Consider the following 60,948-nt stretch of genomic DNA (forward strand, 5'->3'; position numbering starts at 1 on the left):
TGTTCAAAGTCTACATTGTGCAAGTCACTAAGGATAAGTGGGACTTTCTGATTTGGCCTGATCTCATTTGCAAATGTTGGACTCACTGCATTTCATTTCCTGGAATGAATTCTAGGCAATCCCAATGCTGTAAGTACCAACAACACCAGCACCAAGGTGGTAATTCCTCTGCTTAAAATAGTTTATAAAATGTTACTGATTTTAGTCACAGCAGAGACTATATGCACCTAATAAAAAAACTGCATGAACACAATTAATTAGGCTTCTTTCAAGTATTTTCTCATTTTGACACCTTTCATTAAGGACTTCTTAGAAAAAATGGGAGAAGATAACCACCAGCCTGAGTCCCCCATGAAATCATTTGCTGGATATAATTTCGACCTCAGTTAACATGAGGTAGAAAGGCATATGGTTCCTGCCAGACAGCAAGTGAATAGGATCATTAGTGGGAAAAAATATTCTTAGTGAGAAATTAAAACAATATTTAAATATTCCCACCAGAGGTCACTCATATCATAGGAATAAAATGAAAGTAACCAAAATTCTAAGTACTTGTTGATTCGACATGTGATGGAAATTGAAATTGCATTTTCAATATCTTTAAGTATCTATTTCTACTGATTTTATTGAATGTTCATAATTGGGATAAATGTATCCTTCTTTAATAACAGGAGTGCAGGAGAAAATACAGAGCTCTGGTAAGAATAAGAAACAACTAGCTGAATAAACTGCTTAGCTTTTAGTGACTGAGGAAAAACAAGAAAAACTTCTGCAAAAACTTAAGGCTCTAGTAATGACAACTAATGGTGTAGATAAGACAGTGTATGGTGGATATGGATGACAATAAAACTACTGCATTTCACCTTGATACCTTTACTTCTTGAGCTGAGAGTCACAGAGAAGCTAGAAAAAGTAGGATTTATTCTTAGTAGTGTGGTAGTGTTAGACACCTTGCATTTACTAGGTATGCCTATGTTAATCAAGACTCCTAATAGTAAAAATTATATTTCTTTTCTAAGTAACTAAAATAAAACACAGCATAGCAAAGATTGCAGTGCTAAATATAATCTCAGAATCCAGAGAAAATTACTTTATGCACTTAAATGTGATTAGTTCTATTTAAAGAAAAGATTTCTATCCTTAGCATGTAAAAGAGAAAGTGTTAAAATATTATTTCCCTCTCCTAAGCACTTTTTAGGCCACATCTTTTCACCTGCTTCCAGTTTTGGGCCCCCAACACAAGAAAGGCATCAACAAAAGGGAGTAGGTTCAGTGGAGGACTGCCAAAATAAAACCATGAGCGATCTGTCCTGTCCTCGTAGCTCACCCTGCTTTGAACAGGAGGTTTGACTAGCTTGTCTCAGAAGGTCCCTCTAATCTGAGTCATCCTCTTTTACTATATTATGGTCCTGTGAATCAGTCCTTTGATCCACAGACCGACACTTTTCTAGGAACAAGCTCAAGGCAGTTCCAGTCACCCTAGGCCATCCAATTTAACTAGAAAAGATAAAGGCAACATATGTGGTAATTTGCACTTATCAGTTAGATCTTGTCTAAGAGTGAAAGTTGGCTGGATCTCTTCAGCTGGTGGAAGGTTTGGCTGAAAAGAGCTAGGGAAGCATGACCAGACAAAAACTGAACAGAAAATTATTCGCTATCTAGTATTAAAAAGGGAGCACATGGATTTCCAGATGGATGTTTTAAAAATAACAAATGCAAATGCTGACTTTAAAAATAGTGTTCAGTGTTGTGGGATGTTTTGGAGATCAAAAGTCTAGGATGACGGATAAATGTACAGGGTACATAACCATGACCTCAAATGCAACATTTAGTATAAAAATCTCATAGTTTATTTTTGCCAAAAGATAAAATATTAAGAGTGAAAGAATACATTTATTTTTCCTTCAATTTTTTGCATTTACCTCTGCCAGAAGCCTTTCTTGAAGTATAGTGCTTAAGGGCCTTTTGTTCCATTCTCTGTCTGCTCCCACTTCTTGTACTGACTTCTTGTACTATCCAACTTCTTGTTGGATTTGGAAAATAGATAGTGCTTGAGACTATGACCAAGTATGGGTGCTATGATCTTCAAGATCCTTTTGGTTGAAACATAGCATAGTCTTCTAAGGAAGGAAGCAAATTAAAGAAATGTTTCACTGACAGTTGATGTATATTGTATATTTTCTGCCCAGTAAATCTTAGACAATGTGATTCTTTATCCACCTCTTCTCAGTTCCTTCTCCTAAATAAGAATTTGTCAGGAATTACACAGTACAACAAATCTTCTCAAACAACACATTGCTTTATTGCAGAGAACAGGGTAACAAGACATTTTTTCTTATTTGCATACATGTCAGGTACAGTGGATTGTGTCAGCTTTATTGAAAGAAATCAAGAACTGTCTTCGGGACTGTAGTTTCACACTCTATTGGGTACTTTCCCACTGTTTGCATCACTTTGACACAAACACAGCAATGGTGATAAACTGAGTTGGACCAGGAAATTCTTCTATCTGAAATATAATTCAAGGCAAAATACTTTTCACTAAACAAGTTTCACACAGCAAGCCACCACCCAGCTGCACAAACAGTTGGAGGAGGGAAAAAGTAGAAGAGACAAACAAGCATTGGGATGTTGCCCAATAAGTGTCTGTGAATCATAAAGCCACATATGTACATGATAACTCTAGGCGGAGTGGGATCTAGTGGGATGCATTTTGTGACTCCTGTTTGATGGGATTAGTGCGTTAGCTGCAGTTTCCTTCAGCCCTTCAGCATGTAACCACGGTCCCTGCGAACGAAGGGCAGCTACAGCTAAATGAGTCAATATTCATGTCACTTTATCAAACCGAGTCAATTTCATGTCACTTTCCAAGTGCTTGGCTTGACAACCGGGGCGTCTGGGGACGGACCGGCAGCCCCGGAGATCCTCGGGGAGCGCAAAATCCGCCCTTCCCGCCTGGCGCTGGTTTCGGGTGCCCTCCCAGTAACGGGGAATGCGGCTTGAGAGCCCTGAAACCTGCCCTCCCAGCCGCCGCCCCAGCGGCACGGAACAGTCACACAATGACAGCATCCCTAAGGTCGGAAGAGACCTTCAAGGCCACGTAGCCGCTAACCCACGGCCCGCACGGCCCAGCCGGACACGGGTGTCAGCGGAGCCGGGCCAGGGCCGCTGTCCCCACACGGCCCGCGCGCCCCGCTCCCAGCGGCGGTGCCGGGGCCGCGCTCGGCGTGCGCGCGCGTTGCCCGGCAACGCGGCGGGGGCGGGCGCGCGGGTTGCCCGGAGACGGCGCTGCCGCGGCCGCGCTGTGGGCGCTGCGGGCCGGCAGGTGAGGGAGCAGCGCCGGCGGCCGCCCCCGCGCAGCGGCCAGAGCTCGGCGGCCGGGCCCGGCAGGCCAGGGCAGGTGCGGCGCGGCGTTTCTTGCCCTGCGTTTCTTGCCCTGCGTTCTTGCCGCGCTTTTCTTGCCCCTCGGGGTGCGGCACGGCCTGGGAGGTTGCGCGGGGCTCGGCCGCGCCGCCCTGCGCCCACCTGCGCTCCGGGGACGGAGCGGCCCCGGGGAGCGCTCCGGGCTGCGGGCGGTGTCTGAAGCATCCAGGAGCCGTCTGACGGTACTGTCGGGATTTTACACTGTTCTGGGGACTGCCCTACTCTGTGTGCGTCTCTTTACAAACGTGCTTGTGCGGAAACGCGAACTTAAGATCGAGTAAAGGCGGGGGGCAGCAATCTCTAAAAGAAGCAAGCGAACGTTTGCCCTCCGCAGCGAGGGAGAGCTTTGGGCTTCTTTATACTATAAATGTTTTTCCCAGCTGGGACGAGGGTGGGAGGGGGAAGCAAAATCAAGCTTAGAGAGTTAAAAAAAATCATTCAAGTACAAAAGCAAACTACAAGAAAAGCTTATGAGAGTGAATTTAAGACAGCAGACTCTGTAAATGAAGAAATAAGTTTAAGGGGTTTTTTTCTGTACAGTAAATTCTTCTAGTAGCTTAAAGATGTTGCTTTACATAGACATTATCATTCAACAATTTGAGAAACTGCGTTGGAAACTTGCTCATCTTGCTACTGTTGAGCAAGATCTTTAATTACTGGTAATGCTGCAGTGAAGAACATAATCCTGGATTTTAGACTCGACAAAGACCATACTGTTCTTAATAATGGACTTAACCATGGAATGATATAGAAAATAAATACTTGGAAATGTCCATTTTGAGGGCTAAACCCTATTGGTTGAAGAGCCTCTTTCTGATTGCTATGCACTTAGTCTTTCAAAATTTCATTGGGCTAGGAAGTTCTTTACCTCTCTTTCAAACTAATTTTAGAGGGTTTTTATAGGAGTGTTGAGCCTTGTGGTTTTGTACCTTGTTTAAAAATTTTGCCCTGACATTATGCAGCTACTGCTATTCATAAGAACAGGGGAAGAATTCTGGTAAGAAACACGTAACAGTAAGATGTTCTTCAAACTTTAGTACAGTTATTTTGCTTTAAGTTATTTCTGGAAAGACATATTTCCCACTGTTTTAAAATAAGTTCAAGGTTCTAATCATTGCACTTCTCAGTTTTTTTGTAGTCCTAAAATAGAGAAAATACACTTCTGTTGTGTTTCTTTCCTAATTACAGGCACAACTATGTAAGATACTGATATATTTCAAGGTTTCTGTTTGAGAATAAGTGCCTTGCGTGAATCAGGGTAGATGACTTAGTGATATCATTTTTATATTTTGTATTTCAAAACTGTTCAAAAGCTTCAGTTAAGACTGTAGTCGTCTTCAACAAATTGTTGTAACCCACATGGAGACATGGTGGTATAAAGAACTTAGAGAGGTAATATGGAGTATGCATAGAAGAATACAGATAATGCAAAAATTTAAAAATATCATGGGGCTATTGTTTTACTTACTCTTTTTTAAATTTATTAATTATTCTCCTTGATAAGATATCTACAGGCTTCTTTCTCAGTTCCAACATTCTCTGTGTTCTGTTATACCAAATCTTTGACTCTTTGAGTAGCTCTGGCTGTTTAAAGGACCTGTGACATGCAATAAACTTGTCATTTGGTCATCTGCTATGAGGAAAATTCCCACATAGCAAGAAGTAAGGGAGGTCTTTGGTGAGTCCTAATTGTCCATTTAATTCAGTATTTTATTTCTAGCAGTGGTAATAGGAGATTGTAACTTAGGGAGAGCAGTATTTCCTCTTCTTGCAGTCTGTGAATTAAAGTTGATGTGGCCAGTAAGAGTAACTTCACCAAGTCCTGGTGGTGATGTTGTGTAACTGACATTATTTGTTTTATAAAGCACATGTAGGCAGCCCAAGAAGATAAGTAAATATCAATATAACATTTGAATTCCAGAAAGTGGCTACAAGAACTGTGAATTCCCCTGTAGGGTATAGGCAGTTTGGTGACATCCTGTCTCTCAGGCTAGCCATTACTTATGGTAGCAGCTGAGCTGTACTGTGGGCACTGGAGAAAGACAGAAGCTTTTATGGTAATCTTTTCCCCACTTGCATCCTATAAGCACACCTTGGCTGTATCCATTAGGGCCATTTTTCCATATCTTGTTCTAGTACTGGTGGGAGAATTTGGTTTTTCTGGTATATGTGGGATTTATTTGGTTATCAGTAAAGGCCTGTAGAACTTTGCTGACTTTTTTATTTGTTGACAATATAATTTATTAGTTCTCAAAGCAGTGTCAAGTGTAGGAACTTGCTTCTTCCAGTTCTTTCTTTGTTGGTGTTTTATTTTATGCTGATGCCCTTGACTGTTGTTAGCACTGTTGTCCCTGCTAAGTCTTTTCCTTACACTTTTTCTCTTGGACTACTTTGTTTAATTGTAAGTGGAAAATTGTTTGTAAGCAAACAAGTTGATAAATAGTGATTTTTAAGATCTTCATCAGTGATTAATCTTTTTTTTGGTTGTTGTTGTCCAGTATCTAATTTCCTATTTATTGATAGTAGAGGGTCTCAGAAGCAGTTGTTGCAGTGGAAAAAGATTGATGTAATCTTTTTTTTTCCCTTGTGCTGTATATTATGTGTCTATTGATGAGGTTAGTAGTAGCCTTTCCCCTATTTAATGATTTTTTTTTTCTTAATGCTTCTATAAATTTGCTTCAGGTCCAGGAACCTTTACCTACCCTCTAGCACCATGACCAATTTTAACCCAGCTGCTTAGCACAAATGATATCTTGATTCAAATAACATTTCTATTATCTCTGGTAATTGCCTCCTTGTTTCATTATTTTTTAAACTTCTGTATTTAAGTGTTTCTTGAACATGCTAACAAAACACAATGCATGAATGACTAGTAAAATAATGTTAGGCCTCCTTCTGTGCTGACAATATCTTTCCTAACATGTTGTACATCTCTTCTGGCTACATCCTGTAGGTGGCTCATACTTTTCCCATGGTTTATTACATCCATTGTTTGACTGATCTTGTAAAGGGGTTTTTCCCCTCTTTCTCTCCTTTTGACTGATTCCATTCTGCTTGGTGTGCTATAGTTGTGTAGTATGTACTCAATTTCGTGGTCTCTTAAAACCCACCACATCTATTTGCATTTTTCTTAGGGGGGGGCAAGAAGGGAGACACAACACACAGCATTTATCTCATCCCTTTGAGTTGTATGTTTTAACATCACTTTGTTTCTGTCTTAGATGTAATTGTTGACATTTACTTGTACCATTAGATAACATGCTCTGTAACCTCTTTCTTTATGAGACATAAATGGCCTAGTTTGTTGACAGTCTGAAACCTAATTCTTTGGTTTTAAACTTCTGTATTCTTTTTTTCAATCTGGCTAAAAATCATTTGGGTGTTTTATGTTAGAGTTGATTATATTTAATTTTTTAACCCCATATAGGTTAATCAAGGTCTAAGAGAACGGATTAAAGCTACTATTTTCATTCTTCTAACTTTCTTTTCAAGTTGTTACCTATTGTCTGAAAATACCTGTGACTGGTAATGACTGAGTGAAAGAGGATATGCCAGATCCAGGAGATCAGTTTCATACATTGGTTTAGATTTCAGGAAGGAAAGACTGAGATTTCTGCTGTCAAGGGTGAGGTTAGTGTTGAGAAGAGCTCTTCTCAACACTAATCATTTGTTGCTAACCTAAGCACATCTTCTATTGCTAACTGCTGGCTGTCATCAGGTTATGTAGTTGTATCCCATACTGGTTTCCCAGAGAATCAAGGGCAATCTTTTTGCAATTAAAGGGTTTCTTATTTTGGGGTTTATTATGATGTTTGCTTTTTGAGGTTTCTTTTGCCTTTATGGATATTTTGAGGTTTCTTTTGCCTTTATGGATATTGGGGCACAAGTGGCTCTGAAGTGTCTGAAAAAACCTGTTAAACTGACTGCTCTGTAAAAATTCCTAGGGCAGAAAATCTCATGTTTTAGAACATTGTATTGGAGGTAAACTTTTCAAGAGTTGACCTCTTTTTCTAATAAAAACAAGTTTTTCTTGCCCATGTCCAGCTTTAACTACCAATTCAAATTTGGAAAATTAGTAAGTTGATATACAACTGCATGTCATCCCCACTTTGACTGTTCAACCTTTATTATCTCAGCAAATCCATTAACAAAACAGTTGATTTGAAATCTTACTTCGAGTTTCACAGCTAGAAAGAATTTGGTTTATTTCATGAAATTATTTTCCTACTTTCATTTTATTTTCTTTGTGGTCTTTTTTGTCCTACAGATGCTGACATTTTTTTTCTTGATAGATAAGTTTTTGGTACATGAGAGAGTGCTTATGTTGTTTCTTATGTCTTCCTTAGAAATGTAGCTTTATAGTAATTATTTAATTTATATTTATCTTAACATCTGAATCAGCCAACTATAGTATAAAAAGTTGATGTAATTAAAATATTTACTTTATAATGTGTGCATTATAACTGCAGACAGGGATTTGCACTATTATAGTCTAAATTTATTAGAATCCATCTCTGAAGAATATGTTACAATGGAATGACTTAACTAGACATAAATAAAATCTTGTGATGATAATATCAAAAAATACATGCAGTATGTTTCTTGGCATGTGAACTGTTTGCTGACAGACCAAAAAATCACCAAGTGGCCATGGGCAGTTAGCTACCTGCCTGGTTAAATCATAACTGGGGTACTTTAATGGTGGCTGCATTCAAATTTTATACAAGTAGTGATTACGGAACTGATACAAATATTTCAATATACACATGGTTTTATGAATGAGGTTGTAATTTTTCTCTGTAAATATATTCCTTTTTGTCTTTTTTGACCAAGGACACAATTGGAGATATTTAAAATTGTCATTTTTTTATATGTATTCTTCACAGCATTAGAATGGTATCTGCTAAGCCATAGTAAAAGTGGTATTATAAATACATATAAACTTATAATTTTTTCTGAAGAGATGGTAATTTATTTTCTTGGAAAAAGACTATAAAGCTTCATCGCATTTATTTTTAAAATCCAGTTATAGAACATCCTTAAGAAGATACATGATCAAGTCCAATCCACTGCTATTGTTGGTAGCTAAAGCTTAATCTCCTGATAAAGCTCAATCTTAAAAGTAGCTTGTGAGAAGGTTGTGTGAAAGTCTCAGCCCAGTGTAGGTCTGGTGGTGATGATATGTTGTACATCTGTTACTAAAAGCTTATTCCAATCACTGTGAGGTGGCCTGATTGTTCTGTGTGTCATCTTGTCCTGATAAATCCATATAGCTTGCTGGGAAAGAGCAAGTGAGAGAAAAAAATAAAAAGGACACCTATCTAGAGCCATGCTATGTTTGAGCTTGATAGGAGTTGGGGAAGTCTAGGGAAATCTAATTGTTGCCTGACTTTGTATGACATAAGATTGCTGAGGTATAAGTTTGCTTTGTCGTTATATGATTGATTCTTGCACAGCTTTACCCTAAACATTGTATTTTAGGATTTATTTTAGGATACTTGGCATTATTACATGCTTTGTGTTCTCAGTGTAAAGATTCTTAAAGTGCTTGTTAATAAATAAAACTTGAGGATTTAACTGACTTCTGTACTATATATGTTGGTGTAATGAATTTGCATAATGGCATATAAATTATGAAAGTAATTCATTTCTAGGCTTTTTTAATTTAAGGAAATTTTAAAGTATTTTGTTCTTGGGTTATTTGTTGTGCATTTTTGTTATTAAGACATTCTTCTAATGAGTTTTGTGTCTTCAGTGCAAAGTCACAGCATATTAATCTTTAGTAATTCAGTAGTTAAGACAGATAATTTTTAGAGTTTTGGTGGGACATAGTATGAAATTATGTCTATATAGATTGGCAGGAAGCTTTCTCAGAGAACTATATATTATTACTGCGGCCTGTGTCGGTCGCTGCTGGTGAGAGAGAGACGGTGAATCTTGTTTCTTGAATCAGAAGGCTTGATTTATTAATATATGATATAATACATTATTACTATACTAAATAGAATATAGAGAGAGGTTTGCAGAGCTGCTAGCTAAGCTAAGAATAGATAGAAAAGAACCCACAACAAAGTTGTGGCCAAGGACTCAGTCCCCTGGCTTGAACTGGTGATTGGCTCTTAATTATAAACATAGGAAATGAGCCAATCAAGGTGAATCCTATTGCATTCCACAGCAGCTGATAATAATTGTTTACCTTCTCTTCGGGGGCCTCTGGCCTCCCGAAGACACAGAAATCCAAAAGGAAAGGATTTCTGTGGAGAAATGTTTGCGACAATATATATAGTTGAGTATAGCAAAAATAAAAACTTCTGAGGTAAAAATTGGATTAATTTAAAATAATTCTTAATTTTGAAAAACATATAATGCTACTAATTTATGACAAGAATATATCCAACATAACTTTTTATAGAGGTTTAACAGAAAATGTCTAAATATTTCTGTATATAATAGTTAAGCAGAAACAGAAAGTGGTTAAAGATGTATTTGAAAAAAAGTACATGGTTGATTTGTCACAGTATATCAACTTCAAATTATTTAATAAGAGCAAATTTCATGGTGTAAGTGGAAGATCAAAATAGAGGTTTCTTACCTCTCATCATCCATTTCTGAAAAATCTGTATTCATAACTAAAGTGCATTGCTGATTTCTGGTATTGCCAGAAAACACGGGAGAGTAGCATCAGTTTGCTCATTCCGATGCAATATAGGATATTATTTTCATATGTAATCTTTCATCCTCTGTTTTCTAGGCAAATTATACATGTATGTTATATTTAGGTACAGTTTTTTTCAGTGGGTAGAGATTGAGGCCACTATACTCTCCAGCATATTCTTCCAGATTGTTAAGGCCATGTCTTTTGTAAAGAGCAAGGTAGCAGCTTGCTCTCATGCTAAACAGATATCAGCACTGGAATGTCCAGAAGATCAGCTTTAGTATGAAATACAAAGAGAAGATAACCACGAGTGGGGTTTTTGTTTTGGTTTGTTTTTTTTTTTTTTTTTAATGAATTTCCTTTGGGAGGTGGGGTGGTTGGTTGCATTTGGTTTCTTGTAATTCTTGACCATTGTAGTTCTGAAATTTAAAAACACATTGTGATGTTTATATGGTAAATCATTATTATTTTCAACATCCCTTCCACTTTTTCCTTCTGACAGTTATAAGTTTTTTGTATTTAGGCCTACTCAATCTGAAATGAGCTAAAATAAGAGTACCTTGTTCCAAAGGGAGGATTGTGAAATGTCTGCAGCACAAGTTTGATCATAGAATTATAGTATATCTCAAGTTTGAAGGGGTCTTTAAGGCTCATTGAGTCTGACATCCTGCTCCTCGCTAAACCACATGACTAAGAGCATTGTCCAGATGCTCAGTGAAATCTGAATGGTTTGATGTCATGAAAGCTTCAGGAGGAATCTGTCCCAGTGACTGACCACCCTCTCAGTGAAGAATCTTTTCATAATGTCTAACCTGAACATGTCCTGACACAGTTTCATGCCCTTTTCTTGTGTCAGCTCAAGAATTAAACAATTGTTTCTGCATCAAATCAATAGGATGTTTTGTCTGGTTTTATTCCTTCTAGAATATTTAAAACAAATTTATTGGGCAATATATTATAGACAAGACTGTATATGCCTTGAAGATGTCTCTTTTGGTCTGATCTATTATAGTACATTTTGTTGTCCTTAAATTGAGATCAATGAACACTTAACTGGAAGTACCAGCTGGACTTTAGGTTAAGAGCATACGAAGTTACTTGTAAAACATTTAATAAGATTAATTACAACAATTTAAAGGATTGAACATTTTGAGGTTTTTCATATTTTTATTACACTATTTAGTACACATAGTTTTATTCATCCTACACATAAGTTTTGTTATACCTGTATGTCATGGTTTAACCCCAACCAACAGCCAAGCCCCACTCACCCACTCACCTACTCTCTCACTCCCCCACCAGCAGGATCAGGGAGAGAAATTGCAAGGTAAAAGCCAGAGAACTTGTGGGTTGAGATAAAGACAGTTTAAGGAGGAAATCAAAAACCAAGCACACAAGCAAAGCTAAACAAGGAATTCTTTCACTGCTTCGCATGGGCAGGTAGGTGCTCTGCCATCTCCAGGAGAGCTGGGCCCCATCAGTGGTTACTTGGGAAAACAAACACCATCACTCTGAATGTCTCCCCTTGCTCCTTCTTCCCCTCACTTTATGTACTTGGCATGATGTAGCATGGTCTAGAATATTGCTTTGGTCAATTGGGGTCAACTGTCCCAGCCTGAATTTCCTTACAGCTTCATATGCACCCCCAGAAAATGCTTTGGCTCTTTGTAATCTCCATGAATTATATTCTCTGTGTTGTCAGTTCTGTTCAGCACAAACCCAAAACACATCCCCATACCAGCCACTGGGAAGAATGATAACTCTACCCTAGCCAAAACCAGCACACTATAATATAATAGTTTTCCCAGCACCTGGAGATGAATGATGAAGTAGGCAAAAACATATAATTGCCTTATAATGCATTTGCAGTCTTTCTTGTCTTTAATTTTTCACGTATAATTTAGCACCAAACTTCTTAATTTATTCACAGGTAATTGTAACAGATATTTTTAAGCAGTTTAAGTTCCCATCTGCTATCCTGAGATGATTTTAATTATATCTGTACTTTTCAGTTGAAGATATTTACCAGTTTATTGAAAGGATAATACAGTATCCATATCCATTTTAGCCCATGCTTCCCTGATGATGCTGAAACTAAATGTGAGTCACAGTGTTTGTCTGTCTTGAGAGACTCATTCTTCTGACAGGTTGGTATTGAGACTGGAAAACTCAGATCACATAGATGGTGGAGTAGGTACAGGCTGTTGTGGTTTGACAGTGGCCAAACTTCAGGTGCCCACAAAAGCCACTTGCTCACCCTCCCCTGCTACAGCTGGGCAGAGGGGAGAAAAATTAATGAAGTGTTCATGAGTTGAGGTAAGGATTGAGAGAAAAAAAGTCCAAAGGCAAAACAGGCTCAACTTAAAGGTACAAAGTGAATTTATTGCTAACTAAATTAGAGAAGGATAATTAGTAAAATAAGCCCTTAAAAACACCTTTTTTTCCCCAACCCCTTCCTCCTTCCCACCGACAGTGCAGGGAGACAGGGCATGGAGGTTTGCTCAGTTCATCACCCCAGGCATTCTTCCCCTGCACAGGGAGAGGAGTCCTCCCCCTGCTACATCATGGGGTCCCTCCCACAGGAAACAGATCTCCATGAACCTCTCCAGAGTGGGTGCACCCTCACCAGCAGGAGTCTTCCCAAAAGTGCTGCAATGTGAGCCCCTCCCATGGGCACACAGTGCTCCTGAAGCTGCTGTGGTGTGGGTCACTCTTCACGGGGCGCAGTGCTCCAAGGACAGGCTGCTCCAGCCGGGAAGCAGGGGCCCTCTCTCTCCACCAGGTCTCCCACTGGATCACAGCCTCTTCCAGGCATCCACCCTCTCCAGCATGAACACCTTCCCGTGGGCTGTGGGTGGATCTCTGCATTCCCCGTGGATCCCCAAGGGCTGAGGGGCACAGCTGCTTCACCTTGGTCTCACCACGGCCTGCAGAGGAATCATGGCTGTGGCACCTGGAACAGCTCCTCCCCTCCTTCTCCACTGATCTTGGTGCTTCTGTTGTTTCCCTCACATGTTCTCACCTCCTCCTCTTGTCTGACAATAAAAAACCACCTGCACTTTGTTTTGATTTCCTTCTTAAAATATGTTATCAGAGAGGCGTTACCAGCCTCTCTCATTGGCCCAGCTTTGGCCAGCAGCATGTCCATCTTCAGGAGCCATCAGGAATTGGCTCTGCCAGGCATCGTGGAAGCTTCCAGCAACTTCTCACAGAAGCCGCCTCTGTGGCTCCCCTAACTACCAAAAGCCAGAGGGTGCAAAACCAATACATAGGCATACAAAAGAAACACGTTTTCAGAGATGGTGGAACAGCTACAGGCATAAAAGAGAAACAAGTTTGATACTACTGAACTACTTGTCATTGTTTGATCAAGATTCTCAGTGATACTATGTGCCCTTATAAAAAAGACACAACACCGTGAAAGCAAAGACTTTCCATAATGGGCAAGTATTTATTTACTTGAAACCATGATTTTCATGTGTAACAAGCAGTAATAATGTGGATACGTTTTCACAATTTTTAAAATTTTGTTCACGGAAGTGGTACATCAGTAATGTTTTTCTTGATTGCTCATAGACCATGGTTATGGTCAGGAGTGTCTTCAGTGCTGTCATTTGAGGTGACTGAATTGGTGCCATGTTTCTCATACAGTTTATGAGACCATGCAATTCTATGCACTATGCTTATGCTTATGTTTGAGCTGAAATCTCAAAGGGCAATTAATTTGAAAAATTTCAGCAGTATTGTAGGAAGTTCTGTATATCCTTGTGTCTGTATCCATTTACATGGATGACTGTATAACTACAAAAAATCTGATAATCTTGGAATGCTACTTCCTATTACTGGGTGCTTTGACTTAAGTATTTATGGTTTTGTGTGTGTGGTTTGTTTTGGGTTTGTTTTCTTTTTTTCACCTTGATTGTCAGAATTTCTGAATAAGAGATTTGAACCAAAAATATTGCTGTTTTTCTTTATTCCCCTGGAGAATTCACCTGCCTATACAGTACCCTTAATGGAAACTACACATTCTGGGGTAGGACAGGTAATAACACAGAATTGCTCTGTGGAATTGGCATGTAATGTCAACCAGTTAGTAGCTGGTACTTCCAGCTACTTTCCGACTTTGCTTTGTTTTTTTCTTGATTAAGCAATAGAATTCCCTGTTTAGTTTTTACATTTATTATATTACAAACTGAGGAACAGCTTGTTAAGTCAGCGTAGAAAGACAGAGCATATTTGGATCCTAGGTTTCTTAAGAAACTGGGTTTTTTTAGGTCTGCACAATGTCTATTGAGGATTTGAGCTGCTGTAACCATGCAGTCAGGAAGATTTGTATGATAATGTCTCCTACATAGCACAGCTGAAGAAGTATATTGCTGCAGCATGGAAATGTGGTAGTACAGCTTTTATTCATTTTTACCCTTCATTTTCACTGGCATAATGCACTGTGAAACCTAATGTGAAACTTGGAGGCATACCAGAAAAGGATACTACCTGTGTAAGGCATAAATGTTGTCAGATATGTGAAACTCTTCTAAGGAAGAGAAAAGAAGCAGATCCATTCTGATGAATTGGTTAAATTAGGCTTTTTACATTTTTCAGCCAACGCTGGTGGCTGCAGCTGAGCCCTTTAGGCTCTGCTGGCTGTGAACAATGGACTTGCAGGTTTTTCTTTTTCCTCTTACAAAAAAAAAAAAGTTAGACCGATGCTTGGTATTTGCGATAATTTTGGCCCCTCCTACTGTGCCAATTGAAACCACTCCCTACTTAACCAAAACAAATCATTCCCCATGATTCTGAGCATATTTTAAATTTCAGTACAAGCTTTTGTGCACTGAACTACATTTTGTAGATAGTACATTTTTAAAAAATGAAAGTAATTTTTTAGAAGACAGATAAGAATGACTCAAACAGCACCTCATTTTTGGAGCTCAGAAGCACGGCAAAATCAATCTTGAAGCACTAACCTGCTTCAATTTTAAATACTGGAATATATAATCTAATAATTACTGTAGTATTGAATTCTGATTTCCATTAGAAAATCAAATAGGTAGAACATTTAAATTGCTGTTAAAAGTATTTCAGATTACATATTTACTAATTTAAAACTTATTAATCTCAAATCATATCACAGACTTCAGATCTGATCTTTGAATAGCTTGTTATACTGTTGAATAAATTTTAGCACAGGATTTATTGTACTTATATGTCTTCAGGTTCTGTATTTTTTATTTCAACTGTGCCTTCTTTCATGGCTTGGATGACTTATATTTCCCACTGGTTTGATGAAGATGATTGGTATGAAGGACAACAAAGAGTAAGAATTGCTTAAAGTGATATTTTCTCTTTTACTATTTTTATATTTTTCTTCTTTAAGCTGCTCTTTATTATTATATTGATTATATCAAAAGTAGTTGTCGTGGTTTGAGACAAAATGACTTTTTTGAAAATTAATGTTGCTAGCTGCATAAAAGGTACTGGAAGTATGACAGCCACCTACTTGCATCTTTTAGGTTGCATAATTTAACAAGTAGTAATTTTTTAACGTGCAATGAGATGAAAAGCAAACATTACACTTTGTTGTATTAGAAGGAATGAATATACCATGCATGGAGTAAAATGAAATAATTATAGTTTGTAATAGGGTAAACCACAAATACTTGGGAGAGATTAAATTCACATAGGGTCATTTCCAAGTTTTATCTTGGATAGCTTTATGTTTTTATTACCATTTTTCTGAGGAGGAGTTGTTACTATAGCAACATTTGCAGGATTACTTGGATTTATTTTTAGTATGTATTAGCTGCATGTCTACAGCTGCTTTCATAGATTTATGGTGGGAAATGGGTATAAGTCACATTTCTCTCACTGTATTAAGCTCTTTTATGGTACCTTACATTTCTGTGATTTCTTTTTCTGTTTTCAGACTATATAGTTAGCTAATTAGAATGCAGGAGATGCTAGTGAAAACAGCTGCTTTCATTGGATTAATGTGTATTACTTGATAATGCCAGCTATATGCTCATAAGTATAAAAAACTGGCAGTTATTAATACTGTTCCACTGTTCTCATTTTACATGTCACTCATGATATGGGTGCTTCAGATGTAGAATTACCTTTTAACAGCTGTCATCAGGGATTCGGGTGTGAGATGTGTCAAGAGGTAACTTTATCTGAAATCAGAGCAGTCTTGGCAATTTGCCAGCAGAAAAGCAGTCTTCTGGTGATTGTTGTAACTCTGTATTGGAAGTTGAGAACAGAATCTTATGCAGACTTTTAGATGCTTCATTATGTGATCAGACATGGTTGTATACATATCTCTGTGTATTGTACACATTATCTGCAAACTATGATTAAGCAATACTCTGCAGATATTGGCTTGGTTATCACTGCCCAGAGGAGTTGCTTGAGTAGTGTGCATTGTCTCAGACTATTCAGACACCTGCAGTAGTAACTGCAGTTTGTTAAACCACATCAAGACTACAGATTGGTTAGTATTTTGCAGTATTCCAAAGCAGGTAGAACTTTTGTTTGTTTTGTTAAAGTTTTCATATTGTAAGTTATCTATTGTCTTTTAAGCTGTATATATACCAGAATATTTCCATATATACCAGAGTATTTCCAATTACTCTCATTTCATGGGTCAGGAAGAATTACTGAGATTTTAATTTCCTAACATGGCTATAATGTGCTTGGTGTTTCCCAGTTCCAATTGAAGAACACCAATGCTAATTATGTTTGTGTTTTTCCATGCATCTCAGTGCTGTTGAGGCAGACATTCAGTCAGAAGTCATTTTCTGCTCTGTCTTGCACACATGCCAACATTTCTTCATAAGTTTGAACACCTTCATGCTTTTAGCAAGATAAAATGATTGTCCACTATCCAGTGCTTCTAACTGGTCCCACTGGATAGGGTAATGAATTTGAAACTCTGGTTCACAGGTGACATTTTCATCTCCAAGGATGGGTAAATACACCCAATGTTTTCAAGGAGAAATAACATGATATAATGTCTTTATATCACTAAAGATCTTACTAATTATTATGTTATCATTGATTTGCTGACAAAAATATTGGTGCCTTGGGACAGTAGTGTGGATGAGATATATGAGAGTTTTATATGTCTGACATACAGGAGTGACAGCAAGCTTTCCACATAAGAAAAGAGACAAACCTGATGGAAAATAATGACAATAGAGTGAACAGAAGCAGAGGACACTAGCACTTTACTGCTTGTAGCTGTTAAGAAACTACACTTTGTATACACAGAAGCATATTGATTAACATAAGGCTACTCTATATCCACTTTTGTATGCATGCCATATTGCATATTTGGATAGGTCTTACAGCACATGGACCACAATCAAAGCACATGTGAGCATCTGTTGTGGCTTGTGCTTGATGGTTAGATATTTATGGATACTGATGACATGCCTGCACTGTATTGATAATGAAAGTGTTAAGTGATGGGTTTAAAGAGCTATTGTTATTCTACAAGTGTTATCATAGTGCAATTGGGAAATACAATGAGCATTGAAATACACTGAGTAGCTGAAGCAGAGAAAAAGGAGTTAGATTAAAATTAAAATGGTGCCTGTTAAAGAGCTGCAGTTGCCAGGCTACTGGCACTGCAGTTTTGTGTGTGGTGTGACACAACACTCAGTCTTTTCTCCTGCATCCTGTAGTAACTGCATTATTCGGGAACATCAAGATTTAGTTCCTCCATCTGTCAAGTAAAGTGATTTCATTCTACAATGAGAACAATATTTTCCATTTTTGGGACCAGCAAGGTATTGGAATGAACATGGAAATTCTAAAGTGCTTTCCAAAAATTGATACCTATGCTAAGGTAGGGATTATTAGGCATTTATCTTTAAGTTATTGATATAAAGCCATGATATGTATCTAGTCAATTCAGTTGCTGTTTTTAAATAATATTTATGATATACCAATTTTCAGTTTAATGTGGTTGGTTGTTGGGGTTTTTTCTATATTAAGCAACAAGGAAGGACCTAGAATGTTGCTGTTTCTGCCAATGGAAAAGAAAGGGTTTTGTTGTCCTCCCTCTTTCCTTCATCTCCTTGGAAACTGTGAGCCCACACTGCTAGCTTTCCCAATGTGGTATGCTTTTTTTACACACACAGAGGTTTTTTCATTGTATACTTAAGAGTCAAATATAATTACTTTAAAATAAAGTACTTCTTTACAAAGTATAAAACATCTCCATTGTATGAAAATGCACCAAGTGTGAAATCATACATATGTTCAGTTATGCTGCATTTCTACGTTTTTGTCCTTTTGCTCAGGCTGCTTTGATGAATACATCTTTCTCTTTTATATCTGCTTATTCGGTTAATTATGCTTAACAGAAATCTATAATGTTTGAAAAGATGTGCAGGAAATTGCTTTAAGGCATGATACCAACGAGAGAGCAAGTCAGTATTCCACACACAACTGTCATTTCTTCTTCTAGATACTGTCATTTTGAATTTCAAGGCAAATGCTTCCTCTTGTCAAGTTGTATATCATTACAAAGAGGAGGAAATAAGAACAAGTTTTAAACAATAAATATTAGTTATTAAAATGCAAATTCTTTTCTGTAATAAAGTTTAGAATATTTTATATATGTAACTTTTTTACATATATTTAAATGGGGAAAATCTAATCAAAGTTTAAGAATACTTATTAAGCATGAATTCTTAGCTCAGTGAAATAACACTATATTACAGACCAACATTTTTCATCTAAAATTGAAAAATTTCACCTATTAGCAGTATTTTAAAAGAGATTGCTGCAGAATCCTACAAGACAAATCTGTTGTTACTCTAAAAGAAAAATCTGTACAATTCTGTTTTAGTATCTGTAAGAGATCTTGGCTTTGCAATTAATTTTACGTGGAATCAAACTGCAAATTAAACAAGTCTTAAACCATTTTTTCTTACAGATTAAAACTTCATCAAATCAAGAATTCTTAGCTCCCATATGAGAAGGTAAAAAAAGAGTATCTATACAAAGTGAGAAAAATCTTTTATTATTATGAAGTAAAGGCTTGTGTAGTCTTTGGTTCTATATAGTTGTCAACTTTTTATCAGTCTTACATTGATGGTTTTCAGGCAGTAAACCTGCAAACTAAACCTATGATAATCTAATATTTTACAGCTCATTCTCTCCTACTTCACCGTGCCTTTTTTTAACATCCCTTTTCAATTTGCTGAAACACCTACAGTTTTAACCATTGTTTTCCCTGGAATCAAGAGCAGAACCCAAAATTTCTAGTTCCAGGTATTCTGTGCTTTCCTAAAATAATTATCTAATCAGCTGGAGGATCAGCTGGGGGATGTTAATTTCAGTAAAAGTGGTTGCTAATGGTGCCAGTTATTTTTTTCGTGGGAACTAGAAGTCTGTTCTGAATGCCCCAAATCAAATTATTTCTCTGCATATGTGATTTACATTTTAATTGCATAGAAGGGACCTCTGGAATTTGTAATTTTACTAAGCAGTAAAAGAACATTAAATGGAAAAATAAGAAGTTTGGAGGCTATTTTTGCCACTTGATGATGTTGATTCTTTAAATAATTAGATGAATTTCTCATATCATTTAGAACTCACCATTTAGAGCATGAGATGGATTGCAAAGAAGTTGCAAGATTATGCAATTTATAGAAATGTTCTCTCTGGAATCTCTAATTTACTGCAAAGGTCGGAAGAATAAAAATTATTGACAGATAGAAAGGAAGTCTAATAGCCAAAGCCCTAGTCTGGAACAAAGCTATATCTTGTAACTTGATTTTCTGTATATTTCTATTCTGCTGTTGCAGTCTCTTTCACCAAATTTTCAAAGGTCACATGTGAGCATTTCATTTCCTTCAGTCATTTGGTAGTCACTCAGAATGTTTAAGCACTGTAACTAGCGTCAGTGATATCTTTGAGAGATATCAATCTCAAACATTCAGCTGATCCCGATCTTCTGCTAAAGAAGCCCCCAAAATAAGTCACTCTCAATTTTTTTTTTCACTTTCCAAAGTGAGAGAAACATATGAAATTTGCTACCTATAATTATTCATTACTGTTTACCTGCTAAGCAGATATACCAAGCAGAGGAGAAAAATTAAAAATAAAATTAATAATTCAAGTTTATTTTTATCCCTAGTATAAATGCATTAAAATAAAATTCTGATAATATTTAGACAACCAATTTTTAGTTGATAGTGACCAATTGGTTTCTTTGGGTACTGTAGATCACTACTGCAACACCTGTATAAAGTTTGTTCTGTAAGTGTCTTAATACTACTGTCATCCAGAAAAATATTTCCCCCTCTATACATTCCCCTCTACATCAGGTAGGTCAAGACTGATCTACAGCAACATATCTGTGCTAAACTGTTACACAGCAGTGCATTGAGGAACCAACCCTTGTACTTCATCAACAGTTGCTCCCTCAAAATGCTTTATTGCATTTGAAGTCTCATTTCTCATTAATTCCCTTTTCTTTGTGAAACTTGATACGGTACCTAACACTTGATAAATTTAACGTGGCTGTCCTGCTCTTTCAGGATTATAGTCTTAGCTCTTTGACCTAAAGATGTCATCCTCCATATTCCATGTAATATTTTTCCACCTGATGTCCCTCAGTCCATTAATCTATCCACAGCATAAATGTGGCCCTGAGACATTCTGTTGCTAGGTAACATGTTGACGTTATCGTGAATGAAATGGGGGCTAGGTAAATAATTGGTCTGGCCCAGCAAAGCATTTCTTGCATTTTTATGTTGAATTCAGTTTTATCACTCTGAGCACAGCTGGTACTGTGAGACTTGTTTTGGACAGAGAAAGCATAGTTTGCTGTACAGTAATGTTACCCTAAGCTTTGCTTTTGATTTTTCACAGCTCACTTCAAAGTTTTTTGTTAGGCAGTAATTATGAAGAGAATTTAGAAAGCTTCTCCAGAAAGGATGATAATGAGAATAATGTGATAAAGAGCTGTTCTATGCAAGTGATTTGAAGACCTTTCTACATGTCAGTTTTCCTTAAAACTATTAGTATATGGTTTATTTTGTCTGGCTGTCAGTGGGAGATGAATGGGAGAGCAGAGGAAGGCAGTAAACTGTAATAGAGAAAGTATTGAACCACAGAAGAAAATGGACATGATGAACAGTTGCAGCTAGTACAAATCAAGAAGTATTCAAGTTTTTAGGGGCGGGATCCTCTGCACCCTTCTTTTCTTCCAACTGAATTTTTTGTGAATGGTGTTAGGCACCCTTTCTTGTGTAGCACTGAAGCCTCTGAACATCTGCTTGTCTTTATTTCAGATACATTCATTTGTATCTTAGGAAAGTTGTATTTTTAAAGTAGACATTTATAAATTATTTATGGGAACAAAAATGCATTTTAATCTTTAATATTCTGTAATCTTGGGGTCCAATGAATTTCTCTTTTAAAGACAAAAATGTCACATGTGAAACAAGTGGGACTTTTAGCTGCTGGATGTCAGCCCTGGAATAAGGATATATGTGCCGCTAGTGGTGACAGATTTGCCTACTGTGCTACCCTTGCTGTTTATATTTATCAGGTAAGATTATTCTTGTTTATCTGATTAGTTACGCTTTTATATTGTTGTTGATCTCAATTTGAACCCTTTCAACAAAATCTTTTGCAAAGCTCAATATTACATTCAGGGTACCCTTGAAGTTGTGTGTGTCAAGAGTTATTTTTAGAAGACATGCTTACAGTGCAGCAAACATTTGAGATGTGTGAAACTCAGTGATAGAAGACTGGGTTCTGAGGGAGAAATGAAGTAATTCCACAATTCCATTTGAAGCTGTAGTATAAAATAGTCTTTTGCATAGGGGTTTCATGGTCCAAAGTTGAGGATTCAGTGACCTACCTTTATTTAATTTGGAGCCCAAACAGCTCAGCACTGTGGTCTTCTGAAGTTTTTAGTTGTTGTATATTAACATCTAACTAAAAAACCAGAAATGCTGTGACATAGAATTTTCAGATTGAGAAATATGTGAGGAAATAAAGGATGTACTTTAATTTTAAGAGTTATACAGGTTGTAGGATTAAAATGAACAAAATTTACTGTGTCATATTTGGGCTTTATTTTAATATGTATTTTTAACTGTACTAAGTAATTTATAAAGTGAGAAGGATTTCAAACTCATTTTTATATTCTTTCCTGTTTACCACCTTGGAGATTACTAAATTGTTGCTACCATGCCTATAAATAAAACATTTTAGGATTGTTTGAGTACACTTCTAAATGAAATATAATAATTTTTAAGTGACAGGACGATAGACATAAAACTGTTTTTTGCATAGTTGGATATCAGGCAACCTTTCTTTCTGAGTCAAATATATGCAAATTTATTTTATTGAGATGTGAGGTACTGGCAATAGTTCAATGCACTATAAATGCATCCATAAGTCTAATACTGTTATATGAAGTATTCTCCAACACAGAGGGATTTAAAGCAAGTTTGCAAAAAATGTGTTTCTAAAATGAATTTTACTATTTGTTTAGCTGGATCACCGATACAATGAATTCAAGCTCCATGCAATTATGTCTGAGCACAAGAAGACAATCACAGCCATATCTTGGTGTCCCCACAACCCTGATGTGTTTGCAAGTGCCAGTGCAGATAGTTTAGTGATCATATGGAATGTGAATGAACAGAAAGTTGTGGCCAAGCTGGACAATACAAAAGGTATTTTAGACATGGAGATCTGTTTTATCCATACAGCTTGATCCATGGGTATAAAAAATACTTGATATAGTGTAAACTCTATAGTTGTTAGGGTGGAGATTTAACGCTTGCCTAGCACAATAACAATTGCCTAACACAATCTTACAATATTCTTGTCAGATTTGTTGCGGTTCATTCTAGAAAATAATGGTAATGTGAGTAAATTGCCTTCAACCATCTTGCATTTGGTTAAGAAAGACATTATTCTTTTTCTCTAAAGAACTTAACCAGTTCAAGAATTAACTTTGCTAGTGATTTCTTGTTGAGTAGGGGAGAAAAAAAATCCCAAAACAAACATTATTTTCATCACTGTATAAAGGATAAACAATTAAATTTTAAAATAAAATATTTCACAATGACTTAGCTAAGTGAAAGCAAACAAAAGGTGGCCTGAACAGATTGAAGTATAAATCATAAGTGAATTTGATCAACAGCTTTTGTTTAAATACCCTAATGCTTGTCCACCTGAATCTTGTCTCGGCCTTGAAACTTTCAGGCCTTGAAACTGCTGGAGCTTGTATTACAAGTCTAGGGGGGTCAGGCATCTGTTACAGTTACATTTCCATGTCCAGTGCTGATTTATGCCAGTCAAAATCTATACCTGTATTTCAATACCAGTACCTGTATTTCAAATTGAGATTGATTCTTGCAGTCAGTCTCATCAGGTATCCTTGACTCCTACATTTTCATTGTCAGAAAGTGGGTGCAAACCAAGAACAGTTAGAATCTCAGGATCTAATAAGCTATTTTGGGACTCCCTACTCTGTTTTCTCCAGAGAATTTAGGGATACCTCTGGAAATCTTTTATGTCTTCCATATAATGCGAAAGAAAATTCCACAGTGATTTAATCTATTCCAAAAGAATAATATGCATAAATATAATTGCTGTTACTTTTTTTCAATACATGGCTTGTTTAAAAATCTACTTAAGCCAATGACTACACATGACAAATTGTTATTACTATTTTAATATTTTTAGAAACTAAATTAAGATAATATGTTTAAACCTTTTATGGCTTTCACTTTTAGTCCCTTTTACACTGCCACATAAAAGTGTCTAAATACAGTTTTAATTTTTCAGCTTCAGAAATTTGTCTTACTGTCATTTATTCCTTCATGCACATATTATTAAGTTATGAGGATTATGAGGGTTGGAGACATTAAGAACAAAATTCTTAAATAGGACTGCCTACAGTTAGGTATTAGACAACGGAATTAAAACTGTCATGTATCCAGAAGAAAGCTATCAAGAGTTCCCTTTTATTACAGAACTAAAATATCTGATCTTGTCAAAAATATCTGCTTCAGTTAGATTTCTCTCTAAATTTCATTGTATTTTGCTAAAACAGGCATTTTGAAATTCTTGGTATTTTACTATCTTAGTGGTAAATAACTTATAGCAAAGCAAAGTAGTGAATGAAATTCTGAAAGTATTGTTTGCAGGATCAGGCTTATCTTCTTTCAAATGTGTGATTGTCTTTGGCACTGATGAAGTGTAGATATCATGAAATACAGCCCATCAAAGTAGCATAAACATAATTTGGGAAATTATTTTACTTCCTGCCTCTGGAAGTCTAGTTTACTTTTACACTGTAAGATATTCACACACTTCTCTAAATTTCAGTCTAGCAACTTCTATGTAGAAAAATTATTTCTACTGTTTTTCAAGGCCATTGCTGATACTGGGTCGAGGAATACTACCTGAATTTTGTGTCCTGGTTCTTATAAGGTGTACCTGTATGTTTCAGGAATTCCTGCATCCCTTGGCTGGTGCTGGAATGCAGGTGACGCAGTTGCATTTGTGTCGCACAGAGGTCCACTGTACATTTGGACTATCTCAGGACCTGACAGCGGGGTAACTGTGCATAGAGAAGCACATAGTTTCTTGTCAGATATCAGTCTGTTTAGATGGCATCCAAAGAAAAAAGGAAAGGTGGTATTTGGACATACTGATGGAAGCCTCTCTATTTTTCAATCAGGTAAAAACTCATATGACAAAATATTTAGTTTTATATATGTATCTCTTGTTTCTCCATATATAATTCTTCACTTTTTAAAATTAGATTCTATAATGTAGGTACATACATAACATTTTTCTTGATTCACAATATTCCTATTCCTTCCTTCCATATCACAAAAATATTCTTTCTTAGATACAGAATTCAGAGCATTTTCTTTATGTCTCCTGCCTTTTGAGACCAAGATAAGACTGCATTTTTTTCACAACTGCAATAAACTTTTTTTTTGCAAATGATAACAGCCATGATCTTCTACTGAACTATACTTTTCTGCAATTTTATTTTTCTAAATGGAAGGACTTGAATCTTTTGTTTACTTTCCTAATTTTGCATTTTTTCTGGAGTCATCTGTTTCATATTCCATAATCCTCTGCAATTTTATTGGTAGAATCTCACCTCATACTTAATATTGTCTTCGTGGTTCTGTTCTGTCAAAGGATAGATGGGAAAATATTTATCTCTTTTTGTCTGAAATCCACCACACACATTTGTGCATACTTTAGAAATAGTCTAGCTCTCTGCTAAGAAGGTGTCACGTTGATATGCTCATTTCAAGGTAAAATTCCACTTGTTTTCATAGTTTTCTTCAAAGGCAGAAATCTGTATTAGGTTGACTATTTGAATTTTTTCCTGGCTGCTTCTTCCTTGTATAAAAATTGATTTTCAACTTTGTGAGAAAAACTGTTCTTTAATAATGTGTTAATTTTACATAGTATTGTTCTCCAACAGCCATGCTGTTACAGAGCTTGCAAGGGTTTTTCAGGGTGAAGAGAGAGACGAGAATCTTGACCTCATGTACAGAAGGCTTGATTTATTATTTTATGCTATATATTACATTATTACTATGCTAATAGGAATAGAGAGAAAAATTCTCAGAAGCTTGCTAAGCCAAGAATAGAAAAGGAATGAATCAACAAAGTTCTGTGTCCTGGCAGAAAGCAAGAACAGCTCTCCCGTGAGTGGTCAGTAAATCCAAACATTCACCCAAGACCAATCACGGATCCACCTGTTGCATTCCACAGCAGCAGATAACCATTGTTTACATTTTATTGCTGAGGCCACAGCTTCTCAGAAAGGGGAAAAGTCCTAAAGAAAGGATTTTTATGAAAAGATGTCTGTCACACCATGCAAAATTTATTTTCTTTCAGTTCACTCTACTAAGTTGTCACACAGGATTTCACAGATAATAGATTCTCTTGCTTCTGTAGTGCTGACTGAGTTAGCACTGGCACTGGGAAAAGGAAATCAATTTTAATATGATAACATCTAAGTATTTATCAGACTGATACTTTTCATGAAGTCTGTCTATGAATAATGGAAGGTGTCAATTCCTTATTTCTAGAAAAGCAGTAATATTTTTTGTTATAAGATCACAACTTCAAAAATACAGATCTATTTCATTTGGACTGTACTCTGTCTTATACAACTAAGATTAATCTCTCTGAAAAAATAAAAAAGTGGGAGATAAATATAATATTAAAAATGTGTGTTTCAATAATCTGGATCATCAAGTGAAACATATAATCTTTTTTGTGGGTGTCAGACTAGATATGAATGATCTGTTTTGGCTACAGAATCTATAAGCACTTCATAGTTGCACACACAATTTTTAAGAAGAAAAAAAGTCTAAAGGCAGTTCTTCAGAATAAGCCTTTACTGCCACAGTGTTTTTCTGGTTCTTACTGCCTTTATTTTGCCTGTATATGCTGTGGTGTGAAGATTTATTTGCATTCAAATGGCTTGTATTTTATGCTGTGCTGCAGACCTTTACTCACAGAAATTCTTAGAACAATGTATGTGATTTAACATACTTTCATTTCCTATAAAATTATGTTTATAACTCTGATAGCTGTTTCTGTTTTCTGCTGTATTAAACATAAAGTCAAATCTGATAGAAAAAGTAATACTCTTAAGTCAAATATTGCCAAGAAAGCTTCAAAATTTCACTGCTGCAGACAAGAGAGCAGGCTAGTGAAAATTTCAGGGGGAGAGGAAAAAATTATGTTTGCCAATCTTGTACCTATTGAAAGTATGTATTTGATTTAATTTTTAAATAACCTGTTTTCTTGTGCACTTTAAAGGTTCTAAAAATCAGAAACATGTCTTAAGACCAGAGTCTCTTGAAGGAACAGATGAAGAGGATCCAGTTACTGCTCTGGAGTGGGACCCTTTGTCAACTGATTACCTTCTTGTTGCTAATTTACATAATGGTATTCGACTAGTTGATTCTGAATCTCTGTCCTGTATCACAACTTTTAGTTTTCCCAGTGCAGCAGCATCTGTTCAGTGTTTAGCCTGGGTTTCTAGTGCACCTGGAATGTTTATAACTGGAGGTAAGGCTTTTATTTCCTGATATACAAAGATAACAAATACAGGACTGAGTCTTCAAAAATTGATACTCCAAGTTTGATTTTTATGTTTCATAATATTTTTAAAAGTAGAAGCATACATGAATTGTACATAAAAAAGACCATAACACAAAACCAGAAAATAATAAAACTACACTGAGTGGTTTTTTCATGTTTTAAAAGTTTTAGCTACATAAATAATGTGACTTTCTACAATTTGCTAAATAATATTTTCCTCATGCACCCTTTAGAAAAAAATATATTAATTCCTTTGGTAATAGGAATAAAAATGCATTGTAGTAATTGATGCCACTTCAGAGATTTAAAAGATTAAAAGAAGAAAGTAATCTATTTCCTGCCTCTTTTCTACACCATAGACATTATGGCTCAGGTTGAACTAATGAATAAAGAAATTAAGACTGGCAGAATATTTTATAAAAATAGAGGAAGAATTTATCTGTGTTTAAATAGCCAATATTAATAATGATTGTTGTTAATAGTGATATGTTCATTGCGGTGAATGGAGGACAAATAGGATGCCATGGATGTTACACTAGATGATCTCCAGAGGTTCCCTCCAGCCCTAACTATTCTATGATTCTATAGAATAGTTGACAGGAGTTGACAGTGCCTGCTTATAAAATTATTCTTAGGACTTGAAGTTTAATTCACTGCTGTATTTTTGTATAAATCAGTCCTCAAACCACATACCTCTGTGTTTTGTTTTGTTTTTTTAAACCTCAGATTCTCAGGTTGGTGTGTTACGTGTTTGGAATGTTTCACGTACAACACCTATAGAGAATTTTAAATTGAAGCAAACTGGTTTCCATGGCTTGCATGTGCTAAGTTCTCCTCCAAAACAAAAGTGTAAGTGTAATTTTGATTGTTATTAGTTAAATGGTTGCAAATTTAGAAAATCTTATTTATGAGTCCAGATCAATCTCTGTAGTGTTGGTCAGCTATTTAGTTCTTAATTAAATTATCTTCTGCTGCTAGTTGATTAGACAAATGCATAAAGGACAAGTACTTTATAAGGTCCTTCTTTAGTAGGCCAGGCTTCATACAGGAATTCTTCATTTCTTTTGTTTTAAATCTTATTAGAATACAAGCATTTTACTCTTTATAATTTCGCTTATTATTGTAATAAGAAATAATCTTCTCTCTGTCTTTTGCTTTATATTGTTAAGCATGTTCATCACAGTATCCTCCTAAAAATCACCATACATCTTCAACAAGTGAGGCTGTTCCTCATCCAACTTTAACCCAAAACCAAGCATTTTCTCTTCCTCCTGGTCATACCGTCTGTTGCTTCATGGATGGTGGAGTGGGGCTTTATGACATGGGAGCCAAAAAGTGGGATTTCCTTAGAGATTTGGTATGGTTCATCTCTGTTTTTGAATAGAGAGTTTATTTGGCTTATGCACTTTTTTCTAACAGCAAGAAAATGGAGAATGAAGGCTTTGCAGTACTGTAAAGCAGTTTCTATTGTTAAAAAGAGCCCAAATTTCTAGGAAATAAAGTCACAGTTCTGAAGTTAAAAGTAATTTTTAATTGGAAGTTACTGAATTCTGTTGGAAGTATTCTGACAGCTTTTTTAAAAACAGAAATAAAGAGTTACAGACTTGTTTTTGGTTTGTTTATTTTTTAAACTGAAATTGTAGTTTGAAATTTTAGTTCTCAGAAATTTTCTCTAATGGGTTTTCTATAATTCAGCATAAAAGTTTGAGTCAAATCAGAGAGCTATATGGTGAATGCACTCAGTTTAACATTACAAAGTATTATTAAATTTACTTTGAACCTGAAATTCAGAAACAGGTTTAACATATATTAGATGACTCTTTTCTTCACCAGGCTTTTAGTTACTGAGGTTCTTGAGGATATTTCTCTTTTCCTCTTTCCAAGTTCCCTTTTCACTCAAAAAAACCCCAAACAATTTTCAACTGTACTCCCATATGCATTTGAATAGAGGCTGCTGGTTGGTTTTGTCTTTCCATTTTTATTGAATTTCATCCTGTAAAGCAACTGAGGCTTAAAAAAATTCTTACATAATACTTGTGTTTCATATATTTATAAACTTAAATTCTACAAAGGCATGTCTTGGAAAACAACCAATTGATACATTAAAACTCTGATGGATTGAAGTTTAAGCTGCAATAGAGCATAGACTGTATATAGAAACACAGAATATTCAGTGGGGCACTAGACAACTTGTAGAACATGTTCATCATACAGAACTTTATTTTCCCAATCAGGTACTTTTAACCAAAAGGGAAAAACTGTTCCTGTTTTAAAAAATTAAGTTTGTTTTTTTTTTTTTTTGCTTAGTTTTTTAATTCAATATTTTAGCAACATGTGTTCAACAGAAAATGCTAACAAGTTCCTGGCATTGCATTACTCTATTGTTTCAGAAAAGAATTTTTCTGGTTTTAATTATAACCTATGAAAGAGCATGTTGTAGTCTAAGATATTTTATACCTTTTATTTTGACTGATAAGCCTAAATATAAAAGGGTTTTGGAACTCTTAATTGACCTGACAATTAAATTAAATGCAATGTATTTTAGAGGTTGATCTAGAGTTGGACTTATGAAGAAAATCAAATGTAATAAAAATGGATTAAATATTTGTTTCATTTAAGGGACATGTTGAGACCATCTTTGATTGCAAATTCAAACCTGATAACCCTGATCTTCTTGCTACAGCTTCATTTGATGGCACAATAAAAGTTTGGGACATAAATACTTTATCAGCGGTTTATACATCTCCTGGTAATGAGGGGGTTATTTATTCCATTTCTTGGGCTCCAGGTAAGAATATTTTGCTGTATGTCTAAGTGTTCTTTCAATTAGCATTAACTGCAGAGTTTGTCATATAAAAGTATTAGTTTTATATAGAAAGGCATCTTCTAAGGTTTAAACAAAACTTAATTATCTGTGAAACCAGTAGAATTCAATTCTTCAGACCTTGTTGAAACTTACCCTTCTGAGTAATGCTCACAGTATTTCATACTCAGAATGGAGGGATGAAAATCTCTGGAACACTTCTAACATGGCATTATGGAGATGACAAACTGTCCTGCTTTGCACAAGAAGCAGCTACTTAAAGGAATTCAGATTATATTTTTGCTGAAATAGTGGAAGATATGTATTTAGGTCTTTTTCTTCCTTCTTTGCGTACGAGTCTAATCACTGAATAACTCTGCTTTGACCTTATTAGAATAGGAAGTGTCTTTTGGGGAAAGCATCTACTTTTTCTTAGACAAATCACTGGACTCACTAGGAAATTTTGTTTTCAAAGCTATTCTGTAACCCCCTTTGGTATACATAAAAATACACATCTGATAGTTGTCAATAGTTTACAATAAGTTGACTTCCCTGTCATGTTTTATTTCTTTGGATAGCAGATGTATTTTTTTAAATCTAAATAATTCACCTTTCTCTTCTCACCTGCACTTTTAAACTCTTCAAAAATAATAACTGACAGAAGAAAAATATTGTGGTGGGAAGCTTAATATAGTCTGCATATGTTAAATAAATTTGCACTTTTTCATTTCAGAGAGTCTCTTGCACTGTATATGTATATATCTTCACAAATAATTTTTCTTGCTGTATGGAAATCATGGCAATATGAAATACAGTGCTTATTCTTGGCTATTTAATTTTGAAGTTTAAATTCAGTGTTTAGTTGTATCTCACATTGATTCAATAGTTTGTTTGCTGCAGGAGGGGTGTAGGTTTGTTGCTTTTGTTTTTTTTTTTTTTTTTGTTTTTTTTTTTGTTTTTTTTTGTTTTTTTTTTTTTTTTAAGATAAATTGGAAGTACATGCTCCAATTTTGTTCCTTAGTATCCTGTCCAAAAGCTCCTGTCCCTCCCAGCCAGAACTTTTGGTGCTTACTCCTAGACAGTTCCTGCCTTGTACTTTGTTCCTAATGTGTAATCTAATGCATGCCCCAATTTGTTTGGTCTCAGACCTTTGAAAAAAGTGATTACTCCATTTTTCTTTTTTCTCCCCATCATTCTCCTACCTGAGTTTACTCCCATTTTGTATATTTACCTTGCTAGACTCCTCCTGCATAGATTGTCTTTTCTGCCTCTGAAGCTTGCAATAAAATAACAGTCAAAAGTTTCCTATAAATCTGCTATTTAATGAAAAGTGTAGCTATATTGGGATAGAGAGTCACTGTAGTGAGGAGACTTTGGTGGCTTTTGGGTTAGACCAGAAATGAATTTTCTGGTTCTCACTGTGGAATTTTGTACTCAGATTTTCCACCCTGTAGAGTGTGGTTACAGATTCAGGTACATCCTTGATGGTCTTAGGTGCAGCAGTGGTGCAAGATTAAGGAAACAAAATACTGTTAGGTGTTCTGTCTCATTTTTAGGATTTGTCTTTATATGTAGTGAACTTTAAAGGGAAATGCTCTAGTTGCTACAACTTTAGGCTTGAAACATTGAGGTTGCCTCTCTTTCAGGTTTAGTCATATGCATCATGATCAATAATTTCTTACATGCAAGACTTTTAGCAGGCATTAAGACGCTTTTTACAGGAATACAATTTTTATTTGACCATTCCTCAAAACAGGAATGTAGAAAAACAGGTCAGGCTTTCACTGAAATTGATGTTTGTGACTTAGTATCAAATGCTAGCCTCATGTTCATGTACCATTGATGGCTTATGTTCATATTACATTTCTTCAATTTAAAGCAAAACCATTGTTAAACAATCTTGTGATTTTATACTTATTGTAATATTTTATAAACATCTCTTTTTAAAGGAAATCTGAACTGCATAGCAGGTGGAACATCCAGAAATGGTGCCTTTATCTGGGATATTCGAAAAGGCAAAATAATAACCAGATTCAGTGAGGTAAGATGGGATTGCTACTTTTTTTGTCTATATGAAATGCAAGTTAGTCATTCCCTCTAGTGTCCATAAGTAGAGATGGCCAAAGTACATATATTTTTAAAAGGTGCTATAGAATAAAAGTCTATGGAGTTATCTAGGTGCCAGTTTACATGTGTGGCAGAAGTATTTTTACTTCCTCAGAATGGGTTTGTAATATGAGAGTGGTGAAGCACCAGATGGACTCCATTATCTTAAAATTGGTCTTGTAGGGATACGTGGCAAAAGCATTGCTAATTCCTTAACTGTGTAAACCTGTGATATATGGACATACAGACTCAGCATCAATATTTTCAAACATAAGGGCCAGAAAAAACTTGAAGTACCTGAAGCCTAGATCAGTAAAGCTCCATTTTGCAGCACACTAAGCAATATGACTCATTCAGTGGCTTGCCTTGTATTACCTGAAATTTATCCAGACGTTTTTAAGTCCTGAAATAGTAGCATAATGTTTATTGGCAGAAGGAGTTGTGTAATATTATGCTGTAGTATTTTACACTATTTTGTGTATTCCTGGTATATAGCTGTGATCTTCAGATTATACAGACATCATCATTTAAGTATAGGATCCACATCAATGTACAAGGGATGCTCTTTAAGAAGAGAGGTGGGGGAGTGAGGAGAGGCACGAGCAGAAAACAAATATGCCTACCTTCAGGACTTCTGGCATTCTAATACTGATATTGGCATTTGTGCTAATAAATATCTTTTCTGTAATACTGGTCCTGATACACATCCCAATTAAGTTTTCTCATACCACAATTTTTCATGCCCATATACTTCATTATTCCACCAAGTAACTAACCTTTATTCAGAATCACTGGATGATTAATGTTGGAAGGGACAACAGGGAGTCATTTGGTCCAACCTCCCTGCTCAAGCAGGGTCATCCTAGAACACTTTGAACAGGATTGCATCCAGATGGTTCTAGAATATCTCCCGAGAGGGAGACTCCCCAACCTCTCAGGACAGTTTGTTCCAGTGCATGGTCACTTACACAATAGAGAAGTTCTTCCTCATGTTCAATTGGAACTTCCTGTGCATCAGTTTCTGCCCATTGCCCCTTGATTGGCACTACTGAGCAGAGCCTGGCTCCATCCTCTTGGCATACTCCCATCAGATACTGACAGACATTGATGATCCCCTCTCAGTTGTGACTTCTCAAGACTGAATATGCCCAGCTCTCTCAGCCTTTTCTTCTAAGAGAAATAATTTTTGTTGACCCCCATTGAACCCTCTCTACAAGTTCCATATCTCTCTTTAACTGAGGACAAAACTGGGCACAATTCTGTCCTCACCAGGGCAGAATAGAAGAGCAGGATCACCTCTCTTGCCCTGCTGGAATGCTCTTCCTAATGCGCCCCAGGACACCATTGGCCTCTTGGCCACAAGGTCACACTACTGTTCATGGACAGCTTGGTGTCCACCAGAACTCCCACTCCACCCTCCTTCTCCACAGAGCTGCTTTCCAGTGGATCAGCCCCGCCTGTGCTGGTACATGAGTTTATTCTTCCCCAGGTACAGGACCCTGCAGTTGCCTTTGCTGAATTTCAGCTGGTTCCTCTCTGCCCACCTCTCCAACCTGCCAAGGTCCCTCTGGAGGGCTGCACAGTACCCTGGGGTATTGGCCACTCCTCGCAGCTTTCTGTTGTCAGTCAGCTTGCTGAGGATGCATCTGCCCCTTTATCAAGTCATTGATGAACAACCTATACAATTCTGGGACTGGTATTGAATCTTGGGGGCCATCGCTAGTGATAGGCTTCCAACTAGAGCCTGTGCCACTGATTACGACCCCCTGGGATCTGCTGTTCAGCCAGTTCTCCATCCGCCTCACTGTCCACTCATCCGCTCCACACTTTCTGAGTTTGACTATGAGGACTTTGTCAGAGACAGTGTTGAAATTCTTGATGAAGTCAAGGTGAGCAATACACACTGCTCTCCCCTCATCATCCCTTGAGGTGAGGCTAATTGGTTAGTAGTTCCCTGGGTCTTCCTCTTTCTTTTTGGAGACTGGAGTGACATTTGCTTTCTTACAGTTCTCACCTCAGACACCTCTCCAGATTGCCACAGCCTTCCTTTCAAAGATAGCCATGAGCAGCCTCGCTGTGGTGATATTCTTTCAGCATTTTTGGATGCATCCTGTCAGGGCCCATGGACCTTGGATATCAAGTTTTTCTGTGTGTTCTCTAACCCAGTTCATCTTGATCAAGGGAAAGTCTTGCTTCCAGCATTCTTCTATGGTGGTTCCTTGAGTCAGAGACTCTTGAGAGCTGGTTCAGTCAGTGAAGACTGTTGTAAAGAAATTGTTCAATAACTCTGCCTTTTCTGCATCCTCTGCTACCAGGGTCCCCCCTCCATTTAGTAATGGGCCTACATTATCCTTGGTTTTCCTTTTGTTATTAATAGAGCTGAAGAAAGACTACTTCTTCTCCTTTACATCCTTGGCCAGACTTAATTCCAGATGAGCCTTTGTGCTCCTTATCTCCTTTCTATTTATTCTGCCAGCCTCTCTGTATTAATTCCAAGGGGCCTGACCCTGCTTCTATCTGCTGTGCATTTCCTGCGTGTGCTTAATGACAGAAGTTCTTTGATCATCCATGAAGATCTCTTGCCCCCTTTCTCCAATTTCTTGCTCATCGGGGTGCATTGTTTTGAGCCTGGAGGAAACGATCCTTGAATATCAACTGGTTCTCTTGGACCTTTTTCCCTGCAAGGAGTTTGTCCATGGAACTGTTCAAAGAAAATCCCTGAAGAGACTAAAGGTAGCTCTGCTCAAGTCCATGACTGTGTCTTACTTGCTGCCCTGCTTCCACCTTGCTTGATACTGAACTCCACAGTCTCAATAGTCATTACTGCCAAGGTTTCCCCCAACCTTTATATCTCTCACAAGGCTTTCCCTGTTTGTTAGTATGAGATTCAAGCAGCACAAGATTCCTTGTGGGATCCTAGACTATCTATGACAGGAAGTTGTCATTAACACTTTCCAGGAACCTCTTGGACTCTGTACTTCACTGTGCTGCTTCTCCAGCAGATGTGAGGGTAGTTAAAGTGCCCCACAATGACTAGTGACTGTGACTTTGGGGCTGCTTCTAGCTGGCTGTAGATGGCTTCATCCACTTCTTTTTACCTATCAAGCAGCCTATAGCAAACACCCACAACAGTGTCTTTTATCCAAACCATAAGCTTTCGACTTGCCCATTATCCAGTCCAAGACAGAGCTTGATACATCTTAAGTGTTGCCTCGCACAGGGGAAAATTCCACCAATGTGACTTTCTGGCCTGTCTTTCCTAAACATTATGTAGCCTTTTGTGGCAACATTCCAGTCATGCAAGGTATCCCACTGTGTCTCTGTAATCACAGTGCAGTCAAAGGCTTGTGACTGCACACAGATATCTAGTTCATCCAGTTTGTTCCCCATACTGCGTCTGTTGGGGTACTGGCATCTAACAGAAGTATTTGATTCTGTCCATATCCCAGTGGAGGTGCAAAGGGATTCCCTGTAGTTCTGTCTAATGATTACTTCTTTGGCTGCTTGTGCTTGCTCAAGGTACTGTCTCTTAAGCCTCCTAATGCTACTAGAGTGGTTTCTATGGTTCTCTCCTTCCCTACACATTCTCTCTGGCAAGCCTGGCCTTGGTCTCTTTCCAAACTAGTTTAAAGCTCTTGCAGTGAGCCCTGTGAACTCCTGAACTAAGATCCTTTTTGTCTTTGGAGACAGCTGAACCCCATTTGTTGCCACCAGGTTTGGTATTGTATAAACTGACCTATGATCAAAACCCCCAAAACCATGCTGGTAACACCGGCATCAAGTCCAGTTGTTCATCTGCATGATCTCCCTGATTCTTGCCACATCATTCCCTGCAACTGGCAGGACAGAAGAGAACACAACTTGTGCTTCACATCCCTCACGTTGTTGCCTCAAGGCCCAAAGGCCCCTCTTGATTGTCCACAATGTTGTTTGTTTAACTTTCAGGTTTATATAGTTACAGATTGCTCATTCTTCATCTTGACCCGGTATTGTCTCTTAGATCCTGGAGGCTATAATGGTTTTACTACATATCTCCATAGTCCCAATGTTTTGGACTTGGATTCTCAAACATCCAGCTTATATTGGGTACTCATTATCATGTGGTTTTGTACAGTATACTATACTGGGAGAAAAGGACTGAAGACCATAGGAGAATAAAGTAAAAAAGATGAGTCAGTAGATGAGAGAAAAAGGGGTGAATTATTTCTTATTGATAGGTATTTTGCATTTTTTGAAGCATGGAAAGAATGGAATCTTCTGCATTGCCTGGAGTCATAAAGATTCCAAAAGAATAGCAACCTGCAGCAGTGATGGATTTTGGTGAGTGTTATTGGAAGAAAACAAATGGCTAAATGCACTTCTCAAGTCCATAAATTTTGACAATACTCTCAATTAATTTAAAAACTTTTCTTACTGGACAAAACTTAAATTCTATTACTCTTCTGTACTTGTTAGGGTACATTTTTCATGATTTAAAAAAAATAAGGGAAATGTTTTCAATAGGAATAGTGTCTAAGACACACTGATAGTGAAATTAAATAGTGATTTTTATTTGGACAAGAATATCCTTCTAGGTTTCTTATCTGTAGAGGACACTTTTCAAAAGATATCCAACTTTACTTGCCTTAATTTTAAAATTTTATCTAGTTTGTTGTTTCAAGGACTAAAAAGTATTATTTTAGAATTAAATAACCACAAGTGCACTATCACAGGAGTATAATACCCCCTTTCTAAAAATGCATGAATGTCCATTGAAAGCAATTTTGCAAATATTGTTTTCAGTACATCTTAAAAATCTTTCTTCATTTGTTTCCTCTGCTACCTGTGTCATTCCAGCTTGAACATAATGGGCCAAAATTTTAGAAAATAATTAACTTTCTTTTTAATTCATAAAGATCTGTTTGTACCTTAAAGCCATGACTACAGCTTTGATTCTGGGCTATGAGATCCTTTCAAGAAATATGTACCACAGTGAATCTTTAAAGCCCCTCCGAAGAAACATAGATAACTGAAGTGAAGTTAGATGTTGTAGAATCAACATCCAGTTAAATGTTGTGATTGAGGGGCTGATATTGTTTGTGACTGTTTCTCCGATTCTTTGTGTACACATTTTTGCTCTCTGGTTTATTTGCACAGAATAAAACCTAATTTTTGATAGCCTACCCAGAATGTATTTTTCCTTATAATATCACATTGTAATTGTTTTCAGTATTATTCGAACCATTGATGGCAATGTTCTTCACAAGTACAAACATCCAGCTGCAGTGTTTGGCTGTGATTGGAGTCAAAACAACAAGTAAGTAAAAATTAACCCAAAGAATTGACAACATTTACTATTTAAATTGATTACCAGTAAAGTAACACAAATTTATGTAGAATGTGATATTCACTGTGATAGTTAAACACTGAAAATATCTATTCCAAAGTAGGTTATGCCTATTGCAGCTCTCTCTTCCCAGTAGTATATTTCATTGACTACCATGAAGTTTCTTAACTTTCAAAGGAGGATCATTTCATATTGATGAGAAAAAAAATTATCTAGCTGAATATATAATGGGGGAGAAGGCGGGGGAAGACATTCAATACCAGGAAAGAGAGGTCTAGAGGTGTAGATTGGTGTCCTTGAAATGACTGCTAAGGTGAAAATGTAGCAGTCATTTCAAGGACACCAATCTACACCTCTAGACCTTTGTGATTACATGTAAATTTTGTAGATAATTCCTAATAATGAATGAGAAGTTTTTGCAAAAAAAGTAATTTGATTTAATCATAGTTGTGTATTGGGTGCATAGTCAGACGAGTGGAAATATATTCCCCATTGCAACTAAAGGATCTTTATCAGGTTTATTCTGATTTAGTTTTTTTAATCAGATTATCAATAGTTACATCTTGAAGAGATGAAGGAGAAGCAAAAAATTGCTATTTAAAAAAAATAATTGCAAATTGCACATCTATTTTGTTTAAATTCAAAGAAGTATTTATGATCTCTGTGACCAAGGATTTTGCTGTTTTTATTTTGCAGAGATATGATAGCTACTGGTTGTGAGGATAAAAATGTTCGTGTTTACTACTTGGCAACCAGCTCTGATCAACCATTGAAAGTTTTTACTGGGCATACTGCAAAGGTGTTTCATGTACGGTGGTCTCCTCTCAGAGAAGGAATCCTCTGCAGTGGCTCTGATGATGGGTGAGTATTTCTGAATGGTTAGAAAACTTAAAACTCAAGCAGGACTATTGGAGAAACTTACATCTTTGCTTGTAATGGTGTTGTCAATACTTAATAATCTAAATCTCTGTCTTGTTCAGATACAGGTTTTAGCTCTGCTCTTAGCTTTATGTAGTATTTGGACTGCAGGATCATTATCTAAAATAGTCACAACTGCTGCAGTAGTGCAAGTTTCCATATGCTTTCCCAAAAGTAGGCTCAGTGCTTGATACTGTTAGTGTGAGGAATGGCACAAGGAGGATGCCACATGCTTACATTACATCTAAAGAAACAGGTGCAAGACCTGCCCTTATTTGATATTTTTCAAAAGTGTACTTGAGTAGAATCTGCAGAGAATTTTAATGAGTATTGTATCTTTCTGGTTTTTTGTTTGATGCCATTGCTTTTGAGGGAGGGCACATCAGTCCATTTTAAGCAGAAGGAAGCATTTTTCTGTGATTCTAAGCCACTTCCCTGCAGAATATACAAGATATTTTTGTAAAGTTTGGAGTGTTGGCTTCTATTGCTTTCCCATTATCATTCATTACAGGTTTATGTTTGAAGCAAAATCTATTAGTTCACAGTGCAATGATTCATGACAAAAGACAACCTGATGGCAAATTTCTTGACAATAAAATACACATTGAAGAGGACCGGCCCTAGAATCGAACCATGATGAGCATTGCTGCTGACCAGTTGCCAGCCAGATGTAGCCCCTTTCACTACAACTCTTTGAGCCCTGTTGTGATGCAAATAAATATTCTGATAAATTTGAAGTTTAAAATATTGATTTAGTAGAGAGATAATTATATTTCAATAGGTGATCTGATGTAAATTGTTCTCTTTTATCCTGTTTCAGTACCGTTCGGATATGGGATTATACACAAGATGCTTGTATAAATGTTCTTAGTGGACATACAGCTCCAGTACGGGGACTGATGTGGAATCCTGAAATTCCTTACCTTCTAATATCTGGCAGTTGGGACTATACAATTCGAGTCTGGGACACAAGAGATGGAACATGTTTGGACACAGTTTATGATCATGGTGCAGATGTGTATGGTAATATCTTTTAAATTTTGTTTTATTTCTGTATTGAAATGCATTCCAATAGGGTTTGAAATTTATAAAGTAATTTAATCAAACAGGTTATTACATAAACTTATTTCACTGCATTTTAAAATATTCCCTCTACTAGGATTAACGTGCCATCCTAGTCGTCCATTTATGATGGCATCTTGCTCTCGTGATTCCACTGTGAGACTCTGGTCATTGACACCTCTTATAAACCCTCTACAAATAAATATCATAACAGACAGATGTTGGGATGATATTATCGGCAATACAGGTAAGCAAATTGTATAAGCCATTGTTTTAATTTTCTTTATGTTAATATTCCTATTCCTTTGGTTGTTTTGTATTTTAATTTCATATATAAATCTTTGTGTGTGTTAGATCGCGCTGTGGAGTCTGGAGCTCCTCCTTTGCTGTGTGGTAAAGTTTCCAGGGATATTAAACAAGAATTGGAAAAATTGTCAGGAAGTCTCCAAGGAAAAAAACTAAGGTGGTTTTCAGAATTTTTTTCAGTAAGTATTCTGCCAAATTAGGGATGTTGTTAATGCACATGACTTTCTTTTCTGAAGTCAGAATCTAAAATTGAGATTTCTTTTTTCTCTACCATTTTTTTCTCTCTTTCTTGAAGGGAGCTTAGAAAATAGACAGAAATAAGTTTATTTCTGACGAGGTCAGCATATAAAAATGTCCATGATTGAATTGTTTGTCAGTTGTGAAAAACAAATTTCACTAATTTGGCTTTGCAAAAAACAAATCATCTTTTTGCAAAGTTAAATTAGTGAAATAATATAATTTTCTATAGGAAAGGTTTATTTGACAACAATTTGCTATTGAAGAAAATGAAATTATGTGCTTAATCAAACTGCATTAGAGTTTTTATTAAAAGAACACCTTCATTACTGACAAGTTTTCAACTGCCCTGTGTCTGTGCCCAAAGTGCTTTTTATGTTTTAGGAACTGTAGATCCAGATAACCTGTGCCTCAGTAGCCATCTACTGACTTTTCTCCATTGCACAGTAATATTTTCTATAAATTGCTGCAGCTTCTCAGTGCAAATGAGTTAAAAAATATGGGTTACTTTGAGTTCTTACCTGAATAGAAGCTGTACTTGAGGTACAGAAAAGACAAAATTACTTGGAACTACAGGTTCTACTACTAGTGAAATTTGTGTCCAATACTCTTGTAATTTAAATCAAAACGCTGATCTAAAAAGACCTAGTTCATTCTAAGTATTTGGTTTGAGTTCTAGCTAAATTGAAGTGAACAATTGAGAAATGATGAAACAATCATAATCAATTTCAAACTTAGACATTTTCTCTTTTGTTAAAAATATATTTATGGAATTCTTAGTTTTACATAAGGTATAAATTTTGACTTCCCTTGTTGATTTGACAGTAAAACTGTTTTAAGAATACTAGAATTTTCCAAGAACAAAAGCTTTTTTGATCAGGTATGGGCAGTGGTTTTGACTCCAGAAAAGGAGGTATTGTGCTAAACTATGAGGAATCTGATAAGAGTTTTAGGGGAGAGAAAAAAGAGAGAGTAGTCTCTTTTATTATTTTTTGGGGGGGGGGGGGGGGGCAGGGGGGAAAGCGGGGAGGGAGGTTGGATGGGTGAGGTTTCCCTAGTAGGATTTTATACTTTTTCCCAGCTCAGAAATAATTTGACTTCTTGTGATCCTGTTATTCTTAGAAAAGCTTCTTTAGGTCAAAGGTTTAATGACTTTTTTAAGCTTTTGAATACTCACTCTCTTCCAGACTTCATTCAGTGTTAAACTGTTGTCCTGTTTCTAGAGAAGGATTGATTCAAAGGCTAGACCAATAGAAATGCTTAAAATTTATTTTAAAACAATATTTTGTGCATATACCGTTATACTATATGTGTCTATTTTAAGATTTAATATTAGGATAGTAAACCAGGTTGTGACAGTCAAGCTTTGAAATTCTTTTCTACCTGGCCCATGCCTTTGCTTTACAGAAAATAGTAAGGAAGTCCTGGGTCAGCTTCTGCTTGGCAGCAGCTGACTGTTGGTTTGTGCCAGCAGTAGACACAAGATAGCTTGCATTTATTTGAGAGCAAAAGGGAAAACTAATGGTGAGCCCTCAGCTATGTCCACACATAACCAAATAGGTTCATGGATCTCACTGTATCTTTACAGCCTTCAAGAAGACTGAAGGACTTGTAGTCTCTTGAACTAACTCATGTTTTCATAATAAAGGTTCTAATATTGGAATTGTCTGAAATTGTATTTCTTGGAGTTCACTGACAAATGTTTTCCAATATCTTTATAAGTTCAAGTTTCTCTCTTGAGCATAACTGTAATAAAACTCTTCTTCCCTAACAATTTTAGCCTCCAGGAGGCAGCAAAAATTTGTGGGATTTGGTTGCTGTAATAAAGGGACAGGATGACAGTTTGCTTCCACAAAACTACTGCAAAGGAATTATGCATATGAAACACCTCATTAGATTTAGACTGGTAAGTGAAGCACAAACAGTATGTGAAAATGGTTGTTAGTCCATGTAGTGTTTCACTATTTAAAAATAACACTCAGTGCTTTACAAAGGGTCACAACTTCATATCCAAAGATATTTGTGCAATATTGGTTCTTCACTGCAATACTTGTCTGTTACAATAGCATCTAGCTGAGTCTGTGTGACTTCATGCATACTAAGTGTTAAAATGCTAGGTTACAGTTATTAACTAGAAAAGCAATTTCAAAACAAAATCAATTGCAAACAATCATCACTACAGTTTCAGCTATGAAGTGATTTGTCTTGCCTATTATATACACTGTACTTTCATGTTCAGTAAAGTTAAATTACTTATTTGTATAAACATGAAGTGTGTAGCTATGTTCAGATGTAAAGACAGGGGAATTCATGTCTGAAAATGGGGGAGAGTCATCAGAAACGTGTTCTGTAGCTCTCTGTAAGAAGGAATGGAAAGAAGCTGTCCTTAATACAGATACACAGCTTAAGAGTGACTTGGATGAGTACTAAAGAATCCCATACTCCAATGACTGGATTGTAAATAGAGGAAAGATGATCTGCTGATATGGATGAGGAAATGCGCTTGCCATCCTCAGGGCTAATACTTGCCAGGTATCACCTGTTGTTTGCTGTAAAATCACAGGCTTTTTTAGTGTCTTACGTTCCTTGAGACTCTCAAGTGATTAAGTTTAGTAGTGTTGTTAACTGTAATAATAGCAGCTGCTCTGCAAATCCTGTGAAGCTCTGTTTGTGTGTCCATGTGTCCAAAAAAACAATTTTCTCAGCCAGTTGGCCTGAGAAGACATTAAAGCTTGACTTGTGCAGTGCCAGCAGTCTGTTTACCCCTGCAAAATTATTTCATGCATTTATAACTCCAGTGACCTAGAGTAACTACAGTAATTGCTGGTCATTCTGTGGACCTGAATTAAGTGTTCACATTAATTAAAAGCATTTTCCCCTTCTTGCTGACTCAAAATCGGTGCTTGAAATCTTTAAGAGAAAGTATGGGGTAGGGTAATGCTGCCTGCTTATTAAGGACTGCTAATATTCTCTTTTCCTTAGGAAACTAAATAGTGGCACTGCAGCACCTATACATTTCAGGATGAAGTAAGGATGTATAGAAGCTCTGGTTTTTCTGGTCTTAGTAAACAGAGAGGATGCATTGATGACTTTAGCATGAAAATAATAAAAAATATAGAGGTGCTGAGATAAAAAAAATGTAGTATTTTTTTTAAAAAAAGCCAGATTCTTGGGAGCTGCCATTGGTCTTTGTGGCAGTTTAGTTTGAGGAAGAATGTTCAAAATTCATTCTCCCTCTTCCATATACGGTTCTGCAAAGTCATGAATAGCCCAATGCCATCATTGTGCATTGAAGATAGAATTCAGCTGAGAATTCTTGAAATGGGAATCTCCCTTTGTTTTGTTTTGTTTTTTTCCTGTACATATAATTCTGTTGCAGCTTGTTTCTCAGGCTCTGCCAGATGAAGAAATTAAGCCTTGTCTTCGCAACTAATATAAAAATTGCAGAAGTTGGGAATATAAATAATTTCTTGGCTATAAGGTTAATGGGGCATGACAGATCAGATCACAGAACTTGTTGTCTACCAGTTAAGCCTACTGTCTTTGTTATTTCTTTGTGTGGACATCATTATAATGGTAATACGTACAATTTTCAGCTCTCTATGCTTTATGTACACAAATAGATTTTTTTTTAAGTTTCAAAATATCAAGATTTTTATGAGAGACATCTGGATGAATTACCATTATATATGAGAATAAAAAAATAAGTTATTATAGGAAGATAATAAATGAAAATGTATATGCACAATAAAACACTAACACATTTACTTTAACAACATAAATATAGTTCACTGTAATCTCATTGAAATCTCTTTTAATTAGCCTTTTTGCTAATGTTTTTCTTAAATTATAACCATTATATTCTGCTGTAATATTTACCAATAGTTCATTCTTAAGGAAACTTTTTTTCATCACAGAAAACTTCTAAATCTTTTTTTTTTTCCCCTCAGTCCAAGGCACAAGAACTGACAACAGTAAAGATGTCTAAATTTGGAGGTGGTATTGGTGCACCCAGCAAAGAGGAAAGACTCAAAGAAGCTGCAGAAATACATTTAAGATTAGGACAAATTCAGCGATATTGTGAGCTAATGGTAGAACTTGGAGAGGTAAAATATCAGAACACTATTGAAGAATAAAACTTATTGAAGTTTCTGAAAACAGCTACCCTAGCAAAGATGGGGAAGCAATGAATGGGTCACAAGTCCCCAAAACAATAATCTTGTTCCACTTATTTTTAACATATGCTGTCTAAAGCATAACTCATTCCTTATTTCACTTTGACAAATATATTTTTAATGGAAGAAAAGTTACACTAGTTTAAAATATGGCTGCTTCTCAAATGGAAATTACCACATTAAATGTATTATTGCTTTCTTCTAGTGGGACAAAGCTCTCTCAGTTGCACCTGGTGTATCAATGAAATATTGGAGGAAGTTAATGCAAAGGTAAGTTAACTAAAATATGATGGTAGATTGTAGCTTCAGTTCATAAAAGGACACAGACAAGTAGGAAGGATGGTTACTATTACTAAATACACTTGTCTTTTGTTACAGCATTCTACTGATGTTACTTTTTGTTCAGTAAGCTTTGGGATAGAACTGTGGAGCATTTCAACAATAACTTTGTGTACAAGAATCAAAGGGTTGAAAATAAATTGCAACTTTACAAACTCTTTAAGTGCAGTATTCACACTTTGTAAGTCTGGAAAGGCAGATGGGTTTCAGTGAACTTTATTTGGCTTCATCTAACACCTACACCATGTAGTTGACTTTGGTGATTGCTCATATATGGTTCCTTCTTGTTTATTTATTCATTTGTTTAATTAGGAGAGCTGATCAGTTAATTCAGGAAGAAAATGATGATGTCATCCCATACTGTATAGCTATTGGAGATGTGAAGAAACTGGTTTCATTCTTTACTTCAAGAGGTCAGCTTAAAGAGGCTCTACTTGTTGCACAGGTATTACTATACATATATACCAGTGTGGGAGATGTATTTAGCTCTTAGCTTTTAAGTCAGAATGTGACATGCACATTTAAAAGGCAAAATAGCTGAATAATGATGCCCTAGTCTTTACTTCCATTTGGTATTGACCAGTTTTTATACAGAAATCACAAGAAGGAGGTACCTCACATTTACAGATTTAAAGCCTGATTCTTCTAAACTGAAACAAATGACCATAATGTAAACCAATGTGTTCAATTTCAATTTAAATGGAAGCCGATTTTCAACAGCTGGTATTGTCCTTAACATCAAATTCATGTAGGATTTGCTTTCTCATTAATTTCTACTGAGAAATCATCTGTAGGTTTTAGCTAAATAATGTACAGAATGTAACTTTGACACATGCTTAGATTGTTTTGAACTATAGTTCAAACTATAGTGTTTGAACTTTAAAGCAAGTTAAAGCTCCAGAAAGATCTTAATTTTTCTTGGAAGAGAGGTATTGCAGAGCTACTACAATTCATAGAATAGTCTGTCTGAAAGGCTTAATAAGATAATAATGAGTAACAAAATGCCAGGATTTACCTTCCTTTGTAACTGAGCCTTGAGGTTTAATGCTGTTATCCCAGCTACATCTTCAAGCATGTGAAAGAATTTCAAAAAATTCACAGAATCAATTAGGTTGGAAAAGATCTCTGAGATCACTGAGTCCATCCCTTTACCAACCACCACTTTGTTAACTGATTTCACTTTAACCCACACTGATCTCTTTGTATTTAATGTTAGAAATAAATTTTTGTAAGATACAAAGAAAAGTTCACCTTAAGCCACTATATGCAAATCTTTCCAGATTTCCTGGTTTACCTGCTGAGCAGTATCTATGGACTTCATCCTTCCCTCAGAACTGCTTGCTACTTGGGGTGTAAAAATCAATTGTAGCCTTCACCATCCATTATATCCAAATGCTGAAGAATCCTGCACCAATGCATAGGAAGGAAGAAGTCTCTTGCTTCAGTAGAATTCTTGTATGGCTAGATAAAACTAGACTAAGATTTAGCTATGAATAAGTTAATTAGTTTATACATTAAAATATTTTCTTTTTTATAACTGGGCTTTAGAATGATTTTTATATATCTTAGATTATTTTTATTGTTATTGAAAAATTTCATTTCATCTTCAGTTTGAATTCTGGATTAATTAATCTATATTTCATTCACTTCCAGGCAGCTTGTGAAGGAAATATACAGATGTTGACACTCTCCACAAGTGGAACTTCAAATTCTGCTGGAAACAATACAGATGATTATAATGAGTAAGTTGTTCTAGTTTATAACTATAAAACTCATTTTACTGCAGAGTGTAAAGTCATTAAGGGTGATAAAGCAGGGTGGTTTAATTTGGCATCAGCAATGTAGTGTTCAACAAAATATTGCATCTTGTAGTACTTAGTTAGTGGAGTTACTAACTACCTGATGCTACACTTACTTCCCTATTGTGCCTCCTGGCACAAAATGGATTTTTCAGATGTGTGCATTATAATTATAAATGTCCTTTTCTCTTGCTCAATATGTAAGTTGCATTCCTGTGCACTAAAATATATAGTGTATTAACTGAGAACTTCTGGTGAGTAAGATTTAGCATTAACAAGTATCTGTGATCCCTTGTTATTACACACAATCTCCTCCTGAAGGTTTGCTCTTTGTCATAAGTGAAGGCTCTGATAATGTAAAATAAAAAACAAACTGAGAGAGTAGGTTTAGATTAGATATTAGGAAAAAATTCTTTACTCTGAGGCACTGCAACAGGTTGCCCAGAGAAGCTGTGGCTGCCCCATCTCTGGAAGTGTTCAAGATCAGGTTGGATGAGGCCCTGAGTAACCCAGTCTAGGGGAAGACATCCCTGCCCATTGCAGGGGACTTGGAACAGAATGATCTTTAAGGTTCCTTCCAACACGAGCAGTTTCATGATTCTCATTGTCCATGTCCGTAAAAAAAACCAAATATGCACCTTGCATTGTCTAGAACAGCACTCAAAAACCTGAATTACATGATCAAGTTATAGTTGTAGTTAAAGAAAAACAGTTTGGAGGCTGTGTAGTTACTTCATTTACATAAGCAGTTTTTGAGCAATTAGAGAAGTACTAGTGCAGAGTTTACAGGTACAGATTGGATATCCAGGTATTTGATTTTCCTTCTGTCAATCTGAAGAGACATTTCCTACTGATATAAACTTTGGGAAACTGACCCACCTTAGTATGTACCAACATAAGCAGTGGATGAACCTCAAACAGATTGCATTTTTCAAGCTAGTAGTGTCATTATCTGTGAGCCAAATATAGCAACTTTTAGGGTACAGAAGCAAATGTGGTAAACTACATAAATTAAGACCCAAGGCACTCCAACCTTAAAGTGACCTTGTAGAATTTCTTTTTTGTTCTTGCAGTCTCCTGCAGAAGGTCAGTAAAGAACTGGCAGATTGGTATTTCCAGGATGGTCGTGCAGTGCTTGCAGCATGTTGTCATTTGGCTGTCGAAAATATAGAGGTATTTTTTTTTTTATTTAACAATGAAAAAGCCAATATTTACTTCCTTTTTACATCTCTACACGTTTTAAAATGTATGTATCATATTCTAAAATGGTATTTGGCATTTGATTTTTCTATACTTACGCAAAGTTAGGTAGTTGTAGTATTAAAGTTAGTAGCAGAACTCCCTTGATTCTGTTAAATTCAAGGTCTCTCTCATGCACAGAAGGTAGCATGTTGCTGCTGAATTTTATTTACAATATCTTGTTATATTAGACAAGGTAAGATACTTAAGTACCTTCAATATATACATCTAAGTGTTACTGTTTATGGTGACCCAAAATACCCATTCAAAACTGGAAGTTATTGTGCTAAAGAAGATGCAATCATCCACCTTGAAGAATTTGCAGTCTAAATGAAGAAGTAAATAGGAAAAGAAAACCCCACGCCTCAGTACAAAAAATAGAACTGACATGTAGGAAACATTTTATTATGTTTTTTATTTGCTTGTAGTTTTACAAATTGTTTCTTTTCCTCATTTTAGCTGGATTTTGTTGTTGTTAGCTTAACATGTTTTTCCTCCTCTATCCCCCCCAAAAAATATAATTTCTTCCCAAAGAGAAATTGAGAATCAGTAAATTCTTATATTTCTAAACAGGCATATTTGAAGTTATTGTGTAGTCTCATAGGGTTTGACATTCTGCTATGCCTATCAGTAACTGTGCTCAGAGAGAGTAAGAACAGGACAATCCTTCCTGTTTTCTGGGGGTTTTGAGTCTCCTTTCATTGAAAGAGAGGGGGAAATATAATCTCTGAATGCTAGTGTCCTTAAGATTAGATCGAATTCCTAGCATGCATTTTAGGTATTGTATTTATGTGATCTCTTCAGCTGAATAAAGGAAGATACTGCTAAAGGAAATCTATTTGGTAGTTTAAAAACACATTAACAAATGGTGCACAATTATTTACTCATTCGAGAGACCCAAAATATATAAAATTGGGTTTAACTATTGCATATTTTGTCCGTCTGTAAAAAGTGTCATAGGTGAATGTTGTATGCTCAACATGATGAATGGCCAAAACTGCTTCTGTCCTTTAATTATATAATTTTTTCATTGAGCAAGCTTGCAATGGCAAACCTGATTCGTGGAAATGAACTGGAGCTGGCAATCAGTGTGGGTACTGTGTTGGGAGAAAGTGCAGCACCAGCAACACATTATGCCCTAGAATTACTAGCAAGAAAATGTATGGCAGTTATAACATGGTAAGAATTTCTTAATCCAAACAAGATTTTTTAAAATTTTCTGCCTGACAAAGCAATCAAGTTTTGTCGTTGTGAAACTTTTGTAGAGATCAAACCACAATGGGAAGGGAGAATAAAAATTGCTGCTTGAATAAGGATTGCTGTATTAGACCTTTGAAGTACAGGGCATGCAAATATTCTCAAAATATATTCTGTATGCATTGTAAATGAGAAAGGAGTCATTGTCAAAGTATGAAACCCACTGAAAAAAACACCCTAGATACTTGGGCAACAGGTAGCTTATGAAGTCCTGGTTTTTACTGAGTAAAAAGAACTGCTTCAAAAAAAGAAAGGCTGGAACTGAGTTAAAAAGTCAAAAGGAACAGCTCAAGTAGGATATGTGAAGTGATTTTTAAGTACTTGATTGAAAAATATAAAACTATGGGTCTGAGGAATTATCTTCTATTGGTATTAGGAACACAAGACTCCTGCAATGATTTAAGGATGAAACAAGATTGCTATTTAGTTCTGCAGGAGTAACTTCTCTCTTGCATATAGGGGAAGCCTTCTGTGGAAAATTTTCTTTTCCTCATTGTAGTGGTTTTACTTTGAAAAAATCAGCTTCTTGTTTTTCTGTCTAACAATGAAAAAGCAGAAAACCTTTCTAAGGTGTATTTGGCAGCTGTATAACTGGTTTGCAATTAACATTTCACAAAAAGTATGTACTTAAACTGTTTAAGATCAGTTTTTCTTCTACAGTTAGTATTTGCTAATGTATTTAGAGGTAGTCTGAGAGAAACATAGTGGAACTCATCTACATTAGAGAGAAGATTAGAACATTAGAATATTTAGCTTTCATTAGACAATGAAGCATTGTAGAAAAAGATAAAATAAGAAACTGGTGACTTGCTGCTTTCATTTTGCAGTGGTTTAGCATGTCTGCATTGCACCAGTCTTAATAGGGTTGTTTTGGCAACTCCATCTGCAGCTTTTAAGGTTTCTGAAGCTCTTTGATTGTTAAGGGTGATTTTTATATAGCCTCCAATAAGAAGTACTGGAGTTAAAGAAACAGTGCATATTTTTTCCAGTTCCATAACAAAAGCTTGTTCTCATCTCAGGGCTGTAATTACTGCTTATAATGGTATGGCATCTATGTTTATGTCCATAAAGGTGCTGTAAGCTTATAGCATGTGTACACTGAAGTCTACATGGTGATAAAGTCTGTACGTGATAAAATTTTAAAGTGATGTACTGCGTATTGCCCAAGTATATATCTGGACTTTTCAATGGGTTTCACACACTGTGCTGAACACTTTGCAATCCTGGATTCTGATTTTCAGCCTTGCAGCATATCTGTAGGAAAAGATCAGAGATTCATGAATCTCTTTGTTTTGTAATAAAGGGATTTTCACACAGCATAATCCCTTTAGTTAACTGCACTCATAAGATCATGTATAGGGAAGGTGGAGTTCAAGGGTCTCTGATATTTGAAGGGCTCCCTTCTTAAATTTACTGGTAGTTATGCTTAGGGATATATGCTTCACTGTAGTGAAGCACTTTATTGTAGACAGCAAAAGGAATACCAGAAGGATCCTGATGAATTAATAAAGAAATCAGTTACTGAACGGTGGAATGTTTCTTGGGTTTTGATTGGTTGTTTTTAGAAATGCTCTAAAATATAAAATCAAGCAAAAAAAAACCAAACAACCAAAACCCCCCTGAACATTCATGCACTTTCCCAAATCTAAAGCCTTGAGAAAATGAGTGAATGTTTAAGGACACATTTTTGTTTGTATTTAACACCTAAATATTGTCAAAAGCAACTTTCTACTATTCAAAAAGCTAGTCATATTTTACCTGAGATACTGAATTCTGCATATGCAAACTTAGCCACCTTGTTTTGATCTTTATACCAACAGTATTTTCAGTTTAATTCTTAAAAATCATTCCAGTTTCTTAGAATCTCTAGGTTCTTAAAAATCATTCCAGGTAGCACAACTTGTAGGCCATTATCTTCTTTGAAGTACTTTTTTTCAAATGAATATTTGATTTCAGTTTTTTGACAAGAAAATTTCTAATAACTTAAAATATGTTTAAATTGCTTATGAAGATTAGTACATGTAAGTAAGTGATCTTGAATATAGCTTAAGAACTTGTGAAATATCCTAGATTCTGGAAGAATGCTTCTGTAACTTGGAAAAGTAGCTGTTGCACAGTAATACTATGACAGATTTACTAAAGACCTTTTGGCATGAATTTCTTTATGTTGTCAAAAGGCATAAAATACAAAGCTATTTTTTTTGTTGTTGCTGTTGAAGTCAGTTGCCCTGACCCATAGATTTGCTGTTGTAGTTTAATTGTTTTCTATCAGATATTTTCTCTCTAATTATTGCAAAATTTTTTTCAATACTGTTTCAATGTCTTCCTTTTAGCTTCCCATCACTTGGATACAGGTATTTTACTTTTTTGGAGAAAGTTTAAGCTTATTTTTTTCCCTTAATAAAGTCACAAGCTTTTCAAATTTCTCTAAGTGTCCTAATTTTTAATTGCTATTAACACTTGAAAGTGAGATAGAAAGCAGTTGCAAATATTGGATAATAGCTTAAATGAACATTTTTAAGCTAAGGACCACATTCTGAAAATCCAGAGGTGATCAGTAGCATTTTTTGCCTTACAAAGGGGCAAGTCAGTCTTGAGGTTCACAGGAGACATGATGTCTGCTTGAATAGAAGAGTCAGAGATTAAGCAGTTCTTAAAACTTAAACAGAACAATTTCCAAATAATTTCCTAATATTATACATTCCCTTCATCTGTTTGTTGTGTGAAGGATAGGGTAGCAAATGGTAAAAAGTTTAGGAAAATGTAAGAAATGTCAGTTTGCTCAAACACTATTCCTTTGAGAAGGATAAAATTAGGTATCACATTTTTTCCCGTATAATCTCTCTATTTCTGTGTCGCATGAGCACCAGGCCATTCTGGATGACTGAGAGATGTCCTATGTTGATGTCATGAAGCTTTAGAAGCCTGGAATTTTGAAGATGGCTTCATGACACGGAACCACATTATCATCTTATCTCTCATTGGAGTGTTCCTATTCTCCTTTCCCATCCCTGCTCACAAATTCTTCCATTTCACTTTGAGATGGTTCTGAGGCTTAAGAATTGCGCAACTATTTAATTCAACCAACTGAAGCAACAGAACATTAATGAATGACCTTCCCAGTAAGATGAATAATTAAGCCTCATTTATTGAACAAAAATATTCTTAGATACTGAGCTTGCTTCTGCACTTCTCTGGAAATAGTATTTTTTCAGCAATCTCTTCTTTTATTAGGAATGTAAAGGGAAAATAGCTTCCCTCTATTAAAAACCATCAAGAGTAACTATATGTCATCTTTTGTTTGTGCAGGGATTTAGCAGTTGATCTTCTTATGATGATTCCTGATAATAAACTGCAGTTAGTGAAACTATGTGCTTTTTATCCTGGATGCACAGCAGAAATAAATGACCTGCATGAAAAGGTACAATGTAAAAGAATTTACCTGAATCTAATAAGGTTTTGTATTGATTCATTTACTAATTTCAAAAAACATAAGGCCATATAAAACCACAGGATGAATTTGACTTTCACATCTTATATGTAACATAGTCTTTTCTCCTCTATTAATCTTTGTTGACTTTATCTTCAGTATTGTACAATAAATTTAGTTCTTAATTTCTATCCTTTAGTGCACTCTTTCCCTGACACGTTACTTTCTGAAGTAGCTTATGATCTTCAGAATTACCTGTCAGTACAATTTATAACCTACTAGATGTGCAGCCTAATCATGTTTTGGCAGATCAACTTTCTGTAGTCTGAATTGTTTTATATTTTACGCCTGTTATGTCCATAAATGTCCCCTTTCCTCTTCAGCAGCAGAAGGGTCTGCTTTGGTTGCTCTCCCTTAGGGTGTGACTCAGACTGCATATTTATTAAACGGTAGTAAAAGCTTCACAAAAACATTAGCAATGAAAACTGGTACTGCTTAAATTAAAGTTACAGAGCCTTTTCCATTGCTGCTTTGATGTAGATGACTTTCTTAATGCGCAATATATGCAGGTATGTCTTTCAATGACTCCTTCAGACAGAATTTTTTCTTGTTGTGTGCAAACATCAGTATTTCTCTGCATCTTAAAAAAGTGTTTGAACATTTCAGTAATTTTCTGGCAAAATGTTTGTTTTCCAGTGTAATCTTCCTGATGTGGAAGAATGTATGCGAGTGGCAGAGACAATTCAGGCAGATGGGGATGTATTTGAAACAATGAAGTTCTATCTGTTAAGCGCAGAACCTGAAAAGGCTCTCCCTATTGGCATTCAATATGTGAAAGGTACATAGTTGGATGAAGAACAATTTTAAAGCAAAAGTTGTCTGTATAACTTTCCTTATGAGATATTTTTCTTTTTATTTTTCAACAGAACAACTCTGTGGCTCAGATTGGACTTTAGATTCAGTCTTTCCATATCTTGATCTTTTAAGTTACATACGGACTGAGCAGTTAATGTTGCCTAAGTGTAGTGAGTGAGTATATTTTCCCTGACTTAGAAAAGTGGGACTTTCCTTTAAGGAATCTTTCAGATTATATATATATATAGGTGCACACTGTTAGTATCATTTTTTTGTTTAACAGAGGAGGGACACAAAAAAAAATCCATCAAGCATGCTTTTTTCCAGTCTGGAGAACAGAATGTGGACTCTCCCAAACTATGAAGGTTTAGCAAGGAAAAAAAAAAAAGATATTTTATTGCTGCTTTCTCTGTGGAGCATTTACAATCTGTGAATCAATATTGGTCTTATGTGAGGAGCTTCACCTTGATCAGCTCTGGTTTCAGTTTGCTGAAGTGGTATCACAAATCATGTGGGCTTTTATGTCAAAGCATTAAGGAACGTTGAGCTGTCAGAATTAACTCAGAATTAACTCTAAAATAGATGGATAGCACTGGTTCACCTTTATGATGGATGGTTGCAGCTAGGCCTAGGTGCCTACACGAGTATATGTGTGAAGAACAAAAAGGAGAAAAAAGTTGGGGAAACTTGGTGAAACTGAAATCTACACTAATATTTGGGGCAGTTTTATTTACATTTATTTACATTTACATTCTATCACATTAAAAGGTCTGAGTGATGTTGTTTGTGTAACTCTATTTAATTGTGCTTAAAAATTGTGTCATAAATGTCATTTAAAATTTAATGATGGAAATCAATATGAAGCAGATGCAGTCTGTTTAAACAAGTCCATGACACAGAAAGTAAGCATAATCAGTGAACATATATTCTCCACAAAAGGTGGATGGAATATGAGTTTGTTTAATGTTTTTCCAAATGCTTGTTGTTTTTCATGATTGATACTTGTTCATTTATAGGTTTCGGAATGAGTTACTGATTTTGTGTGGTTACATTGGTGCTTTACTTGCTATCAGAAGAGAGTACAACAGCATTGTACCTGCACTATATGAGTATACAAGGTAATACAGTGTTTTCATTAACTCTGGGCAATCTCAGTCTTTATTATGACATATGCCATACATCCCACTTCACATCACATCCCAAAAAAATGAAAACATGTCTTTCCTCTTAGCTATCCTCATGTCTGAAACTTGGTGAGAGGATTGGAGAAAAGGAAAAGGAGCATTTGTTTATTGTTGGTTTGGTTTTTTCTTTTCTGAACCTAAAGAAATAACAAGATCAAATACAAGCTTTTACAGAAGGGCTATTCTGATATGGATATTATTAGACTAGTAACAAGCAGTCTTTTAGACTCAGTTTGTGATACTTTTACTTATGGCTGTAAAGCTTTCAATTATTTATTATGTAAAGAACCACAAAACAACACCGCTCAAAGCTTTGTTCTTGGATTGCCCAATATCTTCAAGACTCACTGGTTTGTAGTTTCTGGCCCATCTTAAACTGGACACTTACCTGCTTAAGGTGGACAATTTATATGCTTAAGCAGGACATTTTTAAGGGATCCTAAAACAAATGAAAGATGGCAGAGTTAGGTCAGGTAGTAACTGCCACCTATATTATATTTTGACAAAAAAATGCACCTACTGCAAGGGCTTTGAAACTGCTTTCTGCAAGTGAAACAAGGCTGTCCCAATGTATGTGTTGAACCATGTTTCTCTAATTGCATTTTTACCATATATGGTATGTGCAGGCAAAAGGGATCCTTAATTTTAGTAAAGTTGACAATATTAAGAAATAAAACCACATGTAGCCTTGAAATATAGAGTGGCCTCAAGTTAAAAAAAATACAGCAAATGAAATAAAGTGTAAATAGGGATAATTAAAATAAAATTTAAATATAAAGCTATACTTCTATAACTTGTATGAGTATTACTGAAGCTTAATATAGTGTATATTGTGAAGGATCAATTTATTTCCATAGTTATTCCATATCCAATCGGAAATAGTTTTATTTTACTACTGTCTATCATGTCTTGTTTCTAAGAAAATTGTCATTATTAGGATTAATTAGGACTTTAATTACTTCCATTCCTTTTCAGTCAGCTTTTAAAAAGACGGGAAGTATCTGTACCTTTGAAAATTGAACAGCTTTCTGAGGAATTAGATGCATGGAGAGCTTGCACACAATTAAACAAGTAGGTGGAAAAGTATAAAATTACCATGAGTGAGACTAGTAGTATTTAACTGTTTAGCTGTAAATTTATTCCCTTTGTAAAGTCTGAATGTAACTGCTTTGCAGATCTTAACCTCTTCACACAAATTAGGAAGCCAAGTTGAAAACCAGATTTCTTTTATGTTCCTAGGCCCACAGATGAGTTGCCATGCACCCCGCCCTCTGAATCACAGAGAGCTCTGTACTCAGTACTTGTCTCACGAATTCAGGGGGAGCCTCTGAAAGGAATGGTTGGGCCAGACTGTGTCACTGGATCAAATCTTCCCAGTCATTCAGATGTTCACACCTCCTGTTTGACAGGGCTAAAGATCCAGGTACGCTTTCAGAGAGCTGAAGTGCTCTTTCTTGCTGATAGCACTGACTACTTGTGAGGTTGCCATAAATCAAAGGTCTCTCCCACCATTTGGCTGGAAAAAGGTTTACCCTGTTATCACAGAAGCAGACTTAAATTGACAGGAAGTGACAGCTGCTATATAAGAAAGACTGTATAAAGAATTCTCCAGTCAAATAATTGTCATTTCCAAAATCCAAAACCTTTTCATTTACACATTAAAGATTTCCTTTGCCAAACGTTGTATCTAAAGTGCATGTATCTTTTGGCTAATCCCTCACCACAGCTAGAATAAAAGCCAGGAGATTATTTGTCTTCAACCACATACTAATATTTTTCTCGTTTTGGTTTTTATCTCTATGGAAATGCATAATGTAAAACTTGGAATTCATGACTAATTAAATCCAGACATTAGAAGACTAAATATTCAAATATATTTATTCATCGCTCACATTGAGTTTTATGATTAATACACATTAGTCCTTATAACACCTATTTAGCATATCTTGTTATTTTAATAAAGAGAAAATTGAAAGATTTTGAAAACACTACTCCTGACTCCAGAAAATGCCTCAGTATGAATTTACTTTCCTAGGTGATACTGAATCTGTTTCCTTTGTCCAGTGTAAGATGTCAGCCCAAAGAGTAACAGGGTGGTTTAAAGACTAAGAGGGATGGATAGTTTTCTGATGAAAATTAGAGTTTACAAAATGCTAGTGGGATTTTTGAGGTAAAAAAATTCTCAACTACTCACCATCAATCTAAAATAACTTGCTCTCAACACTTCCAGAATAGATGAGTAGTCTCTATCCGTGGCTGTACTCTCAACATTTTCTAACAGACATGTAAAGCTGCCAATGTTAGAGTCCATTCAACAAGAATAGCAAATATGGTGTCACCAGCTTCTCATCGACAGGATCCGTATTTCTGGATTAGCATACATTAGGAGTGGTGTCTTTGGGCATGCAGATTGGCTCAACAATCAAAATCAGTTAATACTAAAGCAGGGCAGCCTACTTGTATGGGTTTACAAGTTTTATGTAGCAAGTTTGGAGAGCATAATTCTTTAAGAAAGCACTGAAATTGAAATGCAGCTTTCAGAGCACATTTTGTCAAATCAATAAATTAGCAAATAGCTCTTTTTCCATCACATGAATGAGTACTTTGTCCTTTTCATAGTGAATAATTAAAATTATTCACTAGACTGCATATAGACTGTCTTTTCAAACAATTCATGGAGACATTATATCAAGAGGATTTTTGTGGTTAGGAAAAGCAAGGATCAGCAGAAATAATAATCATATCCATGATGAAATAGGGACCGTATTCTGAAGAAAAATGCTTGTTACCTCAGTTTCTAATTCAAGCTAAATTTAACTCTAGAATAATTGACAAGCTTATATAAAATAACAATAAAACACATCAAACTAAAAATTTCAATATTGTGAAAGGTTGGCTTGACAGATTTGGGAACATAAGTGCCCTCAATTCATAACACGTCACTGCTATCAGAGTTCTAAGTGAGTGGGGAAAAATATCTGTATGAACATAGTGGATAGGTCTAAACAAGGCATTTATGTTCTTCTGAGATAAAATATGCTTTTTGTTGTGGCCTTTACACAATCTGTATATAATTTCATTTTCTCTTCCTTCCCAAACATTTTTGCTTCACAGGGTCCTGTGTTCTTCCTCGAAGATGGAAAATCTACTATTTCACTGAACGATGCTTTGATGTGGGCCAAAGTGAATCCTTTTTCACCATTAGGAACAGGAATACGACTTAACCCATTTTGATGAGGTGTTTCCTCTGTACTTTATAGAGCTTAAAATAACACTCTGGGAGTTAATGCTGATTTAACCTTGATTGTCAAAGGACAGAGAGGTGGTAGTTGATTCCTCCTGCAGGTCAATTACTTGAACTTTGAAAATTTTAACATGAGAACGAAAGGATTTCTATACAAATGTTTGTTGAGAATCCAAAGAAAAGAGTTATTTGATAATCCAAAGAAAAAGTCCTAATTTCATATATAGCCATGTCATTTTTTTGTAAGAATATTGTCATCAGACAATTATTTTTGTCAACTTTGTGTGAATAGATGCTTTGTAAAGTAAGTAACTATCTACATATTACCAAAATATTGATAATAAACTGTGAAACCCATAAACACCCTTCCAAATATATAATCATAGAAATATTTACTTTATTCACATCAACTCCAAACTTATTTTAGAATGACTGGAATATTTTGGCTGTTTCACACTGTCCCCCTTTTTAATTTGAACTAATTTTTACACACAGGGTTCTATAGCAAAAGTAAAATTTCAAGAGTAGGTGTTTTTTTCATCCACTTGTTATTGTGCTTTAATAGCAGTACAAATAGAAGGTCACTTATGTTTTGTGTAGATTATCTATGTTTTCTTTAGATTATCTATTTTTTATTTATTTATTTAGATTATCTAGATTACAGAATTGTATTTTCTAATAGGATCATATTTGGCAACATTCTCCGTTATGCTTTCACCGGAGGCTAAAACTCTTTATAAATTTTCTTGGTTTTTTTAACAAAGGCTTTGTATAGAAAAAGCAGCATATTTATTGAAGTTATTTAACTATGCTATATACATTTAAAAAGCTTGTTTTCTCTTTACATTTTGTATTAGTTATAAACATGCATATAATATGACAGACCAGAAGTAAGTACTTGTGCATTTATATTTTTATTTACTACATCTGCACTCAAATGGAAAAGCAGTCATGGCAATAGAATACTAAAAATATTAAAAGCTGTGTATAGTATGGAATTTATTATAAGGCAAATATTATACTCATTATTCTTATTAATAATTCTTATAAGCAGAATTGCTCACTTTTAGAAAAGATGCCTTGGTTGCAATACTTTTTGTTAGCTTAATAAGCTAAGCATTTGTTAGCTTAGTACATAAGCAGAATTTTATTTCATCTGGGTTTTTTTGCTGCTACTTTAAAATAAATTTTGAAATTTATTTAAATTCCTGATAGTTACATTAAATATAAAGAGGTTACAATCAAAAAATGGCAGAATTATTTCTAAAGCAACTGTTCTAAAACTGGAAATAGTATTGGGTCTTTATTTAGTAGATCCTATCAAAAAAGCCTCAATTTAGAGGCAAGCCTTGCCCTTATTTAACTATAGAAATAACAATGCCACCATGCTGGAATGTTGGGATGGAGATTAGAAATCAAAGAAAATCCTGGGTTGGATTTTTGCCCTCCCTCTTTAAAATCCTCTGTTAATGTTCTAGAGTATTATTACAGGGTTTCTGGTGTAAGAATATTGGGTGGGGAACACAGCTGTTTTGTACCCTAAACCCCCCATTTTTATACATGGGTGCTGGAAACAAATCTTTTACTTCCTGCAATTATTCTCTGAAAATATTTTTCCTTTGTTTACTCCATTGTACTTGCAGAAGAAGAATTCAGTTTCAGAAGTTAAAATTCATAGTTTTTGAAAGAATTTTCCATCAGTCAGTATCTGATCTTGCTTCTGTCAAATGAAAGACTCTGTCTTTTAGCACATAAATCTTACAACCTTGTATGTAAAAGTTCTTGATACAGAGGTGGAGAGCAAAAAAAGAACTGATCATGAAGCCCCATGACTGAGGATTGGGATCTGAAGTATTAACTCAACTGCCATTCTACTATATTTAAAATCTTTTGTTGTATCATAAAAATTTTTATTAATATTTCACAGTTAAAATATATTGAATATGTAGAATAACTGCATCAATGTGTTGCACATAAATTATGACTTAACATGGAATCTTGGGCAAATCTACTCCCTCTAAATTACAGAGTGAGGGTTAGGAATTCATTCCTTGCTAAAATACAAAAATTAAGTCAAAGGGCGTTTTTTATATTGGGGATCCATCAGGTAACAGTCTTTGTGAATAGCACGAGGTTGTATTTTCCTTGAAGTTGTTTGTACAGTGGTGAGTGAGGGCAATATGCAGAAAAGGTTGTATTTGTGTCTGCTGTTACAGCTGTGGTTGCAACTGTCAACTGCTTCATCAGTTTCAAAAATAATTTCAGATTGTTTGCTAATGTGTAGCTTCATTGTCTAGTATAGCAAGTCAAATACAGATATCTCCCCCTTAATATTAAAGAATACTTTGTCTTCAAAAGACTGTTTGACTCCTCTGTAAAAGTCTTATTTCCATTTAAATGAAAAAACATACGAAGCTACACAGCTAGTGCTTTCCAATTACTATTAAATCTCTGTTATGTTCAACATCCGTGCAAAACCAAATCCATTGTTTTTTGGAAATAATCTGTCCCAACAGTACTGACACGTTTATTATCTTCAGAGACAGCTTCACTGGCACTTGCAGTCTGAGATGACTTTAAAGCCATGATGTGTGGAATGGTGCCCTGTCTGTTCCACCCTGCTCAGGGCTCCTGCCAGGCTGGGCCAGTGATGCTGCCCTGGCCATGGCCGGAGCCAAGCAGCCCACAGCCCCAGGGCAGGCCCAGGAGAAGTACAGGGAGAACCTTGTACTCCACGTGCTTTCTCACCCACCAGTGCAGTGCCTCCTGTGGGTCTCTGGAATACTTTTTTTTTTTCTTTTCCTCTGAAAATGCCTTAGAACACTTTTAAACTGGTATAACAGTTCTTTAAGTAAGAGCTTTATTGTAATAGGGCACTTAAACAGTGCTCTGACCTGGGTCACTCTTTGCTTCAGATCCTGGTTTCTAACATTTTTATACATAACATTTTTTCATACTAAGAATTCAACCCATCCAAGCCACATTGAATAGGGCCCTGACAACATGAGAAGAGCAACAAATCTGTAATTTCTGGCTAAAACAAGGGATCATTTTTGGAAGGGATTTTACCAAGCACTAACACCAAGTATTTTGTTGCCCTGTGTTTTTGGTATGTGAAAGTAGCACAGGGCTCTGATCTGCCAGAGACATGTCCCAGTGCATAGTCCTGCCAGGCCAACAACATCCATTCCCTCATTTGTTTGTCCCTGTCACATAGTAAAAGAAGCAATGCCCAATCCAACTCAGCTCATCTTGACAAAATGAACTCAATTTTCACACAATTATCTCTTAGCAAAAGATGGAAGTTTATGTTGAAAAGTGCCTCTTGCCTGAGATCAAAGTAATGGTATTACCACAAGCCAGTTTCTTCTGACTAGTGCCCTATTCTGTATAATTACATACAAAAATACTACCAAATACCTGTAAACTACCAAGATGGTCTTTGTTCACTCTTTGGATG

The 60,948-nt window shown here is 35.9% G+C and overlaps 1 protein-coding gene across 4 annotated transcripts; it reads left to right on the forward strand.

The window, feature by feature from the left end:
• The first annotated feature begins 15,163 nt into the window (after positions 1 to 15,163).
• Positions 15,164 to 59,738, forward strand: WDR17 (WD repeat domain 17). Of its 4 annotated transcripts, none has more exons than XM_058803332.1 (30): positions 15,164 to 15,395; positions 17,764 to 17,927; positions 21,519 to 21,647; positions 22,602 to 22,785; positions 24,573 to 24,803; positions 26,924 to 27,175; positions 27,935 to 28,057; positions 28,378 to 28,565; positions 29,828 to 29,996; positions 31,961 to 32,052; positions 36,355 to 36,437; positions 37,327 to 37,413; positions 38,140 to 38,304; positions 39,182 to 39,384; positions 39,521 to 39,670; positions 39,778 to 39,908; positions 41,747 to 41,872; positions 43,917 to 44,072; positions 44,347 to 44,411; positions 44,793 to 44,925; positions 46,134 to 46,222; positions 47,353 to 47,452; positions 48,558 to 48,697; positions 52,085 to 52,196; positions 52,902 to 53,043; positions 53,132 to 53,234; positions 54,077 to 54,178; positions 55,220 to 55,315; positions 55,484 to 55,667; positions 57,359 to 59,738. In XM_058803332.1, the coding sequence occupies exons 2-30, from the start codon at positions 17,877 to 17,879 to the stop codon at positions 57,476 to 57,478; spliced, it is 3,906 nt and encodes a 1,301-aa protein (XP_058659315.1). In that variant the 5' UTR covers positions 15,164 to 15,395; positions 17,764 to 17,876; the 3' UTR covers positions 57,479 to 59,738. The 4 variants fall into 4 exon arrangements, with proteins under 4 accessions (XP_058659315.1, XP_058659319.1, XP_058659317.1 ...); XM_058803333.1 differs by lacking the exon at positions 15,164 to 15,395 and adding an exon at positions 19,023 to 19,068 and having other exon boundaries at positions 17,765 to 17,927; XM_058803336.1 differs by lacking the exon at positions 55,484 to 55,667.
• Positions 59,739 to 60,948: the final 1,210 nt, after the last annotated feature.

This window comes from Ammospiza caudacuta, chromosome 4 (assembly GCF_027887145.1).
Source record: "Ammospiza caudacuta isolate bAmmCau1 chromosome 4, bAmmCau1.pri, whole genome shotgun sequence".
Classification (NCBI taxonomy): Eukaryota; Metazoa; Chordata; class Aves; order Passeriformes; family Passerellidae; genus Ammospiza; species Ammospiza caudacuta.

Coding starts and splice junctions, on each gene's coding strand:
- WDR17 (XM_058803332.1), top strand. CDS start 17,877: ATGAACATGGAAATTCTAAAGTGCTTTCCAAAAATTGATACCTATGCT. Junction 39,385..39,520: donor TCATGGTGCAGATGTGTATG/GTAATATCTTTT, acceptor TCCCTCTACTAG/GATTAACGTGCCATCCTAGT. Junction 44,926..46,133: donor AGGCTCTACTTGTTGCACAG/GTATTACTATAC, acceptor ATTCACTTCCAG/GCAGCTTGTGAAGGAAATAT.